The 72,089-nt window shown below is 34.7% G+C and overlaps 2 pseudogenes; one reads left to right on the top strand and one right to left on the bottom strand.

Moving 5' to 3' along the window:
- Positions 1–23,576: 23,576 nt before the first annotated feature.
- LOC118006309 lies at positions 23,577–23,713 on the top strand (annotated as a pseudogene).
- A 12,329-nt stretch (positions 23,714–36,042) lies between these two features.
- LOC118006219 lies at positions 36,043–62,189 on the bottom strand (annotated as a pseudogene).
- Between the last annotated feature and the right edge of the window lie 9,900 nt (positions 62,190–72,089).

Below are 72,089 nucleotides of genomic sequence, written 5' to 3'. Positions count from 1 at the left end.
GAAGTTGAATGAAAACAAGTAGCATAAACAACTAGTTTTTAAAGAGCTGTATTAAAAAGCGACCTCAAGCCAGGGCAAGTATATGTCTGCCAAACTTCCTAAAGCAAACACAGGGCCCAGGAATTTTTACCTACAGAAAGTACATTGTTAGAGTGGTGCAGCACCCAGGAAAGAAGTTTTCTATAACGTCCACTTTACTGTATCACAGAGACATATAGCTATACTCTGAGAGGGGAGAACAAAAGGTCTCTGATTCACAGGTTTTGAAAATCACTTCTGTGACAGAGCAGAAATTTTCTGTACACCCGTCCACCAAGTAGAGTATATTATAGACAACCACAAGTTTTCCCATTGCCCACCTTTATAAAAAGCAGATTTTTAAATTAAGTTTTTGTTTTAATCTCAATATAGTTAACATACAGTGTTATATTAGTTTCAAGTGTACAATATAGTGATTTAACAATTCTGTATATTACTCAGTGCTCATCCTGATAAATGTACTCTTAATCCCCACCATCTATTTCTTTCTTTTTTTTTTTTTTTAGATTTTTTTATTTGTTTGAGAGAGAGAATGAGAGAGAGAGAGAGAGAGCATGAGAGGGGCGAGGGTCAGAGGGAGAAGCAGACTCCCTGCTGAACAGGGAGCCTGATGTGGGACTCGATCCTGGGACTCCAGGATCATGACCTGAGCCGAAGGCAGTCGCTTAACCAACTGAGCCACCCAGGTGCCCCCCCACCATCTATTTCACCCATCTTCCCACTTACCTCCCCTCTGGTAACCATCAGTTTGTCCTCTATAGTTAAGAGTCTGTTTTTTTGTTTGTTTCTTTTTTCCCCTTTTTTTCATTTGTTTTGTTTCTTAAATTCCACATATGAGTGAAATCAAATGGTATTAGTCTTTCTTTGACTTATTTTGCTTTGCATTAAACTCTCTAGCTCCATCCATGTTGTTGCAAATGGCAAGATTTCTTTTTTTTTAAGGCTGAATAATATACCATCATATATATATATGATGGTATATATATATATTATATATTACATTACATCTTATCCATTCATCTATCAATGGGCACTTGAGCTGCTTCCATAATTTGGCTATGGTAAGTAATATTGCAAAAAACACAGGGGTGCATATAATCCTTTTGAATTTGTGTTTTCATATTTTTGGGTAAATACCCAATAATGCAGTTACTAATTTGTATGGCAATTCATTTTAATCTTTTGAAGAACCTCTATACTGTTTTTCACAGTGGCTGCACCAGTTTGCATTCCCACCAACAGTGCATGAGGGTTCTTTTTTCTCCACAACCTCACCAACACTTGTTTCTTGTATTTTTGATTTTAGCCATTCTGACAGGTGTGAGGTGATATCTCACTATAGTTTTGATTTGCATTTACTTAATGATGAATGATGTTCAGAATCTTCTCATATGTCTGTTGGCCATCTGTATATCTTCTTTGGAGAAATGTCTGTCCATGTCTTCTGCCCAGTTTTCAACTGGATTATTTGTTTTTTGGGTATTGAGTTGTACCAGTTCTAATCTTTTCATGTGTCTGCTGGTCATCTGTATATCTTCTTTGGAGAAATGTCTGTCCATGTCTTCTGCTCATTTTTCAACTGGATTATTTGTTTTTTGGTTATTGAGTTGTACCAGTTCTAATCTTTTCATGTGTCTGTTGGCCATCTACATACCTTCTTTGGAGAAATGTCTGTCCATGTCTTCTGCCCATTTTTCAATTGGATTATTTGTTTTTTGGATATTGAGTCGTACCAGTTCTTTCTTTATATATTTTGGATACTAACCCTTTATCAGATATGACATTTGTTTAAATATCTTCTCCCATTCAATAGGTTGTTTTTTAGTTTTGTTGATTGTTTGCTTTGCTTTTTATTTTGATGTAGTCTCAATAGTTTATTTTTGCTTTTATTTCCCTTGCCTCAGTAGACATATCTTGAAAATGTTATGGCTGATGTCAGACAAATTACTGCCTATGCCCTCTTCTAGGATTTTCATTGTTTCTGAATTTACCTTTGGGTCCTTAATCCATTTTTAGTTTATTTTTGTGTCTGGTGTAGGGAAAGTTGTCCAGTTTCATTCCTTTGCACATAACTGTCCAGGTTCCTAACACAATTTGTTGAAGAGACTGTCCTTTCCCATTGCATACTCTTGCCTCTTTTACTGAAGATTAATCGATCATATAATTGTGGGTTTGTTTCTGGGCTTTCTATCCTGTTCCATATATCTATGAGTCTGTATTTGTGCCAGTACCATACTATTTTGATTACAACAGCTTTGTAGTATAACTTGAAATCTGGAATTGTGTTACCTCCAGCTTTGTATTTTTGAGATTGTTTGGCTATTCAGGGCCTTCTGTGGTTCCACATAAATTAGGATTGTTTGTTCTAATTCTTTGAAGAATGTCATTGGCATTTTGATAGGAACTGCATTAAATATCTAGATTGCTTTAGATAGTTTGGATATTTTAACAATATTTGTTCTTCCAATCCATGAGCATGGAATATCTGTCCATTTTTCTGTGTGTCATTTTCAATTTCTTTCTTTAGTGTTTTATAGTTTTCAGAGTATAGGTCTTTCACCTCCTTGGTTAAGATTATTCCTAGGTATTTTATTATTTTTGATTCATTTGTAAATGGGATTGCTTTCTTGATTTTTCTTTCTGTTGCTTCATTTTTGGTTTATAGAAATTCAATGAATTTCTGTACACTGATTTAATATCCTGTGACCTTACTGAATTCATTTATCAGTTCTAATAGTTGTTGGAGTCCTTAGGGTTTTCCATATATAGTATTACATCATCTGCAAATAGTGTAAGTTTTACTTTTTCATTACAAATTTGGATGACTTTTACTTCTTTTTATTTTCTGATTGCTGTGGCTAAGACTTGCAATACTATGCTGAATAAAACTGAGGGTGGACATCCTTGTCTTGTTCCTGATGTTAGTGGGAAAGTTCTGTTTTTCCCCACTGAATATGATATTCACAGTGGGTTTTCATATATGGCTTTTACTATGTTGAGGTATGTTCCCTGCAAACCTACTTTGCTGAGAGTTTTTATCATGAATGGATGTTCAAGTCAAAATCCTTTTCTGCATCTATAGAAATGGTCATATAGTTTTTATCCTTTATTGGTGTGATGTTTCATGTTTATTTATTTGCAGATATTAAACCACCCTTACATCACAGCCATAAATCTCACTTGATCATGAATGATTTTTTTTTTTTTTTAAGATTTTATTTATTTATTTGACAGAGAGAGAGACAGCAAAAGAGGGAACACAAGCAGGGGGAGTGGGAGAGGGAGAAGCAGGCTTCCCACTGAGCAGGGAGCCTGATGCTGGGCTCGATCCCAGGAACCCGGGATCATGACCTGAGCTGAAGGCAGATACCCAATGAGTGAGCCAACCAGGTGCCCCATGAATGATGTTTTTAATGTATTATTAAATTCACTTTGCTAATATTTTGTGGATTTTTGCATCTATGTACCTCAGAAATATTGGCCTGTAGTTTTTTTTGTTTGTTTGTTTTGTTTATTTATTTATTTATTTATTTATTTATTTTTGGTGGTGTCTTTATCTGATTTTGGTATTAGGGTAATACTGACCTTATAGAATGACTTTGAAAGTTTTCTTTCCTCTTCTATTTTCTTTTAGAATAGTTTGAAAAGAATAGGTATGAAATCTTCTTTAAGTATTTGGTAGAATTCACCTGTGAAGCTATTTGGTCCTGAACTTTTGTTTGTTGGGAGTTTTTTTTTTTTTTTTTTTTTTTTTTACTTATACAATTTCACTGCTGGTAATTGGTCTGTTCAAATTTTCTATTTATTCCTGATTCAGTTTTGGGAGGTTATATGTTTCTAGGAACTTACCCATTTCTTCTAGGTAATTCAATTTGTTGGCATATAATTTTTCATATATAGTCTCTTACAATCTTTCTATTGCTGTGGTGTCAGTTGTTATTTCTCCTGTTCATTTCTGATTTTGAGTCCTCTCTCTCTCTCTCTTTCTCTCTTTCTCTCTCCCTCTCCTGTTCTCCCTCCCTCTTTAGATGAGTCTGGCCAAAGGTTTATTAATTTTGTTGATCTTTTCAAAGAACCAGCTCCTGGTTTCATCAATCAGTTCTGTTGTGTTTCAGTTTCTATTTTATTTATTTCTTTTTATAAAGATTTATTTATTTATTTATTTGAGAGAGAGAGGGAGCATGAGCAGGAGGGCAGAGGGAGAGGGAGAGAGAATCTCAAGCAGACTCGCATTGAACGTGGAGCCTGACATGGGGCTCAATCTCACAACCCTGAGATCAGGACCTGAGCTGAAACCAAGAGTTGGATGCTCAACTGACTGTACCACCCAGGTGCCCCTCCATTTTATTTCTGCTCCAATCTTTATTACTTTTTTCCTTCTGCTGGTTTTGGGCTTTTTGTTTTTTCTTTTCTTTTTTTTCTAGCTCCTTTAGGTGTAATGTTAGGTTGTTTATTTAAGATTATTTCTTTGCTTTTTGAGGTAGACCTGTATTGCTATAAACTTCCATCTTAAAACAGCTGTTGTTGCATCTCAAAGATTTTGGCCATTATGTTTTCAATTTCATTTGTCTCTGTGTATTTTTTTATTTCATTTGTGATTTCTTGGCTGACCAATTCATTGTTTAGTAGCATGCTATTTAACCTCCATGTATTTATGCTATGTCCAGGATTTTTCTTGTGGTTGATATCCAGTTTCATAACATTGTGGTCAGAGAAGATGCGTGGTATGACTTTGATCTTTTAAAATTTGTTGAGACTTATTTTGTGGCCTAATATGTGATCTGTTCTTGAGAATCTTCTATTTGGATTTGAAAAGAATGCGTATTCTGCTCTTTTAGGATGGTATATTCTGAATATATCTATTAAGCCCATCTGGTTCAACATGTCACTTAAAGACACTGTTTCATTGATTTTCTGTTTGGATGATCTGTCCATTGATGTAAGTGGGATGTTAAATCCCCCCACTATTATTGCATTGCTCTTGATCACTTCCTTTAAGTTTGTTATTAACTGCTTTAAGTATTTAGGTGCTCCTATGTTGGGTGCCTAAATATTTACAATCATTATGTTTTCTTGTTGAATTGTTCCCCTTTACTTATTTTTCCCCCTTTAATTATATAGTGCCCTTCTTTGTCTCTTGTTACCATCTTTGTTTTAAAGTCTATTTTGTGTGATATAAGTATTGCTACCCTGGCTTTCTTTTTACATCCACTGCATGATAAATATTCTCAATTCCTTCACTTTTAATCTGCATCCTTCTTTAGTTCTGAAATGAATTTCTTGTAGGCAGCATATTGATGGGTCTTGCTTTTTAATCTATTCCATCACCCTAGGTCTTTTGATTGGAGCATTTAGTTATTTACATTAAAAGTAAGTATTAATATGTATGTGTTTATTGCCATTTTGTTGCCTGATTTATGGTTGTTTTTGTAGTTTTCCTCTGTTTCTTCTCTTGCTCTCTTCTCTCATGATTAGTTGGCTTTGCTTAGTATTATACTTGGATTCCTTTCTCAAATTATTTTTGCCTATCTATTAGTGGTTTTTTATTTATGGTTACCATTCAGTTTGTATATAACATCTTCTGCATATAGAAATCTACATTAAGTTGATTGTTGCTTAAGTTTGAATCCGTATTTTACTCCTCTTGCCTTCACATTTTAGGTATACTTTATATCCTTTATTTTGTGGGTTTCTTGACTGATTTTTACAGATATACTTATTTCTACTGCTTTTGTTCTTCCCACTTTCCTTACTCTTGCTTATGGTCTTTCCACTCAGAGTTCCCTACAAAAGGCAGTTTTTATTATAATTATCATTCTTTATATCACTTTTTTATTTCTGTGCATGTAAGGAAAATAATTCATCCTTTAGCATGATATCACCAAACCCTTAGGAGCTACATCTAAACATGATGAAGAGGACTGAACACTAACCACAGATCTTGTACTTCAGGTTAAATACAGTAATGAACTTTGAATTTTGTCTATTTGAGGAGGAATTGAGACATATTTTATGTGGGCATGGATATTTTTAAAAATGTATTTGTAGAATAAGTTCTTGGATAGCCAAAGAACTTGTAATATTGGATTTCTTGTAATATTGGATTTTGATAGTTGTTCATCCATCCATATTCCATATCACTCCTTACCATTTACCTACTAAAAACTGACCAATTTTCCCCAAATATCCACCTCTTTCTATGAAGCTTATATAACTTAGTAGAGCCTTAATAGGCTGTGTTAGCCTAAGTTAGTCACAATACTTACGTTCCCACATGTCAGTGATTTGGTGGAATACAGACATGGTATTTATTCAGAATCAAAAGAATTGAGAAGTCCACTGAGGGCTTCTGAGAAAGTTCTTCCTTGCTCTTCATCAAAGAACCTAGGTACCTTGTGACCCTAAGGGCAACCAATCTTAGCATGAAACCAACCCTGAGGACAAGAGCCAAAAGGCAGATAATATTAATGACTCTGATGACCTCATAAAGTCATATATTCAATAACTTTAGAAATCTGCTGTAACTTCCAGTTCTATGAGACAATAAATGTTCTCATTATTTTAGCAAGTTTATACAAGACTTCTATTAATTAAGCCAAAAACACCCCCAAATATTGTAATAATGTTCCCCCATTTATTCCCTTCAGGAAACCTAGATGGTGCTTGTGAAGAGATTCTATATAGAACAATTTTCCAGGAGTATTCACAGTTGTCCCACACATCAAGCCTCTGTGTGGTCTATTCTTCCAGAAAACTAAGTGTTTTTTTTTTTTTTTACTTTATTTTGTCCCCTTTGTTGATGAACTCCTATAAACAGGATGGTATATACATGTCTGAACCCCATTTATAAACTATTCAAATACTTAGTCATGTGACTTTAGGTTTCCTTGGAGAGCAAAACATTAGATGGGGAATTTATTTCACTGATTGGACAGCTTATGAGAGAATATTCTATTTTATTTTGGTTTTGTCAATAAGGAGGGCTCTGTGCTCAGAGGAAAATAACCAAAAGAATATAATATTTTCACATGGTTGATAATAGTAATGCTGTTAAATATTTCTTCTAAGACATTATGTGTAATGAATAAGTGCAATTCAGTCCTATGTGTTAGCTATTTCCCTAATTTTTATAGTTAAATTTTTTTGTCTTTTGCTATTGTAAGCAATGCCTCTGTTAATATTTTTACACAAATCAGTATCATTTAATAAAAATATTATTCAAATGCTTATTTTGAGCAAGATGTTTATGTATTTCAGGTTTAGTATTGGGTATTCATTAAGGAATTTGTCTCCTATTATTATGGAGCCTACACAATAGTGAAGAGAGAAACATGAAATAAAATCTCACAATGACATATTTTTTGTGATAAAAAACAGTATTTCATAAAAGACTAAAAGCTAGGGAGCAGATGTATTTTGTATTAAGACAAAAAACCCAGTTCTGATGAACTAATGCTTATCCTGAGTTGTAGAGGAGACTGGGCCTATCAGGGAGAACATACATCTTACATGAATGTCTAAATGTGGAAAAGAAATTTCTGTACTAGAGAAACTGAAAGAAAGGTACTGTGCTTAGAAGCAAGAAAATACACAAGGTGAAGAAGAAAGGAGGAACTGAAATGTGCAAAATCTTGGATTATATCATGAATGTAATGGTGTGCCAGTAAAGATTGGTTAGGAATATAATAACCCACTTAGCATATTGAGAAAAATGTTCGAAATAAAGAATTAGAGTTTTGCACAATATTATTCTTAGTTACTGAAGCACAATGTGACTCAACATCACTTGTTTAATAAATTCATAAATAATGACTTGGCTGGAATATTGACTAATTTGATAGAGGTTAATTTCCAAAATATGTAAGGGATTTATAAAACTCAATAGCAAACAAAACCAATAATAATAATTCAATTTAAAAATGGACAAAGGGCCTGAATAGGTATTTCTCAAAAGAAGACATAAAGATGTCCAAAAAGTGCAGGGCACCTGGGTGGCTCAGTTGTTTAAGCGACGGCCTTCGGCTCAGGTCATGATCCTGGAGTCCCTGGATCGAGTCCCGCTCATCAGGGAGTCTGCTTCCCCCTCTGACCCTCCCCCCTCTCATGTGCTCTCTCTCTCATTCTCTCTCTCTCAAATAAATAAATAAAATCTTAAAAAAAAAAAGATGTCCAAAAGTGCATAAAAAGGTGCTGAACATCACTAATCTTTAGGAAATTCAAATTAAAACAACAATTAAATATTATCTCATACCTGTTAGGATGACTGTGATCAAAAAGGCAAAAGATAACAAGTGTTGACAGGGCTATGGAGAAAAAGGAACCCTTGAACACTATTGGTAGGAATGTAAATTTATATAGCTATTATGGAAAAGAGTATAGAGGTTCCTCAAAAATTAGAAATAGAAGTATCTTATGAAACAACAATCCCACTTTTGAATATTTATCCAAAAGAAATGAAATCAGTATCTTAAAGAGATATCTTCACTTTTATGTTCATTGCAGTATTACTCATAATAGCCAAGATATGGAAACGACCTAAATGTCCATCAAAAGATGAATTGATAAATAAAATGTGCTTTTGGGGGCACTTGGGTGGCTCAGTCGTTAAGTGTCTCTCTCCGGCTCAGGTCATGATCCCAGGATCCTGGGATCGAGCCCAGCATCGGGCTCCCTGCTCCTCTCCCACTCCCCCTGCTTGTGTCCCCTCTCTCGCTGTGCCTCTCTCTGTCAAATAAATAAATAAAATCTTAAAAAAAAATAAAATAAAATGTGCTTTTATAATGTGAATATATAATGGAACATTATTCAGCTTTAAAAAAGAAGGGAATCCTGACATTTGTGACAACATGGATAAACATTATAAGTTTTGTTATAATTAAGGTAACATGAAATAGTCTTTATAAATATAAAAAATGAGATAAAATGTATATCCTTTTGGTGATATAATCTTTATACCTAAAAAGACTCAGATAAATTCTTAGAAAATATAATGAAGGATCTAGAGAAATTGAACAGATGCAAAAAATAATTTATTACTTGATCTTTCCTATTAGAAATAGTAATAGAATTTTTAAAAATCCATTAACACAGTGGTAAAGTGAAATAAGCCAGACATAGAAAGACACAGGAAGTATGATCTCACTTATGTATGGAATCTAAAATAGTCAAACTCATAGAAGTAGAGAGTAGAATGGTGGTTTTGAGGGGTGTATCTGGAGAAGGAAGCAGGGAGAAGTTGATCAAAGAATACATAATTTCAGTTATGCAAGATGAATAATTTTTCGAGATCTAATATATAGCAGAGTGACTATACTGTACTGTGTGCTTGAAATTTGCTGACAGACTAAATCTTAAATGTTCTTACCGTGCACACTCATATGAGCACAAAAGCAAATGGTACATGTGTGAGGTGGTAGATCCAAGAATTATCTTGATTGTGGTGATTATTCCACAATGTTTACATATATCAAAATATCAAGTTGTATGCCTTTAAATATATACAATTTTTGTCAATTTGTATGCCTCAAAAAATAAGAGCAAAACCAAAAAAAAAATTAGGTAAAGATATTTGTATAGTTAATTTCCCTATAAGTTTTAAGTAATAAGTAATTTTATTTTATTTATTTATTTACTTTTTAAAGATTTTATTTATTTATTTGAGACAGAGAGAATGAGAGAGAGAGAGCACATGAGAGGGGGGAGGGTCAGAGGCAGAAGCAGGCTCCCTGCCGAGCAGGGAGCCCGATGCGGGACTCAATCCAGGGACTCCAGGATCATGACCTGAGCCGAAGGCAGTCGCTTAACCAACTGAGCCACCCAGGCACCCAGTAATAAGTAATTTTAATGATATTTAACCCAGTCCAGCCATGGAGTAAAATATAAAAGTTCTTGATTTATTTTGCAATATAAAAATATAGCAAAGTGAAAAGGTTATGGTTAAAGCCCAGTCCTATATCATATATAACTGATATGTCTGTATATACTATACTATGCTATAATTGTATAGAGAAAATAGTATGTTATGGAAAAGTAGGATTAATTGCAAAATTGAAAAGATAGCTCAATAACATGAATACTATCAAAACATCTCATATCTATAAAATAATATAGCAATACCTTTCTCTAATACGCAGGCAAATTTTTTGGTAGCATTTGAAACTAATTTGTAATTAAGTGTCTAAGCAAAATGGTAATTGTAATCAAAATCATATATCAAATTTTAATAGCAAGCACCACTTTAGATAATGGAACTTTAAAGTCTCCACCAAGGGCGCCTGGGTGGCTCAGTTGGTTAAGCGACTGCCTTCAGCTCAGGTCATGATCCTGGAGTCCCTGGATCGAGTCCCGCATGGGGCTCCCTGCTCAGCAGGGAGTCTGCTTCTCCCTCTGACCCTCCTCCCTTTCATGCTCTCTGTCTCTCATTCTCTCTCTCACAAATAAAAAAAAAAAAAAAGTCTCCACCAAGGAAAAATCAGGATTAAGACAGAGAGGAATGACATCTGCATTATTATGCATTATCATTATAAGTTTTGTTATAATTAAGGTAACATGAAATAGTCTTTATAAATATAAAAAATGAGATAAAATGTATATCCTTTTGATGACATAATTTTTATACCTAAAAAAGACTCAGATAAATTCTTAGAAAATATAATGAAGGATCTAGAGAAATTGAACAGATGCAAAAAATAATTTATTACTTGATCTTTCCTATTAGAAATAGTAATAGAATTTTTAAAAATCCATTAACACAGTGGTAAATATAAGATTCTTTGGAATAAACCTAAAGGAAAAATACCTGACTTTTATGAATAAACCAATACAGATTTATTGAAGGATATAAAACAAGACAAGAAGGAAAGGAAGGAACATACCCTAGTATTTGATGGAAACATACATGTTTATACACATGTTAATATTTTCCATAATTAAAAAGTTGATGTGATTCCAACTTGAAATCAGTTTTTAGAGTTATGCTATAACCTTAAGCCAATGGAAAAGTTTTTCTTTGCCAGTTTTGTTTGTTTGTTTATAAACTGGGAACTGTTTATTTTTTGTGTTGAGAAGCTTATGTACAAAAAGGCATGAGGAGAGGGAGGGAATTGCCCATTGCCTGTACAGGTCAGGTTGGGGGTGCTGGAGAGTGAGTCTGATAAAGAGTCAGGGGAAGTTCTTTGAAAATTGGCTCAACTCCTACAGTGTGCCTCATGGGAAGTATCCTCTGGGACACCTGGGTAAAGCGGCAGACAAGGGTGACTGTAAAAGTCAAGAACTTTACTTGCAGACTCCCTACCTTTAATCCTTTCAGTGGAGTCTGACCAGACTGCTAGGGACCTATCTCCTGTGACCTATATTCAAGCATTGCTTTCTCTGTGATCTTGTAAGGGTCCTGCAGTTCCTTGTCTGAGACCAGGATGTTGGTGGTGGGTCAGAGTGCCTACCTGGCCACAAAATTATTCTAAAACAATGGTTAGTTGGGGATTTTCTAGATTTTAACATGTAATAGAGCTTAAAACAACTAACAAACCTCAGAAAACTATAGACAGAGAAAGTATCCAGTCATAATGAGGATAAATTAGAAATACCTTCAGAAAAATGGAAACTGAGAAACTTTCTTGCCAATGGAACTGTATTAAAGGAAATACTAAAGGTTATTCTTCAGACTGATGAGAACCATCACCCACTGGCACTCACATGTAAAGGAAAGAATGAGAGAAATAGAAATTGTAATTATTTAAATAAACATGCAAAAAAACAAAACCCAACATTTTTTCCTGCTCTTAATTTAGATGAAAACAACTGTCTTGTATTAAGCCAAAATAATTACAGTATACTGTATAACTGTCCCCAGACAATAAACAAATAATAAACAGTAGGAGTAGAAATCAATGAAATAAAAATATTCAATATAAATATAATTAACAGAGACAAATGCTTTTTTGTGAAAAAACAAAAAACAAAAAACAAAATTGGTAGACTTTTAACATGAGTGTTTAAGAAAAGGGAAGGAGGGGGGCGCCTGGGTGGCTCAGTCTGTTAAGCCTCTGACTCTTAATTTTGGTTCAGGTCATGAGATCAAGCCCAGTATTGGGTTCTGCACTGGGCATGGGGTCTGCTCAGGCTTCTCTCTCTCTCCCTATTCCACTGCCCCTTCTACACTGTTCTCTCTCTCTAAAAAAAGAAAGAAAAAAAAAAAAAAAAAGGAAAGAAGAATGGGAGCAAAAGGATTTATTACTACAATTCTTCAGATTGTTAGAGGGAAGCCCAGAGGCTTCCTGATGCATTAGAGGCCAGAGTAGTGGCCTGAAATCTCACTCCCTGACCTTTCTGGTAAGATATCTTCAGTGACATACCTGATCCTTAGATTTGGCAATGCAAGGTTTGTTGGGGTCCCAAACTTTTGGGAGAACAAGAGGAGCGATGCCAGACTGTAGTTAATGACTTAAATTAACTGTAGTGTTTGGATGATGGTTTGAAAAAAATTTATATGCAGATAGCTTATTCAAGAAGTTTGGCTGTGGAGTAGAAGAGACAAGAATACAATCCACCAGGAAAGGGATATATATAGTCAATATGGGTTGTTTATCTCTTTCTTTTTTTAAATTCTTTTTTAATTGAAAAGTAGAATATGTTTACACATCTGCAAAGAAATTGACTGGCCCATAGGACAATAAAACTTTATTTCCCGGCTCTGTAAAAAGTAGATGGAGATAAATGAAATGACATCAGTTGTTTTTATCATCTGAAAACCTTGCTGCAAAGAACCAATAATCTTGGTTAAATGTAAAATATAATGTTATTTTGTTTGTTTATGTTCACCTTCCTTTCAATAATAAGAGCTCTCTTAAAGGTTCATAATTGTGGCTTATTGAATATTGCATTCACAATGAAACTGACAGCCAATTAGTCAAGGATCTGTCGAATTAAGTAAAAGTGCAATTCACATGCTATAAACAAACTGAAAGGGGAAAAAACAGCATTAGTTAAGAGATAAAAAGATTACAAAATCTTGTAGGCTACTGACCTTTGTTTCAGATAAATGCATTTACGTACATACAGATACGTTTAAGGGTAGTAAATGTATTTCAAATTCAATGGATAAAATATCCAAGAGTCTATAATTATGTTGTTCATTGTATTAGGCAATTATTGTCAGTTTTAATGCTTTGCCACTGTATCATGCCTTAGGCAAATACTCTCCGTGTTCATGAATATTGGAGAGAGCAAGTCATAAATCTGTAAACTGAACATAAGCATCTTTCAAGCTGTCTGGCCTCTTGCAGTGTTTGCAAAGCTTAACATATATTTTAATCTGTGCACTGCTGTTTTTATTTGCTGCCTTCCATCTTTCTGTCCATCTTCTTGCCTCCTGTCTTTCCATCGATCCATCATTTTTTCCAATTAAGGGCAAGCTAGATGACAGACATGACAGGCACTCAATGTCCAATGCCACAGACTCTAAGTAGAAGTAATTACTGTGTATGAGACAGAGGCAGTGTACCCGGGCTGCCACCCTGGGTCCCCATGACAGTAGCTTACTTGTTTGAGTAATAGGAATGGGGATGAAGTGAAGGGTGGGGAATACTGAACACAATCTCAGAAGCAATCCTGTAAGATTAATTCCTTTTGATTTGACCAACTGAACATAAAATTTAGTTTTTGTTGAATTTATAATTGAGGAAAGTATTTAATAATGGATGCTGGTATACTCTGAACAATTCAGCCCTGGAGGGGAAGATTTTTGGAAAAATGCTACAGGCTTTATGTGCAGAAATATCCTTGATTTTCTCTTGTTACAGGACTTGTCATTAGAATTAAGGAAAGAGTAACTTGTAGCTGAGCCATAATAATGATACTTATTCAGCCATGAGTACAGAGTGAATTGTGTATAAAATATTAGAGAAACATACACATCATTTGTATATATCACCATGCATGATTTATATATATTTAGTAAGCTTAGAAGATATTTTTCAGTTTGTAACCCTATTATAAAGGATGTATCAGTTTTTGAACCAATGTATTAATCCATGGTTCTTTTTAAATGAAAACAGTGAGGTATCCAGTTAGAAATGAAAGATTTGTGAGATGCAAAAGAAAATACATCCAAATTGTATTTAATAAAATAATTTCTGAGTAGACTGTAAGCAATCATTTTATTATGGTATGATATAATTTGAGATGGAATTTTTATAAAGAAACAGGAGATGCCCCTTTCTATAGTGATATAAAAACTGTCCCAATGCCAAGATTGTTGTCTTTAATACAGTTCACCCAATTTAGGGGGTCTGAATTTGCCTTGGGGAAACAACTGGTCCTATGTTTGGATTAAGAAAGGTACAAGATGAATTTGGCACATATTATAACATCAGAAAAAAAAAAAAAGAATTGGCTGCTCAAAACTAACAGTCATGTCAAGAGGATCAAAGAGTCAGCTTTAAGAGAATCTTATAGGCCAGTATAAGATAGTTTGAAAAAATTTTTTAAATGATCATACAGTTGATTAAATCTCTTCAAATGTAGAAAATGAGTTCATAAAGACATTCATGAAGAGAAAAAAGTAACATCAAAATGAGAGAAATCATTAGCATTTGCTAAAGCATTAACTCATTACTCTGAAAATAGGTAATGGTAAAGGAATACACATTTTACTATTTTTCTGGTAGAAGCTGCATTTTAGGATTATCAAATAGCTATGAGAGTCACTATTCTTAAAAATGAAATCTACCTATGAAATGAAGAAATGATCAAATTTAATTAACTTTTTTTGCATTTTGTATTGAAATAACCGATTTAAGCAACAACCCTGATGGCTGATACCATTGTGTTAGGGTAGAATGTTGATGGAAAGTACTAAAATAGAGGAGTTATGTCTCTACAGGAAAGCATTAATCAATTTTAGTATTAGAAATAGGTTACCATGAAGGTAATAGCCTTAGCTTCAAGTTCCCTTATTTGCATTTGCCACTTCTGAGCCCTATGAGGGACCAGAGCGATGTGTGATGTTTGAAGTAGTTAGGTGTTTTTGAATTTTAATTGTTGTTTGTGTGATTTGTTTACTATTTCTAACTAAATAGTTATGCTTGTAACTGGTTTTCTTTGTAATTTTAATTTTTTTTATTTGTTTGTTTGTTCGTTAAAGAAGAGACCTCAAAGGGTGCCTGGGTGGCTCAGTCGGTTAAGCATAGGCCTTTGGCTCAGGTCATGATCTCAGGGTCTGTGTCCTGGGATAGAGCCGCTGCTCAGCAGGGAGTCTGCTTCTCCCTCTCTCTCTGCCCCTCCCTCCACTCATGTGCTCTCTCTCTCTCAAATAAATAAATAAAATCTTAAAAAAAAAAAAAAAAAAGAGGAAACTTCAAGTTGTAAAAGCCTCAGGCCTCACATCATCTGGACTTGTTTCTGCTTAGAATCACTAAAATTGACAAAACATGGCTCCCCATGTCATGCAATGAAACCATCCAAAACTACCCCAAAATTCTTGCCAGTGTTTTTGAAGCTCAGTATGTTCAAACCCTTCATATCTAACTGATGTTCAGAAACATCCAGAAACTATGGAGAACAAAAAAAAAGTTAAATATCCATAAGGAAGCACTCCATAAAGTTAAAAATGTGGAGTATGCTATGAAATAGTTGAATACATTTAAAAAATATTGATGGAATAGAATAACAAAAAATTAGAATGGGAGATTTTGCATTTTTTTTTATTCTGATATAACCAAAAAAAAAAACCAACAAATTTTTTCAGGGAATGGGGTAAATTGATTATAGATTAAATATTACATAATATCAATAATCATTAAATGTATAACATGATAATATGATTGTGTTTATGTAAGAAATGTTTTTATTATTATTTTTGGGATTCATCCTAACTTTAAAATTGTTTGGTTTAAAGAGTGACTACTTGGGGATACATTTAAAATGTGTGGAAAAATGTGTTTCTTAAAGCTGGATGACAAATTCCTGAGTTACGGATCTTTCTCCTTTTGTGAATATTTGGAAATTTTTATAATTTAAAAATATTTAAAAGTTTTTCCACAAACATTCTACCTACTTTAAACCATTATTGAGTGGTATTTATTCCTGGCGTAGAAGGATGATTCAGCATATTAAAAAACACAGGCAACAAGAGAAAAAATAGATAAATCAGATTGCATCAACATTAAAAATTTTGGTGCATCGAAGGACACTATTAGAGTGAAAATGCAATCCACAGAATGGAAGAAAAGTATTTGCAAATTATATATCCAATAAGGGACAGATATCCATGATACATAAAGATCTTCTATACCTCAATAGTAACAATACAGGAAATCCAATTAAACTATAAAGGACTTGAGTGGACATTTCTCCAGGGAGTATAGGTAGCCCATGAGCACATGAGAAGATGTTACACATCACTAATCCTGGGGAAATTTGGATCAAGACTGTGATGGCATGCCACTTCATGCCCTGGGATGGTTGAGAGCACCCAAACAAACAAAAAACAATCAGAACAAAACAAAAAAGTGAGAAAAAAAAAAAAACCCAGCAGGTGTAGGCAAAGATATGGAGAGGTTGGAATGTGCATTGCTGATGGGGACATGACATTATGCAATGGCTCTGGAGGAAAGTATGTCTATTCCTTAGAAATTATACAAGGAATTGCCATGTGATCCAGCAATTCAATTTCTATGTATGTACCCAAAAGAGGTGGGAGTGAGGACTGAAAAGATGCTTGGACAGCCATGTTCACGGCAGCATTTTTGACGGTAGCCCGGGGATAGAGGCAACCAAGACATGCATCCAAGGATAAGAGGATAAGCAAAATGTAGTCTACACATACTGCAGACTATTGTTCAGACTTGAAAGAAAAGGGAATCCTGACACATGCTACAGCATGGACCAACCTTGCAGATGTTACACTGGATGAAGTAGGCCAGTCACAGAAGGAGAAGGATTGTATGATTCCACTTGTGTGGGACTGCCTAAAGTGATTAGTTTCATAGAGACAGACAGACAGATGGTGGAACAGTAGTTACTAGGGGCTGCAGAGAGGGGGAAATGAGTTGGTATTTAATGGGTACAGAATCTCAGTTGAGGAGGATGGAGAGGTTCTGGAGATGGATGGTGGTGATGGTTACTCTGCAGTGTGAGTGTGCTTGATACCACAAAGATGTACATTTGGAAATGGTGAGAAAGGTGGATTTTACATTGTGTATATCTTGTCACAATAGAAAAAAAAAGTCTAATAAAATAAACTCTAAAAAATTAAAATATACCAAGTGTATATAAAAATACTATGTTTCCAAGAAAAACACTTTATCATACTTGGCTTCGTATTTATCTTTTCACAGTAATTTTTGGTGGTAAATATGGATTGCTGCTTTTCACACTCATTAATAACATGGACTTTTTGGGGACTCTGAATTTTCACCTGCTCAATACTACACCAGAAACTAGCACTACTAAAAGAAAAAAAAAGTTAAAAAGAAACAAAAATAGAATTTATATCATCTATCATGTATGCACTGATATCAATAGTAAACTTTTTCTTTAAAATGCAAAAGTAAGTATTTTAGACTTTGCAGGCCATACAGACTTTGTGCAACTATAGAACTCTTCTGTTGTAGTATGACAGCAACCATAAACAACATGTCAATGAATAGGCATCGCTGATTCCAATAAAACCTTATTTATAGGGGCGCCTGGATGGCTCAGTTGGTTAGGCGACTGCCTTCGGCTCAGGTCATGATCCCAGGGTCCTGGAATCGAGCCCTGCATTGGGCTGCCTGCTTCCTCCTCTCCCACTCCCCCTGTTTGTGTTCCCTCTCTCGCTGTCTCTCTCTGTCAAATAAATAAGTAAAACCTTTAAAAAGAAAAAAAAAAAAAAGAAAAACCTTATTTATAGGAACAGTCACTGGCCAGCCCTGGATAATTTGCTGACCATAATCTTTACCATGTGGTATATTTGATTATCAAGAGTTTCAGCTTTTCTTTTGGCTCTTAGTTGAAGCTAATGGCTCGACTACGTGTAACATAAGCGGGCCTATGAAGTACGCGGGGACAGACTTCTCAGTGACTAGAGCCGTCATGATTGGTGTTGGAAATCATTCCAGGTCTATTCCTCTTCCATTATCTTTAAGTTGAGCATTGTCAGGGCACCTGGCTGGCTCAGTCAGAAGAGCAAATGACTCTAGGTCTTGGGGTTGTGAGTGCAAGCCCGATTTTGGGTGTAGAGATTACTTAAATAAATAAAACTTTAAACATTGCCACGTGACTTGCTTTGGCCAGTAAAATGTGATCAGAAATAGTATATGGATTTCCAGCTGGAGATTTCTGAAATCCAGGTTCAACCTGCCATTTAGCTTTCTCCCTACTGCAATGATTGTGGAAATATGTATCACAATTGAGACTCTATCACCTGAGATATCTGAATGACAGTTATAAACAGAAAAGTCCCCGTAGTACCACAATAGACGTTTAATCGGCAAGAAGTAAATTTTGTTTGTGTTAAACCATGAGATTTTGTGATTGTAAATTATCACAACATAATTTAATCCATTCTGGGAGACATTACACTCTTAGATTAATAATTATGTAATTTTAAAATTTTCATTAATCATTCATTGTAATTTGCCAAAATCTGAAGCACTGATTAAAGGACTTATCTATTAAAGGGTTGCATCTGCATAGGTTTAGTGATGAAGCATTTTGGAAATGTACGAAGTCTTTATGAAGCCGACCATAAGCACTATGGCGTAGGCTTTCTCCACTCACACAGCCCAAACTTGATTTTTATTCGGAGTACTATAAATCTATATCAGTGTAATTCCTGTAACTCCTATTTCAATCTCAAACCATCTACTATGAAAATTATGGATTGCAATGTATATTTTATAATGCTGATTTTGATACAGAGGCATGTAAAAACAAAGTGATTTTCTTATATGCAAGAAAATGAAAGATAAAACAAAACAGAGGCTCAAAGGGAAAGAGAGGAAAAATATAAAACAAGACGAAACCAGAGAGGGAGACAAACCATAAGAGACTCTTAATCATAGGAAACAAACTGAGGGTCACTGGAGGGGATGGGATGGAGAGATGGGGTAACTGGGTAATGGGCATTAAGGAGGGCATGTGATATAATGAGCACTGGGTATTATGTAAGACTGATGAATCACAGGCCTGTACCTCTGAAACCAATAATACATTATATGTTAATTAATTAAATTTAAATAAAAAAAGAAAGAGAAAATGAAAGATGAGTCAGTCACTTTCCTTCTCTGCCTATTGAGAAAGCTCATCTTAATTTAATTTAATTTTATTTTTTTTAAAGATTTTATTTATTTATTTGACAGAGAGACACAGTGAGAGAGGGAACACAAGCAGGGGGAGTGGGAGAGGGAGAAGCAGGCTTCCCGCCGAGCAGGTAGCCTGATGCAGGGCTCGATCCCAGGACCCTGGGATCATGACCTGAGCTGAAGGCAGATGCTTAACGACTGAGCCACCCAGGCACCCCAAGAAAGATCATCTTAATTTTAAAACATAGTACTTTTTACTATAGCACCTATTTAATTTTAACTTTATTCTGATAGAAAACCCCCCAAACTAATGTATAAATCTATAAGCATAACATGAATTCTAAAAAAAAGTCAGGATAAGAAAATAAATTATATTGTGCAAATTGCTAATTCGTGTAGTTCATTTCATTATACCGCATACTTGACTTTATAATATTTAACTTATAACCCTTTACCATTAACATTCTTTAAAAATAAAATCCAAATCTATTGAATATCTGCAGCATGTCAGTTGGTCTCTGAATTTTGTGAACCTGATCATTCTGTGAAACACAGCATTCATCATTTTAGTCTATGTGTGAAAAGTGCTGAGAGTATCTTATCACGCATTCCCTGCCACAGGTATAGACAAGTGATGATAACAAGCTGTGAACCCAAAAACTGTATTTAATGGTCTATTAGAATAGGTTGAACATTGACAGTGAAAACATTTATTGATAAAATTTCTAACTCATGCTGTGTGGGGAATGGATGACAGAGGGAACTGACTCCTGACAATCAGCACACACCGGGGAAAACATAAGCAATGAATGTTTCTGCAACCTCTGTCACTTCTGATGTGCTTTACGTTTGCCATTGGTTTTAATGAATAGGAACGGGGGTCCGACAAACCTCCGCAGTGTTCTTCAACTTCTCTCCACTCTGCACTTCTGCAGCTCACACATCTGCTTGAACCCATCAGCTATGATAAGTGTACATTTTGAGTCTTAGCAGGATCTGCAGCTTGGGCACGGAAGCATTAAAGCAGGGACCCTCCACAGTTTAAGACATTTTTTAAGTCCCATTTTAGGAAAATCTGTCCCTGAGAGCAGTGGATGCAAAGTCTTTAGGAAAGCCTGAAACATCTGCTTGAGACACTGATGTTTCACAGACTTCAAAGGCAACAGATGTGACAAAGCAGGGGGAGCCATTGAGCCTTCGTGTAGTCAGAAGCCGGGGATATGGATGATGCTATGCTTTAACTCAAGCAGATATATTATCTGAATTATTTTTTCTCCGCACAGTATCTGTTTATTAATTTTTACCCTGCTCATTAGAGTTTATTTTGGCTTTCATTTTACAGCCTCCTTTCATTTCCAGAGTTACTTAGGTCAACACCTTTTCTTCCCTGGACCCTTGTAAGTGAGATTGTTTCAGACATTTGTAGTACAGCTAGATTGGTCGCATTCTGCATTCCATTGTGGGATTATCCTGACATTTGAAATGATTTTTTTAAATTTGCATATGTTAAGGTTCACTCTTTATGCTATAAATTTCTATGGGTTTTCACAAATGAATAGTATCAGATGTCCACCAGTATAATATTATACAGAAGAGTTTCACTGCCTCCCCCAAATTCCCTGTATTTCTATTTAACGCTTGTCTATCCCCAAACACCCGGCAACCACTTTTTTTTAAGTCATTATTAAAGTTTTGCCTTTTCCAGAATGTCATACAATTTTGCATTATTTATTCTTTTCAGACCAGCTTCTCTCACTTAGCAATATACATTTACAGTTCATCCATATATTTTTGTGGCTTGCTATCTCATTCATTTTTATCACTGAATAACATCCCATTGTTTGGATACACCACAGTTGGTTATTCACACCTATTGAAGGAGATCTTGGTTACTTTGGGCTTTTGACAATTGCACGTAAGGCTGGTATGTTTATTTGCATGTAGTTTTTTATTTTTAGAATTTTTTCTTTATCTTTGATTTTCTGTAGTTTCTATGACATGCCTACATGTAATCTTTTGGCATTTATTCTGCTTGATGTTCTCTGAGCTTCCTGCATCCGTGATTTGGTGTCTGACACTAATTTGGGGGAAATTCTCAGTAATTATTGTTGCAAATATTTCTTCTGTTCCTTTCTCTCTTCTCCTGGTATTCTCATACATATGTTACCTTCTGTGTTTGTCTCAGTCTTGAGACGTTCCTTTTTTTTTTTTTTTTTTTTACTTTAGTCCTTGTTCTCTTTGCTTTTCCATCTTGAAGGTTGATACTGAGATAGCTCAAGCTCAGAGATTCTTTCCTCAGCTGTGCCTAGTCTACTCATTATTCCCTCAACGCAATAAGGCAATCTTCATTTTTGTTAGTGCTTTTGATCTCTAGCATTTCTTTTTGGTTCTTTCTTAGGATTTCTTTCTCTCTGTTTACATTGCCCATCTGTTTCTGCATACTAACTACTCTACCATTATGGCCCTTAGCATATTAATGTTCTTTAAAATCCTGGTATGGTAATTCTCACTCCCTTGTTGTGTCTGGTTTTGATGCTTCCTCTGTCTCTTCAAATTTGTGTTTGTTTTTTTTTCTTTTTGGCATTTTAGTATGCCTTGGAATTTATTTTTTTCATGATAGCCAGACATGAACAAGGAACTGCTGTAAATTTGGTTTTTAGTAATATGATGGTAAGGTGTGGGGGGAAATGGAAGTATTTTCTGGTCCTATGGTTAGATCTCAGTTTTTTAATGAGCCTGAACTGTGAACTTTACAAGTATTTCTCATGTTTTTTCCCTCTCTTCTTGGTGGATGAGGATGGCTAAATGAGCTAGAGTTGATCCTTCCCTTCTTCCACATGGAAAGCTACACCTGACTGAGGTTGAGCTGTTCCCTTCTCCCAGGTGAGTTAGGGGCTGATAACAGCCTACAAATTAGTCTATGGTTAATTTGTTTCTTCTGAGGGCAGGCCTCATTAAGAACAGAATGCTCTGGCATTTTTCAAAATGGTTGTCTCCCCTCCTGCTGCTGGAAGCATGAGGGAATTTTTCTCTCATATTTACTATGAGAATTTTTTTGAGCTCCTAGAGGTCAAATTCACAAAACTTTGGGAGCCCCTGTGACAGAGTCCCCCTGGAGTTTTTAACTGTTGATGTCCACACTGAGCCTCCAGCACTTCAGCTGCAGGTCATGTTTTACTGACCTAGTACTGGTTCTCTTGGCATGTTCTGCTCGTGAGTCTCTGCTCAGGTAAGTCCTAACTCCCTGTATTCACTTGTGTGACTCTCCAGTCTTGGGGGGGAGTGGTTTGTTCTGTGTCCTCTACTCTTTTATGGATTCAAGAAGCGTAGTTGGTTTTTGTGTTTGTGTTTGTTTTTTTTACGTTCAGCTTTTTTCTTGTTAGGATGGAACAGTGATTTCCAAACTCCTTACACATAGAACCAGAAACCTGAAGCCTGCAGGGTTTTTGTGAATATAAGTTTTTAAGTTGCATAAATGCCTAGGAGTATGACTGCTAGGTTGTATAGTTAAGAGTCTGTATAGCTTTGTAAGAAATTGATGAACTGTCTTCCAAAGTGGCCGAAACATTTTGCATTCCTATAATCAGTGAATGAGAGTTCCTGGTTCTCTGCGTCCATGCCAGCAATTGGTGTTAAATTTCTGGATTTTAGCCATTCTAATGGTATGTAACAGTATTCTTTCTTGTCTTAATTTTCAACTTCCAAATGACAAATGATTTTCAGCATATTTTCATATACTTATTTGTCATCTGTATGTTCTCTTTGGTAAGATATTCAGATATTTTACCCATTAAAAGTTCTTTTAAATTCCTCCCTATATTTCACATACAAAATATGTTGGGTATGTGGGTTTTTTTTTAAAATAGTTTATCCTGGTCATTCTATTGTCCTAAAAACTTCTTTTACATCATGTAAATTTTTAGTTTTAATAAAGCCCAACTTAACAAGTTTTTTGCTCATTGAATGTGCTTTTGATATTTTATCTAAAAACTTATCACCAAATTCAAGGTCACCTAGATTTTCCCTTTCTTTACCTTTGTAGCGATACATTTCAGCATCTTCTTTTTGCCAACTTACTTTCTAACGTTTGCAATTCAGTGAAAGCTCCATAATCTGAATTTTTAGCTTCCTAAGTTAGTCTTTAGTTATTGATTTATCAGTCTGAACAATATACAATCTAAATTAAAAGGACTTTCTAACAACAAATACCATGTATTTTAAAGACACTTAAGTTGTTTTACAGAGGTTTTCTTCAAGACTGTACTTTCAGGGATCATTTCTATAGTTCGTTACAACGGTTTTCTTCAAAGGCTTAAGTATCTGAACAGCGGTTACAGAGAAATCCATACTTCCATGTGGAAGCACTTTCATTCTTTTTTTTCTTCTGCTGTTTTATTTTCACATTAGTTTTTTTGCAAAATTTTATAGTCCATTGTGGTATATGTATAAAATATTTGTAAATTTTAAGATCTCCATTTATTTTTTCCCAGTTTTATTGAGAAATAATTGCCATACATCACTGTATACATTTAAGGTGTACAGCATAATGGTTTGATTTACAAATATTGTGAAGTGATCACAATAGGTTCAGCTAACATTATTCTCATATGGATACAATAAAAAGAAAAGAAAAAAAAAAGCTTTCTTCTTGTGATAAGAACTTAGTATTTACTTTCTTAATTTCCTATATATCACGCAGCAGTGTTAACTTTTGTAATGCATTTCTGTCAATTGAGATAAAATTTAACAATTTCCTGGACATGAGATGTTGATATAGCTTGGAATCCAGGTGTATTTTACATGACCTGTCATTTCCAAAGGGGTTTAGGGTATGAACACACTCATACTTTTTGGTTTTGATATGTTTCTTTCAGCATAGTTGACACACAATGTCACATTAGTTTCCAATGTATAACATAGTAATTCAACAACTATATACATTATGCTGTGCTCACGAGTGTAGCTACCATCTACCATCATACATCCCTGTTTAATACCACTGACTGTATCCCCCATGCTGTACTTTTTATTCTCCTGACTTATTCATTTCATACTGGAAGCCCATATCTCCCAGTTCCCTTCAGCCATTTTGTCCATTCATCTACCTCTTCCTCTCTGGAAACCATCAGTTTGTTGTCTCTATTTATAGGTTTGATTCTACCTTTAGTTTGTTTATTCATTTGTATGTGTGTTTGTAAGATTCTGTATATATGAAACCCTATGATATTTGGGTTTCTCTGTATGACTTATTTCACTTAGCATAATACCCTCTAGGTGTATTCATGTTGTTTCAGATGGCAAGATCTCATTCTTTTTTATGGCTGAGTAATATTCCATTTGTGTATGTATATACACACCCCCCACATCTTTATTTGTCTATCGATGGACACTTAGGTTGCTTTCATATCTTGGTTATTGTAAATAATGCTGCAGTAAACATAAGGGTGCATATACCTTTTTGAATTAGTGTTTTCCTTTTCTTTGAGTAAATACCAAGTAGTGGAATTATTGGATCCTATGGTATTTCTATTTTTAATTTTTTGAGGAACCTCCATACTGTTTCCACAGTGGTTGTACCATTTTACATTCCCACTAACTGTGTATGAGAGTTCCTTTTCCCCCACATCCTTGCCAATACTTGTTTGTTTCTTGTGTTTTTGATTTTAGCCGTTCTGACAGGTGTGAGGTGATATTTCATTGTGGTTTTGATTTGTATTTCCCTGATGATTACTGATGTTGAGCACCATTTCATGTGTCTGTTGGCCATCTGTATGTCTTCTTTGGAAAAATGTCTATTCCTCTGCCCATTTTAATCAGATCATTTGTGGGTTTTTGTTTTTGTTTTTGGTGTTGAGTTGGATAAGTTCTTATGCTTTGGTTATTAACCCCCTATTGAATGGTTTTGATATTTTTAATAAATTATAAATAAATAGATGTAATAGATATTTTTTGATAAAAATTGAAGAATCAAAGAAACCAGTTCATTCAGTATGTTAGAAATCTCAAACTGAAAGGAAATAGTGAACGGGATCACAAAAAGTGTTAATGTGGAAGGAAAATAAAGACATTTGTTAATGGTCCTAGAATCATCTCCTCTTATACCTTTAATGACTTTAATATCATTTTATCTATGTACATGAGTTTTTTCAGTGATTATAGAAAAATGCCATAAGTGATTTATGATTAAAATTTACTAATCTGGATAAGAGTTTTTCTTTATATAACAGGAAAGTTCTATGTGAAACATTCTATTTAAGAGGAGCAAATGTGGAAAGATCCTACCATGTAATAACCTGGCAGAATGAAGGTACTCAAAATGTTTGCTGAATAAATCATAAAATGATTACGGAAAGTTGGCACAGCAAAAGATGAATAAATTAGATCAATATTTTTGAGTCTAGTTTGCCAAGGATATTAATATTTGCTAAATATCATTACTTGCTATGTTTGAAGCCTTATCCTACTTATTTTACATACATTATTTACTCCTCCTAATTGTCTTGTGAGATGGCTGTACTTTATAAGAGATTTGCCACTTCTGGGTTACCTGGGTGTCTCAGTTGGTTAAGCATCTGACTTAGGCTCAGGTCATGATCTCAGGGTCCTGGGATCGAGGTCCACAGTGGGCTCTGTGCTCAGCAGAGAATCTGCTTGTCCCTTTTCCTCTCCCCCTGCTCATGCTTTCTCTCTGTATCTTTCTCAAATAAAATCTTTAAAAGAGAGAGATTTGTTACTTCTAATTCATTTTTGGTTTGTATAAAATAGGTATCTATGTCTAAGTTTGATTACAAGCCTGTATGTATTAAGATAATCATACCCATTGCATTGAATTGAAGGATTTGGAGGGCTGATCAAGGCAAGACATATGCCATCAGGTAGCAATGGCACACAGAGAGCTGCATTTGGGCAGCCCTTGAACAGGTTGCCTGTGGTGGGGGGTAATCCCTCTCAGCAGGAGACCTTTTAGACACCCCAGCATGACCACCATCCAGAAAGGGAGGAGGAAAAAGGAACTCCTTGGAAGGAGAATTGAAGAGGAGACTCAGTGTCTACATTATGTCACTCAGCAGCAAGATAGGGAGTTTCTGGGTTCCAGAGCAGTGGCTTGGGATCTTTAATGGCCCCAGGTTTATCTTATTTACTACTAGCAGATGTTGGGTACAGTTTCATGGGGTATGCAAAGCAGGCCAGCTTCTAAATAGCTAAATATGTGCTTATTTGGGCCATATTGAAAGCAACTGGATGTGTTAGAATTGTTTTTTTTGCACCAGCAGGCTTTTGAGCTAATAGTCTTAGACTGCTATAAAGAAGTAAACAATCCAGGGGCCTTATTTGGCTCATTGATATAACATCTATCAAGTAATTTCTATTCATTCTTGCTATACACAATAAATAAGAATACATTTTGCTGATTTTAAGCTACTTGGCATACATATGTGTAATATTACATGAGCTTACTTTTAAATACACACATGCTCCTAAATACTGGGGGGAAAAAAAACCTTTCACATATGTTATCATTCAACAAGCTTTGCTTAGGGGATTTCTTTTTTGTGCTTTTTAGGTTTAGGCAATTATGTTAGTCAGCTAGGGCTGCTATAACAAAACACCATACACTGGGTAATTGAAACAATAGAAATTTATTTCCTCATAGTTTTAAAGATTTATTTATTTTGAGAGAGAGTGCATGTGTGCATATGGTAGGGAGGGGCAGAGGGAGAAGGAAAGAGGTCTTAAGCAGACTCCCGCACAGAGCACGGAGCCCAATGAAGGGCTCGATTTCACAACCCTGAGATCACTACCTGAGCTGAAACCAAGAGTCAGATGCTCAACCAACTGAGCCACCAAAATGCCCCTATTTTCTCATAGTTTTACTTATTTATTTTTTTATTATTTTTTTTTCTCATAGTTTTAGAGGCTAGAAGTCCACACTCAAGGTGTTGGCAAGGTGTTCGTTTTTTTTTTTTTTTTTTTTTTTTTCCTCCCTAAGACTTCTTTTCTTGGCTTGCTGTCTGTTGCTGTGTCCTCATATGACCTTTTCCTGGTGTCTCTTCTAATAAGGACCCTAGTCCTATTGGATTAGGACTCCACTCTTAATGACCTCATGTACCCTGAATTACCTCCTTAAGGGCCCTATTTTGTTTTGGGGTTAGAACGTCAACATATGAATTTTCGGAGGCATAATACAGTCTATAACATTTTACCTCTGGCTTATTTTTATACATATTATATATATATATATTTACATATATAATGTTTCCATTCACATATATGTAAACTGTTTCACTATTTTAATTGTGTGTGTGTTATATACCACATACCTACTCTACTTGAACAAGAATTGCAGATTCATTTGGCTTATGAAATTCAGTTCATTTATAATCAGTTTCACACAGCACTTCAGTGAGAACAGAAAATTAACTTTCCTAGCTGAATAAAACCAAGATGGAAACAAATTTTTAGTTCCTAAAAGAGCTTTGTAAATGATTTTGTATCACATATTTCACTTTATTTATTCCAGCAGACATTAAAATACCTGTTAAATACTTTTTTTCATGAAGATGTTTACAACTACCAAATGGAGTAGCCATCATATTCTTAAGAGCTCAACTTAATTATTAAGACTATACTGTATTAGGATCAACCAATTCCGGGCACCTGGGTGGCTCAGTCGTTAAGCGTCTGCCTTCGGCTCAGGTCATGATCCCAGGATCCTGGGATCGAGTCCCACATCGGGGTCCCTGCTCGGCAGGAAGCCTGCTTCTCCCTCTCCCACTCCCCCTGCTTGTGTTCCTACTCTTGCTATCTCTCTCTCTGTCAAAAAAAAAAAAAAAAGATCAACCAATTCCATTAAAATGTCATTAAAACGAATAAATTGAAAGGATTCTCAGAGAAATGAGAAGGAATGGTTATGAGTTACTGAAATTTGAGCTCTATGAAGGTAGTATTTTGTTGCCATGGTTTTTGTTCATATATACAAATAGGAACAAAAGCTGGTAGCATTGCATTTTAAAATGATTCTATATTAAATGTATGTTTCCCCACAAATATTTGGCAATTTTCAAAATTGTATCTATATGCAAGACATTTTTCTGGGATTTAGGATTAGATCTTGGAATAAAACAAACTCCCTGCCCTCACAGAACTTCATTCTAGTATAGAGATGATAATAATCAAACATTTCCTTTATTTTGGTTTTCCTTTTTAGGACTAGCCAGTGACCTTGACAGTTTATTGGTATTCAACACATAAAAGTATATCTATAATCTCTAAATGATAAAGTGTACATATAATAATTGTACTTATAACTATTTCAGGGTGCTATCATGGCCTACCTAATCTATATGTCTAAAATAACCAGCAAAGATAATTCAGCTTTAATTTCTAAATTTATTAGTGAACATGGACCAAAATGCAAGAGACCATATAAAGGAATGGTTAAGAAATTAGTTTTTTTTTCTCTACTTGACTCCGTTCTCTGCTACTTAATAACTCTATGACATGAGGTAATGTATTCTATCTCCACAAAAATCAGATGTTTTCTGTGTAAAATGAAGGAAATAGTAACTATATTAAAGGATAGCTCTGAGTATTATGGAAGATAATATGTATATCATATTTAGCATGATGCCTAACACGTAAGATTCATTCAGATTTGTGGTAGCTATTATTACTGCTGAAGTGTAGATGTGTTAAAGAGGGCAAGGAGTTTCCATCTAGCGCAAATTTCTTAAAGTTCATATAGATCTTTTGAAAAATAAAACTCATGCCATGGTGTATGGAAAATGTTCCATAGATGATTATTATACTAGCGCTGCCCTAGAAAACAAAGTTATTTCTTAGCTGTATATGTTCAGATAAAATTCCAGAACATTTTCATGTATTGTTTGTGAGAAGATTTTCAGCAATTTCAATTTTCTTTTTGATATGCTTGTATTCTTCAGGTTTTTTATGTATTATTATTATTATTTTTAAAGATTTTATTTATTTATTTGAGACAGAGAGAATGAGAGAGAGCACATGAGAGGGGGGAAGGTCAGAGGGAGAAGAGACTCCCCGCCGAGCAGGGAGCCCGATGCGGGACTCGATCCCGGGACTCCAGGATCATGACCTGAGCCGAAGGCAGTTGCTTAACCAACTGAGCCACTCAGGCGCCCTTGTATGTATTATTTTTGAAAAGTAAAAAATATAATCAGTTTCTCACTGTTGGAGTGGCAATTTACAGATAAGCAATGAGAAGAGGCACAGAGTAAGCCATACAGTAATATTGATCTATATTTATGTATATAGACATATAAATGATTATATATAGATTTTTTATAGATATATGTATATACACATGCTAGTATACACACATATTTTACCTTGTCTTTCATCTGAGAGGGCCTAGAAGTAACAACTCTCCAGTAGCAATGAGTACATTTAATGAATTTATTTTGGTTTCTAATTCCATTCTTCACTAAAATGAGCCAGTGCTCCCTGCAGAAAAGGCTGCTTATAGCATCAGATGAAGATATATATCAAATGAGCCCAGAGGATGATGTAGAGCCAGAAAGAAAGGAAGTGCAAGAAAACAAAACAGAACACACATATAATGATGGAAGTATGTTGAAGAAACAGAGGAACCAACTGAAAGAGCCAAGGTTGGAACAATTTGAGCATCAGGATAAATTAAGTGTATCGAGTTATAACATAAAGTATAAGATTAACATCAATGAGGTCATACTGATATAATAAATTATTGTTGAATTGCAAATAATGTAGATACTCCACACTAAAGGATGTGGAACATTTCTTAAGTGTGGACTGTGCACAGTGATTTCCTTCCAATGAGTGCAGTACAGGGGGAGAGTACAGGAGGAATAATAAAAACTTTGTAGTGAAAAAAAAAAGAAAGACAAACACTACTTCAGCAAGGTGGTCAAGGTCAACAACAGCATTGCTAAATCATGTTGATAGTATGCACCTTGATGTGATGAAATGAAAATGTTATATGACTTCTGTGATCTTCCTTCTCCAAATACCAGCCTCCCATGTGAGAGTAAGAAAATATGCAATTCTCAATTTAGGGATATTTTAAAAAGATACTTGAACACTTCTCAAACTGTCAAAATCATCAAAATCAATAAAGTTATGAGAATCTGTCAACAGCTAAGAGCCTAAGGTGACATGACAACTAAACATAATGTGGTATCCTCGATGAATTTCTGGAAAAGAAGAAGTCATTAGATAAAAATTAAGGAAATCTGAATAAACTATGGATTTTCGCTAATAATTAGTTAATAATAGAGCAATTCTGGTTCATTAACTGTGACAAGTGGACCACACTAATGCATGATGTTGTGATGGAGGCTGCTTTTTACCCATGTATGGTCCAAAAATTGTTTCTTTGTGTGTTTTATATATTTTTTATTGTGGAAAACAATATAAAATTATATAATTTGTCAACTCCGGAAATTACATTCTTCCTTTATCCAGTTCTGTTATTGCTGCTATTTGATGTTTTTCTTGTTTTATTTTTTAAAAATTTTAATTGAAATATACTTGACATACAATATTAGTTTCATGTGTACAACATACTGATTTGACAATTATATACATTATGAAATGTTCACTGTGGTAAATGCAGTTGCTGTCATCATACATAATTATTCCTGACTGTATTTTCCTATGTTGTCCTTTTCATCAACATGACTTATTTGTGAGTATCAGTTTCCTATAGCCCTTCAGCTCTCCCACGGTTAAGCTCTACTGATTTTCAAAGTCAGACATTATGATGGCATGCCCCATGCCAGTCCCTGGGGCCAGGGATACCCAGTGTGGGGCCTTATCCCCTCATTCCTCAGGGAAGACCTCTGTGCCTATGATATCCCTCCCACTTGTGAGTTGATGCACCAGGGGTTTGGTGTCTCTGCCCCGCCGCCCCCCCCCCCCATCCTTCTCAATGTGGTTTTTTCTTTATATCCCTTGCAATGGAAGAGTTGTTTGGCTGGTCTTCAGGTTATTTTCAGAGTGAATTGCTTTTTTGTACTTGCATCCTTGATGTGTACATGGGAAGAAATGAGCTCAGTATCTTCCTACTGTTCCATCATCCCTACAATCTTCTTTGTTGTTGTTTGTTTAGGATTTCTTTGGGCTAATTCTATAATGTCCGTATTCTTTGTGTGTGTATCTGCTGGTCTCTATTTGATTAATTTCATAGAAGGGAGATATACTTAAACACCTTGAACTAATCAGTTTCTAGGACTTTGCTGAGTGCCTCTGTGTCTAGGTGTGGGTGTGTGTTGGGGTACATATTCATTGCTTGAGCCAATAGGTTAGAACTGTCATAATCTTCACATACTACTTATGTTAAGCCTAAAGGTTAAGCAGAGGTTAAAGTACCTTTTCATGTCTCTTCTGGGCATGTGCACAGTCCTACACATGAACACAGCCTCCTAGATTCCCAGAAATATTATGGAGTTTTTCAGAGTATTTTAGTTTCCTCCTTCTCCCCTTCCCCTGTGTGAAACATACACTAAACCAATGACACATTTTATTAATGATTCTGTTTATTTCCATAGCCTCTGACAATTTTTTTCTAAGTTTTTAAGAAAACTTTTAAACTTCATTCCTATTAATATGTGATGTCTCTACTTTTCTAATAATGGTACAGATGGCTATGTACCTCAATTCCAATGCTCCTAGAATTGAATTATTAATTAAAAAATAGAATATAATATAGCAATTATCAATACATTTATTGAAAATCTTTATTGAAAATCCTTATTTATCAATACATTTATTGAAAATCCTTATTCATGTTCTTGAACTTATTTTTTTAAAGATTATTTATTTATTTGACAGAGGCACAGCGAGAGAGGGAACACAAGCAGGGGGAGTGAGAGGGGAGAAGCAGGCTTCCTGTGGAGCAGGGAACCCGATATGGGGCTTGATCCCAGGACCCTGGGATCATGACCTGAGCTGAGGGCAGATGCTTAATGACTGAGCCACCCAGGCGCCCTGTTCTTGAGCTTATTGTTTTAATCATAATAGTAAACTTCTTTTTAATCTATTTAAATTTAGCTTTCTGTATTGATTTAAATTTTTATTAGCTTTAGTAGAAAGTTTTGTTTTAAATAATGACAATTTAAATAATTTTCTAATACTTCACCAATGTAGCTTTAGGCATCTTGCTTTATTAGAAAATTAAGTTTTTAAGTGTCATGCACAATGCCCAAGGAAAAAGTAATGAATGTATTTGAGTATTATTCCTGATTAAATTTGTGTATTTTATTAGATTAGAAACAAAGCTTTGCCAGTGGGAGTATATCATTACATGTAGTATAGAATGGCCCTCATTTCATGGGAAAACTAGTTTTGTATTGAAGTTGCATTTCTTTTTCTTTAAATCACTCTTTTCCTCTATCTTTTGGGAAATTTTCAGCAATTGTGGGTCACTGAATAAATTATTTAATGTATGAGAAATAACTAAACAATTAAATTTGTTTAACCCACCATATTTCATGTTATCTAGATCTCTTGTTAAGTAATATGGCATTCTTAAAAAAAAAAAAAGTTTCTCATATAGACGAACCTATATCATGAGCCTCTTATAATAAGTGAAAAATTGATAATTTTCCAGATTTTTATGTTTTTACTTATAAATTTGAACTTAAATAGGTTTAATAAGTAATCTAAAATAAAACATTGGGGTATTGATTCTGTAGTATATTAATAGGTGTTATGATAAAAAAATTCATGGTAGTCAAATGCATCTTAGAAATGTTGGATTAAAAAATGTTGAGGTTTCTTTATAGCAGAAATTCTCAGTGCATTTGCAAAGTTTAAAAAATATGTTAGTTTTATCAACCTGCTAATTTTCATCTTGACCAAAATTATATCATAAAATATTTATTAGTATTCTAGAATATTCTAGTGTTCTAGAATATTGCTAATTACTAGAAGCCTAAAGATCCACTTTTAATGTTTACCTAGCCAATTCACAGAAATTACTTAAATCAACAATTATAAAATATATGCAAAAATAAGCCAATTAAGTATAACAAGGAATGCAGTGCTACATACTTAATATTACCCATTTCCCATTTTACCCCACCAGCCTGTCTAGGGCAGAAAACAGCTTTCTTTACCCTGGCCAACATAGTAAAATATTTTGAACTGTACTGAGTTTCTTCCAAGGCTTTTAAGAATATTTCAAGGTTATCAAGTTATGTTCCTCAGCCTTATGTAAACTTAGGTTTTGACCACCTCTATAGTCTCATCTTGTGAACTAAACCCATGTTTTTTGTTCTTGCTTGTTTTTTAAATCATTCCATACTCCTCTAATAACTATTCATTTTAGTAGATGAGCTACCTCATAACTCCTCTAGGTCTACTTCTCCTGAGGCTATTACATCAAAGTGAGAACTAGTTTCAAACTAGTTTTTTCCTATGTTTTTCTTTTCTTTGACAAGTGCTGAGTAGTGAGAAACTTAATTGTAATTGGATCAACTGTGTCTTTCATATAGCATGAAAAATATTTAACTGCCCAAAACGCATGTATAGGGTTACTGTATATACTATATATATATAATGCTGTGACTCCTCACTTGGAAGTGTGAAACTCAGGGCAAAAAGAAAAAAAAAAGGTGGGGCAAGGGAGAATGAGGTAAGGTTTTCCTCTTATTATCACTTTTTTCTTTCCTTTTCTTTTTTACCATTCTAAATTATTTAAGTCATCTTTTGTCACAAGCAAAGGGATAGAAGATCAGTCTACAGGTCATCATTTGGTACAAGTAAAGAAATGAGCTTAAAGTCTCATACACTTTACCAGTCCATGTACAGAGTAATGGTCCAAACTGGTGCTGTGGTCCACAGTGTCAGGGAAGTGGTCCAGATTTTCTTTATTCATATATTGTGGGTTGGAAGTGGCTTTGCATGAAGGCTGTGGAATAGAGTGTGGTTGCCATCTTTCCAGAGAAAGAGCATCTCATCATGCAGAGATGAGGTAGAGATCATGTGCTCTCCCTGATGTGACTTCAGGAAAGCAGTCAGCATATTGACTCCAACCCCAGGAAGAATGATGAAGTAGACGAGGATCTTCTATGTATGATCTGAGCCCTCCTCACTTGGGGTGTCTCAACATAGGCCTCCCCAGTTGTGACTGGAACCCATGTAGTAGCCCAGAAATCAGGGACTCAGCTACCACTTCCATTTTTGACCTGAAACTGTCATTATCTCTTAATTCACACCATTATTCTAGAGATTAGAAATAAAATATGTATTCTTGTTTAAAAAAAAGAATTATGACATTTAAAATTGTGATGGCAGTAAACATCAAGTTATGTTCCTTAGAGAATCTGTGCAATGAAACACATATTCAGTCAATTTCAGAATTCAGAAGAAAATCATAGAAACTAGATATGGTGAGAGAAACATTAAGAGAGAGAAGTGGAAAATAAAATCAAATCTACATAAAATGGCAATGTCATGAAACAGAACTGATATAAAATGATGAATGAAAAAACTACCATGTTAATGTGAAAGAAGAGCCCCATTGACAAATTTATTTTTTTCATTTAAATAATTTATAAAGCCCCCAAAACACCAAGCAGAATTAATGAATCATCACGTTACTTTTGCAAATTACAAAGGTTTTTTTTCTTTTTAAAATTATTTATTTATCATTTATTTATTTATTTTGGTTTTCTATTTATTTTTGGTGGGTGGGGAGGGAAGGTAAAAAAAAAAAAAAAGGTTTGGTTTTTGCTTCAAGGAGCTTTTCTAAAGAGTGGTAACTCATTCATTACACATTCCCATGGATGAATACTGTTTTCTTGGCTTTCATGACAGTTTGAATTCAAGGTAATGTGCACAAAATTTATTTTTCTGTAATTCAGTATATTCATTCAGACACACATGGGGTGACCCTTGTGTTCTCCTTCTCATACAAAAGATATTGGCACTTTGGCTTCAAGGACAAATAAAAAGTATCATAAATACAACTTGTGATTTGGATCTGGGCTAATGACTAAGGAACTATTCAGCTATAATAGTCTTGGATATTTCAGTGTCCTGTGAGCTTACAATTAATAAAGACTGCTGATTCTAAGAACTATGCCACCAGCAAGCAAGTGAGGGAAGAGTTATAAGTCTGATGCAAAGTTCAGAGCAAAATATCAATGATCTCCTCACTTTTGTGATATTTATAGAGAGTGAGGATAAGAATTATATGAATAATGATAAATAAAAAGTATTTACAGAAATGGGAAAATATTTTTTCATTAAATTTGCCACTTTCTCTAGTTTAATAAGATGCTTGTGAGGAAAAGAAGGCAGGAAACTAGTTATGTTGTTGTTTAGAACTTCTTAAGAGCAAAAAAATGAATACCAATCAACTTCCTTGGTTTAATATTAATTGCCTTAAAGCGTGTTATTTTGTGAGGTGCCTAGGTGGCTCAGTTAAGCATCTGCCTTCAGCTCAGGTCATGATCTCAGAGCCCCGGGATCGAGTCCCACGTCTTCGTCCTGCTCTCTGCTCAGCAGGAGTCTACTTCTCCCTCTCACTCTCCTTCTGTTTTCTTCCTCCCTCTCTCTCTCAAATAAATAATAAAATCTTTAAAAAAACAAAACCAAACAAATCCCATGTTATTTTGTAACTTGAACACCTATGCTGTGCCTTGAAATTTCAAAGCAAAAAGTAAAATCACATAGAAAGCCAGAAATGTCATCAATGCATCTACACAGATGTTTGCTTGTAGTTTTTGGTATCCCAAACCTTTTTTTCACACATTGCACAGATGTCCTTTTTGTAGGCACAGCCCTGGCAGTAATGAGAACCTGGTTGGTTCACAGAACTTTTACAAATTCTGCAAGTGGAGAACTTATTCTTTCCATATGGATCGAATCTTGCTTTTTTTTTTTTTTTTTTTTAAGTCAAAGCTTTATCTTCGTTCAGCTTTCTTCTGCCACTTTCTGTGGTATTCCTTGCACCATCTTTCCATGTGTTTGGAGTAATAACAGTACCAAGTTTCTTTTCACCTGGGAACTGCAGTTAGCTTCTCCCAAAAGATGCAGCCCCTTAACTCACATTTTTCACACACGATCCTTCCCGGACAGTTCCCTTGGCTGCAGAAACAGCAGCAGCTTGAAAATATCAACACAACCGCCAGGGAAGGATCTTTTCCTTTGTCTTAAAATCCAGAAAGTAACATAATGATGTATCAGTTACTAGGTTCACATCCTTCCCATATTTCTGAAGACACAAGTCAAGATAAAACTGATAGTTACCAAACATTTGATATGATAAAAACATAATACCACTAATGGAGGAGGAATTTCCTCTGCTCAATATGAGTAGATGGAGGTGACTGAGGGGGTAAAGAAATTAAAAAAAAAAAAAAAAAAGTTTTCACAAGAAACTGAGAATGCATGAAACAAGGATGATAAAAATTCTGATTAACCACAGATAGTGGCAAATTGAATTTTAACTAGATAGTTATGGTTTTCCAAAGCAACAAAAGCAGCTCATCTTCACGAGGCTAGTAGTGGGTACTAAAACTCTTTAATATACCCCATCCCCTACTACTGTGATAAATTACACACACAAGTGGTTGGCATTCTTAAGAATATTGGTTAAAGAGAAAGACTAGAAAGTAGAAATGTGTTTTCTTTTGCTCAGCAAGTGAATAACTTCTGTTAGGTTTCTGTTTCCTCTCTGGGGGTCTATTTGACAGTAGCCCATTACCTTTAAGAGACAGCCCCACAACCTACTCAGTACAACGGTATGCTTTATTCTATGATTTCTGTAGGGCACAAATATCATAGTATGATCATGTAAAATACATATGTACATTTTTTGTTTCAAGTTTTTATTTAAATTCTAGTTAACATATACTGTAATATTGGTTTCAGTAGAATTTAGTGATTCATCACCTACAACACCCAGTGCTCATCACAAGTGACCTACTTAATACTCCTCACCCATTTAACCCATCAGCCTGCCCACCTCCCCTCCAGCAACCCTCATTTTGTTCTCTGTAATAGAGAGTCTCTTATGGTTTGCCCCCTATCTCTTTTCCCCCCTCCCCTATGTTCATCTGTTTTGTGTCTTAAATTCCACATATAAAAGAAATCATATGGTATTTGTCTATTTCTGACTGACTTATTTTGTTTAGCATAATACACTCTAGTTCCATCCACACCATTACAAATGGCAAGATTTCATTCTTTTGATGGCTGGGTAATATTCTGTTGTGCATATATACAGCTTATTCTTTATCCATTCATTAGTCAATGGATATTTCGGCTCTTTCCATAATTTGGCTATTGTCGATAATGCTTCTGTGAACATCAGGGTGCATGTATCCCTTTGAATGAGTATTGTTGTGTCTTCTGGGTAAATACCTAGTAGTGCAGGGTTGTCCGGGTGGCTCACTTGGTTGAGTCTCCAACTCTTGATCTCAGATCAGGTCATGATCTCAGGGTTGTGAGATCAAGCCCTACATCAGACTCTGTCCTGGGCATGGAGCCTGCTTAAGATTCTTTCTCTCTCCCTCTCCCTGCCTAGCTCTTGTTCTCTCTCTCTCTTTCTCTAAAGAAACAAACAAAACAAAGCAAAACAAAAACCTAGTAGTGCATTGCTGAGATATAAGGCAGTTCTATTTTTCTATTTTTAACTTTTTAAGGAACTTCCATACGGCTTTCCAGAGTGGCTGCACCAGTTTACATCCCACCAACAATTTAAGAGGGTTCCCCCTTCTCCACATCCTAACCAACACCTGTTGTTTCCTGTGTTGTTCATTTTAGCCATTCTGACAGGTGTGAGGTGATATTTCATTGCAGATTTAATTTGTATTTCCCTGATGATGAGTGATATTGAGCATCTTTTCATGTGTCTGTTAGCAATCTATATGTCTTCTTTGGAAAGATGTCTATTCATGTCTTTTGCCTATTTTTTAACTGGATTATTTGTTTTTTAGGTGTTGAGTTTGATAAGTTCTTTATAGATTTTGAATACTAACACTTTATCAGATATGTCATTTGCAAATACCTTAAATATGCACATTTTAATTAGCAGACGGTTCTTTTTATATAGATCTTGAAATACAAATCAGAATAAAATTCAGATGGAATAATGACTTAAATGCATAGAACCTAAAATTACTGAAATACCACAGGAGAAAATTGAAACTCTGAGCTACACAATAAAAGCTGACATAATGATTTAAGTATCAAAAACTTCAAAAAGTAAAAACAAATTTCAAAATAGAGAATTTCTGCAATGCAAAATAATTAATACAGTCAAGAGATCTCATAAAGCAAATAGAAATAGAAGATAAAAATTACATTGAACGGTTGTCACAAAGAAGCAATTCAGAAAAACAAAATATAAAAGATAATAAATATAAAATATTCAAACTGCCTAGTATTCAACTAAACACAATTTAAAATTATAAAAATTTTATTTATAAATTTGATTCATAAAATTAATTATGTAAAGCATTCAGATTGGTAGAAATATAAACATTGGACCAATATTCTTTGTATTCTTTGGGTCATGCTTTTTATTTAATAATTTAGAGACTTTTTCCACATCCATTTATAGATTTATATCTTTCAGAATACCTTCAAAGTCTTATATATTCTGGATTCTTCATCACTTATTTGCCATTCCTATGCAGACAGTGAGTTGTCGTCACTTGGTTACTATACAAACAGTTCTATAGTGGACAACCTTACCCACCCAATTTTGTTTGGATGTGTTTTCTTAGTACTGATCCATTCTCCTGGGAAAATCTTGCCCCCTTTCCCAACCATCAATTCAGGAATCACAAGATTGGTCACTTACTTTTAAAACTGTATTATATTATTGAGACATGTTACTTTTGTGACCTCAGAATTCTTCCTCAATTTGGTCTTATTATATTAACAAAATCATCTTCTATTGAAAGGTAAAAATATTTACTATTTTTACTGAAGATACACTTATTATTTTCATTTTCCTTTTGTTGGTGGCACTAAATTGCTGAGAAAAGGCATAAGAAACAACTTTATTCTGCCAAATAAAATTATAAATCAGTTTAATATTTAGTAATATTTTCTAATATTGTTTTTTATACATTATATAACTTAAAATTAGGGTATTTACAAATTTCTTTTTTGTATCTGATGAGGCTAGGACCTCCAATATTATGTTGAGTGAAAGTTGTGAAAGTGGATCTTCTTGTTTTATTCTTGATCTGAGCTTTAAGCTTTTCCTCATTAGTATATTGTTAGCCTTGGCTTTGTCATATATGTTCTTTACTATTTTGTGGTAGTTCCCTCCAAACCCATTGTGTTGAGAGTTTTTTGATCATGAATAAACACTGAATTTTGTTAAATGCTTCTTCATCTATTGAGATGATCATATAACTTTATCCTTTATTTTGTTAATATGGTGTATCATGTTGATTCATTTGCAAATACTGAAACTTACATCTGAAATAAATCCCACTTGATGGTGGTGAATTTTATTATTTTTTAAAATGTATTGTTGATTCAGTTTGCTAATTTTGTTGAGAATTTTTGCATCTTTGTCCATCAGAGATATTGGCCTATAGTTTTCTTTTTTTGTAGTGTCTTTGTCTGTTTTTGGTATCAATGTGATGCTAGGTTTATAGAATGAATTTAGAAGTTCCCTTCCTCTTTTATTTTTTGGACTAGTTTGAAAGAAGCAATTCTTAGTCATTCTCTAAATGTTTGGTGGAGGGATGCCTGGGTGGCTCACTCAGCTAAGCATCCAACTCTTGATTTCAGCTCAGTCTCAGGGTTGTGAGATGGAGGCCCATGTCAGGTTCCATGGCCTGCTTAAGACTCTTCCTCCCCCACCCCCTAAAAAAAAAATATAATAGAATTCACCTGTGAAGCCATTTGGTTCTGGACTTTTGATAATTGGAGGTTCTTTGATTACTGATTCAATTTCATTGCTAGTAATTGATCTGTTCAAATTTTCTATTTCTTCCTGTTTCAGTTTTAGAAGGTTATATGTTTCTAGGAATTTACCCATTTCATGTAGGTTGTCCAATTTGTTGGCTCATAATTTTTCAGAATATTCTCTCATAATCCTTTGTATTTCTGTGGTGTTGGTTGTTATTGCTCCTCCTTCATCTCTGATATTGAGTCCTCTCTCTCTCTCTTTTGATTAGTCTAGCTAAAGGTATATCAATTTTGTTTATTTTGTCAAAGAACCAGCTTTTGGTTTCATTGATATTTTCTATTCTTTTAGTCTCTATTTATACTTTAATTTGTATTACTTCCTTCCTTCTAGCTTTGGGCTTTGTTCTTTTTTCTAGCTCTTTAAAGTATAAGGTCAGGTTGTTCATTTAGATTTTTCTTGTTTCTTAAGATAGGCCTGTATTGCTGCAATCTTCCCTCTTAGAACAGCTTTTGCTGCATCCCAAAGATTTTGGACTATTGTATTTACATTTTCATTTGTCTCCAAGTGTTTAATTTCCTCTTTCTTTTCTTGGTTTGTGTTCTTTCCAGATTTTTTTTCTTGTAATTGATTTCTGGTTTCATACTGTTATGTTCAGAAAACATGGTGGTATTATTTCTACCCTCTTAAATTTATTGAGGCTTGTAGGTGGCTTAACATGTAATCTATTCCACTTGAAAGGAATGTATATTCTGCTGTTTTTGGATGGAATGTTCTGTATATATCTTGTTAGATCCATCTGGTCTAATGTGTCTTTCAAAATCACTGTTGATTTTCTGTCTGGATGATCTATCCATTGATGTAAGTTGGGTGTTAGAGTTCCCTGCTATTATTCTATCATTCTCAATTTCTCCCTTAATGTCTGTTAATATTTCTTTTATGTATTTAGGTGCTCTTATATTGGGTGCATAGATATTTTCAATTGTTCTATCCTCTACTTGCTTTGATCTCTTTGTCATTATGTAGTGTCTTTCTTTGTCTCTTGCTGCAGTCTTTGTTTTAAGTCTATTTTGTCTGATATAAGTATTGGTAGCCTGGATTTTTTTTTTTTTTCATTTCCCTTTGCATGTATATGTTTTTCCATTGCTTCACTTTCTGTATGTGTCTTTAGGTCTGAAGTGAATCTTTCATAGGCAGCATATAGATGGCACTTAAAAAAAAAAATCCATTCCATCACCCTATGTCTTTGATTGAAGCATTTAGTCTGTTTACATTTAAAGTAATTATTGATTGGTATATACTTGTTGCCATTTTGCTAGTTGTTTTCTGGTTGTTTTTATAGTTCTTCTCTTTTCCTTTCTTCTTTCTTGCTTTCTTTCCCTGTGGTTTATTGACTTTCTTTAGTGTTATGTTAGAATTGTTTTCTCTTTATTTTTTGTGTATCATAGGTTTTTTTTTTTTTTTAAGATTTTACTTATTTATTTGATAGAGAGACACAGAGAGAAAGGGAACACAAGCATGGGGAGTGGGAGAGGGAGAAGCAGGCTTCCTGCGGAGCAGGGAGCCCGATGTGGGGCTCGATCCCAGGACCCTGGGATCATGACCTGAGCCAAAGGCAGACACTTAACGACTGAGCCACCCAGGTGCCCCTATAGGTTTTTATTATGGGTTTTTTTGTGGTTACCATTGGAATCATATACAACATCTATGTGTATAGTAGTCTATATTATGTTGGCTATATGGTTGCTTAAGTTTGGACACATCCTAAAAGCACTAAATTTTTACCCCTACTCATTTTATGAATATGATGTCATATTTTACATCATTTTATTTTACATATCCCTTGTCTAATTTTTGTAGATATAATTGATTTAGTTCTTTTTGTGTTTTCACCTCTTTACTGGGTTTATAAGTGATTAATGTACTATCTTTAATATAGTGTTAGCATTGGCTCCTTTAAGTGTCTGGCTATCCAGGCTGTGGGAGGGAAAGGGAAATGGTGCTCACCAGTACTTTTTTTCTGGGAAAAATCTCCTGATGATCCCTGCCCCTCCATTACACATTTTAAGATTGATCAATGCATCTCCTTCACTTATATCCCAGGCATTTTTCAAACAGTTGCCTCTGTACTGTGTCACAGTGTGAGTTACTAATATGCCAGCTCTTTAAGGGCAGGGACTCAGTTTTCTATTGCCCTTTGTCTTGCTTGGTGTTAAGCTCATTGATTTTTAAAGCTCCTGAAGTTAAGCCCCACTGTTTTTCAAAGCCAGATGTTATGGGTACTTGTCTTCCAAGTGCAGTTCCCCAGGGCTGGGGGTGCCTGGTGTGGGGTCTGATCCTTTCACTCCTCCATGCTTGTGGTGCCTCTCCTTTTTGGGGTGTCACATGAGAGGTTTAGTTCCCAACTTCATCTCCACCCTTCTTACCCTTCTTGATGTGGCCTCTTCTCCATGATTAACCATGAAAGGTCTGTTCTGCCAGTTTTTAGGTCATTTTCAGAGTTGGTTGTATAGATATCCCATAGACATACTAAGATAATAGCTACAAGGTGAGCTCAGTATCCTTTTAGTCTGCTATCTTCCAAGAAATCCTGTCTCTGGTACTTTTTGTTATAACATTACATTAAGAACATTTTTCATGCTATTGAATATTTCTTGAAAGTATGTTAGTATCTACAAAACATTCCGTCTTATGAGTACCACATTAACTTACTATGCTTTTATTCTTAGACATTAAATGTGTTTCTGATTTTTCCTATCCCAAAGCATTTTATAATAACCATTCTTATACATTAATTTTTGTCAGTTATTTTATTTCTTTAAAATGAATAATTATTATACTGTCATATAAAGTATGTTCTGGTCATTCAAAACCATAGAGGAAACAGTACATCCAAATGTATTAGTATTTAAAAATCATAGCATGTCTAGGGGAATTTTAAGTAAATGAACATGGTGATCAAATTTAAGAACGAAAACTTGACACAGCCGGCTATTATGTGCCACCTAATGTGAAGAAATAGGAAGTACAACACATCAACTTTGAAGTAAACTTACCAATCAAATCTAAATCTAATTGAATCTCTTGCTCAGTTACTAATTTAAAGGAAACACATAAAATCAAAGAAATATGTTAAAAATAAAACCTATAGGAATACAAACAAAAATCCAGAATTTGTTAATTCTGTAAGGCAAGTGAATTCCTACAAGGAAAAAACAAACTTCACGGAAAAAGAAAAAAAAAACCAAAACCCTATTAAGACAAGAGAATCATCAACCAGGCTATCAGTATTTTGTGCCTTATTGGAATCCTGATTTCAATAAACCAAGTTTGAAAGAGACATCATGGAAATATGTCCACTAACTAGATTTTTATAATATTAAGGATTCAGTATTAAATTTCCAGGTTAAAAGCTAGAAAGATGTTTTGTTTAGTTCTAATGCTGATTTTTTTTTTTTTTTTTTTTTTTTGATGAAATGTTATGCTGCCAGGATTTGCTTCTATACAGTTCAAGGGTTAAGGGAAATTGGCTGGTATGAACCAAAACAGGATTAGACCTGTGTTGATAATTGCTGATGCTGTTTATCTTTCTTATATTTATATATTTTTGACTATTTAAAATGCCCTAAATGAGAGCAGTAGTAAATGAGCTTAATATTTAAGCAGGTCACATATAATACAGTCTTGTACTATGTGTGTACGTGTGTGTGTGTGTGTGTGTGTGTAGTGAGAGATTTGGGAAAAGGAATAAAATGATCAGATTCACAAGTTAGAGCACAGTGTTATGAATATGTAGACATGAATTGGTCTAGAAGCAAGGAGACCATTAAAACCTTCCTCATTTTCTATAATACCAGTTCTCATATTGGCACACTCTTACGTGCTGTAATTTCTCTACAGAATAATAAGGAAAATCATAATCCATTAAAAATGAAGTGTGGCAGCCAAAGGGACTTCCTAGTAGAGGCAAGGAAGCCCTCATATCTTGAGTAGGAGTGCAGAAAAAGTCAAGCAGGAAGCCTGAGATTTATTGTCTTGTATAATTAACTTCAAAGGGAACTAAACTCAAAGAATGCAGATTTGTTAAACCAAAGACATTGCCCGCTTTGTGAAAATCTGGGACATGGAATCTAGGCATGCAGGTGATTGTTTCTGAAGATTTGACTCCTCTAATTCCATGGAAACTTCTAAGCTTGAAGAAATGCTTTCCTTCTTATTAAGAGCAATCATCTCAATAATCCCGAAAGGCAACATACATACCACTTAACATGTGACCTCACTTTCCCTCCTGATTATTTGGTCTATACCTAGGTTTAAGTCACAACAACTAGCTGAAGACACACTGAACTTGATAAATAAAGTACTATAATTTGCAAAACTACAAAGCTATCTGACTTATATTTGTAACCACTTGGGCAGGATAAGTGGCACTTGATTAGAAGATAATTTATCAAAGGGCTGGAAGATAAAATAGGGAAGAGTTTATTTATTTGAGAATACTCTCTGGAGATAATTTAGCATCCTGGAAAGAAACTCAGGAGATTGTGCAAGTTAACTGATAAGATGGCTCTCAATGGCATGGTACACATGATGGCCAAGCTGAGCAAAATCACAATGTGTAAATTGCCATATCAGATGATGGATAAAGACATTAAAAAGTTCAAGCAAATGGACATGTCAGAATGGATATAATATGTACAATCAGAAGATGAGCATGATGATTATGTTCTTTGGGAAAGCCCAAAGAACACAGAGAAGGCCACATGAATAACCTGGTAAGAAAAGCAGGAGCATGATTAAAAAGTTCAGTGTGGCTCAACTTTTCAGTCTAGAGCTAGAGATAGAAGGGTGGTTTTTGAACTTGTCTAGCTGAAAACAAGGGCCATGTATGGACTTTGAAACTGAGTCCAGAGGCCGCACTTAACTGTCAGCAACAGGTGGTGCTTACCCATAGATATTGTGAGGAGTAGCAGCCCTAGGAACCCAATCCAAAGGGACTTGTAGGGATGGTTAATAGGCTATGACTTCCCTGGAGGTAAAATAGGCTGGTGACAGACAAATGTACTACTCAGCTTAAACCAGCAGAATAAAGCAAGGTTGGATGTCTGGGAACCTGAAGGTGGCCACCCTAATAAAAATATCCCTTGTAGAGTTCCCAGACCTGAGCTCATTGTTCAGATTTAGAACCCAGTGAACATTGGTTTTTCAAGTGGAACAACATCATAGCACCATAGCATGGACACACAGTAGTGACTTACTCAGTTTTTCCCCAAAGGGAATTATACAATTTACTCAATTGATTATAAATTAGGAAATGGGGTCTACCTACATACTTCTAACACTAGTTAGTACTGAGTTTCAGTGACATTGAACTATGGGTACTTTGAAACATTATTATGGACTTTCTATTTGTATGGGGGGGGGGGGCATATGGAAGCCAGGAAATAAATGACTTACACTGACTCCCTGGTGATCATTCCCCTGGATCCTGAATGTTTAACTGGTGTTACATATTTAGAAGTTACACAACCTCCATATTGGGTCCTTGGTTGTGGATAACTACCAAAATGGAGAAAGCCAAGTGGAAGCTTCTGAAACTGTTCTTCCATGACCAAGTTATTAAAAAGAAATAAAAATTACATCTGTATGTATTGCAGAGTTTAGGTGATTCCTGCCAGGTTTATGTTTCTGATAGATGCAAGGATGGTGATCTTCATCATATCCCCAGTTAAGTTATTAACATTGCCCCTGCAGAAACCAGGTGGGTCTTGGAGGATGACTAGACCACTGCAAGCTCAATCCAGTAGTTATCATGATTGAAGCTTCCATGACAGATGTGGTAAGTTTGTTAGAACAGATACAGCCTTGGGTTCATAGTATGTGGATACTGATTTGGCATGTATACATATTTTTGATTTGTAATAAGAAAAAAAAGGATCAGGAAAAGTTTTTGCTCACTTAAAATGTACAATAAACACTCAAAATTTGCCCTTGAGTAGTAACTCCCTTTTCTTATTGTACAGTAAAAAAAGATCTGGACTATCTAAAGATTGCAGAGAGTAGTACATGAATCCATTGTTTTGAGTATAGCATATTGATCTATTTAATTGGCTGGCACCCTGAAAGCTTTTGTAAGACACATCTACTCTAGAAGATGGAGTAACCATGGTGGCAGAGACTGTGACTTCTGCCACAGATTTACAAATAGATACAGATATAACCAGGATGTCAGAAGTGGGATTCAGGGTAGCAGTTGTGAAGACAATAGCTAGAATGGAGAAATTGATTAATGGCAACATAGACTCTCTAAGGGCAGAAATGAAAGCTGAACTGGTAGAACTTAAAAATGCTATCAATGAGATCCAATCTAATCTAGATAATCTAACAGCTAGGGTAAATCTAACAGCTAGGGTAACAAATTCGTGATCTAGAAGACCAATTGATAGAAAAGAAGGGAAAAACTACTCAAAATCCCTGAAAATAGAATCAGAGAAATAAGTGACACCATGAAACGTTCCAGTGTCAGAATTATTGGGATCCCTGAGGGGGTGGAGAGAGAGAGAAGACTAGAAGATATATTTGAGCAAATCGTGGCTGAGAACTTCCCTAATCTGGGGAATGAAACAAATACTCGTGTCCTAGAGGCAAAGAGGACCCCTCCCCAAATCAAGGAAAACAGGCCAACACCCTGGCATGTAATAGTAAAACTCAAATTTTAGAACCAAGGAAACCATCTTAAGAGCAGTTAAGGGGAAGAGATTCCTTACATACAGAGGGAGGAACATCAGAATAATGTCAGACCTATCCACAAAGACCTGGCAAGCGAGAAAGGGCTGGCAAGACATATTCAGGGTACTAAATGAGAAGAACATGTAGCCAAGAATACTTTATCTGGCAAAGCTGTCATTTAGAATGGATGGAGAGAGGCAGAGCTTCCACAACCAGCAGAAACTGAAAGAATATGTGACCACTAAGCCAGCCCTGCAAGAAATATTAAGGGGGGTTCTATAAAAGGGGAAAGACCCCAAGAGTAATATAGAATAGAAGTTTACAGAGACAATCTATAGAAACAAGGACTTCACAGGCAACATGATGACAATGAATTCATATCTTTCAATAATCACTCTCAATGTGAACGGCCTAAATGCTCCCATAAAATGACACAGGGTTGCAGATTGGGTAAAAAGACAGGACCCCATCCATATGCTGTCTATAAGAGACCCATTTTGAACCCAAAGATACATCCAGACTGAAAGTGAAGGGATGGAGATCCATCTTCCATGCCAACAGACCTCCAAAGAGAGCTGGGGTAGCAATTCTTAGATACATTAGATTTTAAGCTAAAGCCTGTAGTTAGAGACACAGAAGGACACTATATCATTCTTAAAGGGTCTATCCAACAAGAAGATCTAATAAATGTAAATATGTATGCCCCCAACATGGGAGCAGCCATCTACATAAGCCAACTGTTAACCAAAATAAAGAGTCATATTGATAACAATACATTAATTGTAGGAGATCTCAATACTCCACTCTCAGCAATAGACAGATCATCTAAGCAGAAAATCAACAAAGAAACAAGAGTTTTGAATGACACACTGAACCAGATGGACCTCATAGATATATACAGAACATTCCACCCTAAAACAACAGAATACTCATTCTCGAGTGCACATGGAACTTTCTCCAGAATAGACCACATACTGGGTCACAAATCAAGTCTCAACTGATACCAAAAGATTGAGATTATTCCCTGCATAGTCTCAGACCATAATGTTTTAAAACTGGAATTCAATCACAAGAAAAAATCTGGAAGAAATTCAAACACTTGGAAGCTAAAGACCACTCTACTCAATAATGTTTGGGTCAACCAAGAAATCAAAGAAGAAATTAAACAATTCATGGAAACCAATGAAAACGAAAACACATGGATCCCAAACCTATGGGATCCTGTAAAGGCAGTCCTAAGGGAGAAATACATAGCCATCCAAGCCTCACTCAAAAAAATAGAAAAATCCTGAATTCACCAACTAACTTTACGCCTTAAAGAACTAGAGAAAAAGTAACAAACAATGCCTAAGCCACACATTAGAAGAGAAATAATTAAGATTAGAGCAGAGATCAATGAATTAGAAACCAGAAACACAGTAGATCAGATCAATGAAACTAGAAGCTGGTTCACTGAAAGAATTAATAAGATCGATAAACCACTGGCCAGACGTATCCAAAAGAAAAGAGAAAGGACCCAAATTAATAAAATTATGAATGAAAGGGGAAAGATCACAACTAACACCAAGAACATAGAAACAACTATTAGAAATTATTATAAACAACTATATGCCAATAAATTAAGGAAACTGGAAGAAATGGATGCCTTCCTGGAAACCTATAAGCTCCCAAGACTGAAACAGGAAGAAATTGACAACCTGAACAGGCCAATAACCAGTAAGGAGATTGAAGCAGTGATCAAAAACCTCCCCCCAAAAAACAAGAGTCCAGGGCCTGATGGATTCCCTGGGGAATTCTACCAAACATTCAAAGAAGAAATAATACCTATTCTCCTGAAGCTGTTTAAAAAAATAGAAACAGAAGGAAAGCTTCCAGACTCATTCTATGAGGCCAGCATTACCTTAATCCTCAAACCAGGCAAAGACCCCATCAAAAAGGAGAATTTCACACCAATATCCCTGATGAATATGGATTCCAAAATTCTCAACAAAACCCTAGCTAATAGGATCCAACAATATATTAAAAGTATCATCCACCATGACCAAGTGGGATTTATCCCTGGGGTGCAAGGGAGGTTCAACATTTGCAAATCAATCAATGTGATAGAACACATTAATAAGAGAAGAGCGAAGAACCATATGGTCCTCTCAATTGATGCAGAAAAAGCATTTGACAAAATACAGCATCCTTTCCTGATTAAAACTCTTAGAGTATAGGGATAGAGCAAATATTCCTCAGGTTCATAAAATCCATCTATGAAAAACCCACAGTGAATATCATCCTCAATGGGGAAAAGATGAGAGCCTTTCCTTAAGATCAGGAACATATCAAGGATGCCCACTCTCACCACTATTGTTCAACATAGTACTAGAAGTCCTGGCAACAGCAATTAGACAACAAAAAGAAATAAAATGTATTCAAGGTGGCAAAGAAGAAGTCAAATTCTCTCTCTTTGCAGATGACATGAACTTTATGTGGAAAATCCAAAAGACTCCACCCCCAAATTACTGAAACTGATACAGCAATTCAGTAATATGGCAGGATACAAAACCAATGCACAGAAATCAGTTGCTTTCTTATACACTAACAATGCAACTGTAGAAAGAGAAATTAGAGAAACAATCCCATTTATGATAACACCAAAAACCATAAGATACCTCAGAATAAACCTAACCAAAGAGGTAAAGGATCTATACTCTAGGAACTACAGAACACTCATGAAAGAAATTGAAGAAGACACAAAAAGATGGAAAAACATTCCATGCTCACAGATCAGAAGGATAAACATTGTTAAAATGTCTATGCTGCCCAGAGCAATCTGCACCATCAGCGCCATCACAAAGTTCCAATGACATTTTTCAAAGTGCTGGAACAAACAATCCTAAAATTTGTATGGAATGAGAGAAGACCCTGAATTGCCAAGGAACTGTTGAAAAAGAAAAACAAAGCTGGGGCATCACGTTGCCTGATTTCAAGCTATATTACAAAGCAGTGATCACCAAGACAGCATGATATTGGCACAAAAACAGACATATAGACCAATGGAACAGAGTAGAAAGCCCAGATATGGACCCTCAACTCTATGGTCAAATAATCTTCAACAAAGCAGAAAAAAATATACAATGGAAAAAAGTCTCTTCAATAAATGGTGCTGGGAAAATTGGACAGCTATATACAGAAGAATGAAACTCGAGCATTCTCTAATACCATACACAAAGATAAGCTCAAAATGGATGAAAGACCTCAATGTGAGACAGGAATCCATCAAAATCCTAGAGGAGAACATAGGCAGTAAGCTCTTTGACATTGGCCACAGCAACTTCTTTCAAGATATATCTCCAAAGTCAAGTCAAACAAAAGCAAAAATGAACTTTTGGGACTTGATCAAGATAAAAAGCTTCTGCACAGCAAAGGAAACAGTCAACAAGACAAAGTGGCAACCCACAGAATGGGAGAAGATATTTGCAAATGACTCTACCGATAAAGGGCTGATTTCCAAGATTATAAAGAACTTTTCAAACTCAGCACCCAAGAAACAAATAATCAAGTCAAAAAATAGCAGAAAACATGAACAGACACTTCTCAAAAGGAGACCTACAAACGGCTAACAGACACATGAAAAAAAATGTTCATCATCATCAGTCATCAGAGAAATTCAAATCAAAACCACATTGAGATACCACCTTACACCAGTTAGAATGGCAAAACTTGACAAGGCAAAAAACAACAAATGTTGGAGAGGTTGTGGAGAATGGGGACCCCTATTGCACTGTTGGTGGGAATGCAATTGGTACAGCCACTTTGGAAAACAGTGTGGAGGTGCCTCAAAAAAATTAAAAATAGAGCTCCCCTATGACCCAGCAATTGCACTACTGGGTATTTACCCCAAAGACACAGATGTGGTGAAAAGAAGGGCCATATGCACCCCGATGTTCATAGCAGCAATGTCCGCAATAGCCAAACTGGGGAAAGAGCCAAGATGCCCTTCAACAGATGAATGGATAAAGAAGATGTGGTCCATATATACAATGGAATATTACTCAGCCATCAGAAAGGATGAATACCCAACTTTTACATCAACATGGATTGGACTGGAAGAGATTATACTAAGTGAAATAAGTCAAGCAGAGAAAGTCAATTATCATATGGTTTCACTTATTTGTGGAACATAAGGAATAGCATGGAGGATATTAGGAGAAGGAAGGGAAAAATGAAGGGGGAGAAATCAGAGGGGGAGATGAGCCATGAGAGACAATGGACTCTGAGAAACAAACTGAGGGTTTGGGAGTGGAGGGAGGGTGGGAGAATGGGTTAGCCACATGGTGGGGATTAAGGAGGGCACGTACTGCATGGAGCACTGGGTGTTAAATGAAAACAATGAATCATAGAACACTACATCATAAACTAATGATATATTGTATGGGGACTAACATAACATAATAAAATTAAATTAAAAAAAATCAAGAAATCGTGCTAGAAAAATGAGCAGAAAAAAGTTATATGTAACATCAAAATCATATTGCAGAAATATATATTCAAATTTCATATGGAAATCCCCATAGTTGAAATAATTTTATTTATATGTCCATGATGCCTTAATCATTCTTGTATATAGACTAAAGTTTCCTGAGGAATTTTTAAAATTGAATTTCACAGACCTGTACCCCTGAAACAAATAATACATTATATGTTAATTTAAAAAAATAAAAAATAAATAAAATTGAATATGAGATCACAGTATCTAAACATTTATAAAGTAATTTTTTGCAGATCCATTTATTTGCTAAGATACAGTAGCAGAACAACTTACACCATTGATCTTTTCAAAATTTTACTTTAAATATATTTCTGGCAGGTGGTGGGAAATATTTCATTTAGATGCTGAAATATTTTTTTCCTGCATATTATCCTACATCCAATAAAATTATAACACATTAGCAAAAACTTCCTTAATAGAATGCAGTTTGGGAAGATGATATTTTGTTAGAAAAAGTATCCTTATACAAAAGTTTTTTCTTTCCTTTTTACCTATTATCTTTTTTTCTCAATGTGTAAGCAAATGTATAGTAAATCAGTCTTTTAAATCCAACAATCATATTAAATGTTTTTTTCCTATGGAAAATTATACTTTATATCACTGTTTTAATGTGTTCCTTCTCAGCTTTGAAAGTGTATCAGACTTGACTTTCCAGTTTTATCGTTCCCCACCATCCTATGGCTATTTTTTCCCAGCATCACATCATATTATTCTAATCCTGAATGCTTGAAAGAAATATTTATTAGAACTATCTTGAAAATGTTTGCAACTTTTAGTACAGGTACTTTTGAAATTTACAGGTAGAAAGATCTGTAGACAAGTCTTTTCCATTCTTGGAAGACAAACCCCAGCACGTTTTCAACAATTTATTTGACTTTCATTGCCCATGTCTTCTAAGCAATCAATTTATCTTTCTCTGCAGAGTCTGTGAACAGAACTGCATTTCCAATTGACAGGTGCAGGGATTTCCCTGGTTAGTTGCCCCTTTGCTCTTTTTCCTGTGCTGTCACCAGAGAGAAATGACTGAAGGCCTTGACAATGAAAACATTTTCTGATAAATAGTGCCATTCATGTAGAAAGAGGACAACATATGTCCATATGCAAACCTCTGTTCAACTTCCTTCTTTCTAATAAGGTTTGTACTTTCTATGACTGTACAAATCATTGTAGTATTCACAACAAAAAATTTAAAAATGAAAGAATTTACAGGGGCCAAAGCAATGGCCATTGGCTTCTGCATGTGAAATTTGTTAGGTAGATGATCATTTTTGGTACTCTGCTGTTCATTTTTTCCAAGTTATACTTGTAGAATGTTTTTTTCTTTTCCTATTTCATGTCTAAATGTCTAAGTAAAATGAAAAAGGAGCAATTTACCTACTAGAGAGGCAGGAAGCCATATAGAGACCCCAGTTTGAAAGAAAGGGCCTAGAGCCTGTTTTGTTCAAAGCTAAGGCTTTAAGTGTGTGTCTCTGTGTCTCTCTTGCTTTCTTTTCTCTCTCTCTCAAAGGTTTACCTATCTGTAAATGAGCACTGTGCATCCTTAGTGTGAACACATGGTACTGTGTAACATCTCCTGGTGGATTTTTATTTCCTATATCATTTTAAATGGGCAATAAAATATATTGCTACTTAAGACATTAAGAATAGTGACCTTACAATATGGCACTTGCAAAAGAAGATGGAATTAATAATAAGGACAATAATAATAAGGACAGCCTTGGTAATGGAAATAAGTCAGAGGTTCTTGCTACTCAGGATCCTTTTGAGCTGGTCTTTTTAGTAGAATCCCATGATCTTTGTTTCACATCAGTGTCTTACTTTTATCCCTTGATAGAACATGAGAAAAATCATATGTGTGTCTAAGGATCATGCCCTTGCTTCAAATTAATTCTGCTCAATTTTCCATTGCTAGGATTAAATTTTGTGGGCTTTCTCCCATGGTTTAAGGTGGTCACTTTGTGCTTCTCAAATTTATACAGAGATTCTAAAATTAATTCCTTTGATATTGTTGTCTGATTTTTGTACTTATCACTATTATAACATAAATAGCATGTTATAACAATATAATAACTTACGTGTATTTTGGTCTTACGGTGTTTGTTTTGCTATGTTGAGTTGTAAGATTCAAAATGCTTTGAAGAAAGGGTAGATTTTCTTTTTTGATGGTTACCATTAAGGTTTGATGGTTATCAACAGAGCAAACTTCATATTATAAATGGTCTTCAAAATAACAACAAAAAAAGTTTGCTTACAAATTCAGTGTAATCAATTCTTGTCTTAAAGCAGTACCACTCTCATCTAGCTAACAAATATGCTAAACACCCTCACAAAACTCCATATTTATTATTCCTTCTAGAAATCACTTGGCTGATATTCATTTGGTGGATTTAAAAGTTTACTTATATGATGTTTTTTAAGTCAAAAACTTTTATTTTGTTAAAAAAATGTTTTGAACAGAATAATAAAAGTCATTTAGGACCTATAATGGTAAATGTAGATATCAAGTAACAGTTTTACTGGAAAAAAAAATCTATGTAGAATACCTGTGGACCCAAGAATCTTACTTTTATGTATCAAAAGAAGGTCTAATTATTTCTCATTATTTACTACAAGAGGCATGATACCTTACACATGTGTCTATATTAAGTGGATCTACTTTTGGGGAGACATTAACCATCAACCCATTTATCCAGTTTAAATCCTAAAAAATACCCTCATTGGACATTATTACAGTAAGTCCTAATACAACTGCATAAACCTGTATGTCCTTGATAGTTATTTCATATTCAGTCTTTCTTATATCTTAAAAATATTAAAAGTGGCTACACATAAGACAGGTAAAGTATCCATTAATCCAGGAATACTCTTGGAGCAATCAAGACAGTGGCCCATGATCTTGAGTCCGTTTACTGAGTTTAAATTTTGGTTTTACTTATTATTATTAATTTATATTAGTATATATTATAAATTATATATTAATAATTTCCAGTTATTGGAAAACTTATGACTCCTTAAAATGTCAGCTTCCTCATCTATAAAATAATTCTAGCACTTAATTCCTGGGTTATTGTGAAGGCTAAATGATAGAGTATATGAGTTTTTAGACAAAATCTAGGTACCTAGAAAACAAAAATTAAGTTGTAGTTAATTTGTGAGGTAGCCCAAAGTATTAGCTATGCTTTTCCTTCCAGGAACAAGGCAATCACTAAATAGCACTCAAAGCTCTGTCCTTTTTTAAAGCTTAAAAAAAAAAAAAGTTGAGATTTGCTGAAAAGATAGCATCAGAATCTCTCATTTTCCCATTTTGGCATCATTTCTTTGGCACAGGAAAGTTTATTATTTCCTAATGTGCACCTAATATACCTTGTTTGCCTTTTGAAAATTTATGGTGCTATTTAACATCAAAACTTGTGTCACATGGAAATGCCTTCCTGGGAGGGTGTGCTGTTACTGTGGAATCATCTGTTTGTGCTATCATTAGGTACAAAAGCTTTGAAGTAAGACCCGAAGCTAAAATTCTCACAGATGTTGCATTGGAAATAAACTTCAAAAAGGATGCACAGTGCTCATTCACAGACAGGTAAACATCTGTGAGAGAGAGAGAAAGGAAGGCATGAGAGACAGAGAGGCTCACTTAAAGGCTTAGCTTTGAACAAAACAGGCCCCAGGCCTTTTCTTTCAAATTGATGTCTCTATTTATATGGCTTCCTGCCTCTCTACTAGGTAACTATTGAGCCTCCCTTTTTGAACTAATTTACATTGACCTCTTCCTTAACTCCCACTGGTTTCTTTTAAAGTAAGGTTTGTTTTCCCTAATGAGGCTTGGCAGCGAGCAGGGGTGACCAAAAGAAAATAAATTCCCTTTTAACAAGCTATGCCTCTACTTAGGCTGATATTTGGAGAAGAGGAGAGGCCAAGAATACAGACAAGATCTTGAGTCTGCAGGTTTAAAATTGGAGATCCTATAAATGCAATGTATGTAGACTCACCACATCTTTATTTAAGAAATTTTTATATTCCAGACACTAAGGCTACAAAATAAGGACAAGCAAAGGCATAAAAAAAATGACCATTTTTGATAACTCTTGGGCCATCAATTAAACTCTTTCTCTATTTTTAATAAGTGTAAAAATTTAGGTCAAGTTTTACTTTAATAAAATTATTCTTTTTCTGTTCATTTTATCAACTGATGGCTTGGAAATACTGAGGCCATCACAGAATAAACAACAAGAAAACAAAACTACCAATTAGAAAGGGTCAATCTATCAGAATGATAACTTGATCTCTCAAAGCCTACAGCTTACTCAAAGCCCCAAAATAATTTTATCAAACAGTATTGTAACTGGAAATAAACAGCCCAGCTCCCTTTGAGTTTTCAGGTCTCTTGTCTTCTATTATTAGTTTATCATATGATTTATTTTTCAAAAAACAAGGATCTGACAAATTTGTGCCACTAAATCTCTTCACTACTTTGATCTTCATTTATGCTTTAGGGCAAAACAGCTTATGTGATGCTCAGCTTTATGGGATGTAGATTCTTTGCCCTTCATGTACAAGCCAAGCTTCCTTTACCTCCAAGCATTCTGGAACTGATCGATGGCAAGCCTGCCTCAGAAAGTCTTTTCTTATCCTCAGTAAGAACATATCGGTAAATAGGAAGAGATGATGATGCTACCAAAGTCTGTGAGCACAACTTCTAATTTCATCAGCTCTGCTGATGTTACCTCTGGCTCAGAGGTTCCATTTCCTCTGCCTCTATGGGATGCATCAGGATTGCTTTGACAGCAAGCCCCAAAGGCATATGAAAGAAAGTTTCTTGCTTCTTAAGACTGCTTTTACTGGCTCACCGGTTCAATGTAGTAGCAGCTCTAATAATAACCAGGGAGCTGGTAAAATAATCCAAATGGTGCTGTCCTCAGATTCTGAATTAATAAGAAAGCAAACTCATTTGAGTGAATATACCTTATTATGAAAAGAAAAAGAAAAAAGGATATTTTACTGGCTAACACTGATTATTTTTATTAAAATATTTTTATATTCTTTTTTCTTAAAAGCTCATAGGTTTTATGTCATAAAAATGTGGGTGGAAATCCTGACTTTATCACTTATGAGCATCATGACTGGGAAAATTAGGTTAACCCTATAATCTCCTTGAAATTCAGTCATCTCAAATATATATCATTTTGAACTCAGCTATAAATCAATTGAGATAATATGCTGATTGAGGTTTTGCGATGTTTATTTTTTTAAAGATTTTATTTACGTATTTGTCAGAGAGAGCACAAGCAGGGAGAGAAGCAGGCAGAGGTAGAAGCAGGCTTCCCACTAAGCAAGGAGCCCGATGCGGGACTCCATCCCAGGACACTGAGATCATGACCTGAGCCGAGGGCAAACGCTTAACAAACTGAGCCAGCCAGGTGTACCAGTTTTGTGATGTTTAAATAACATAATATGTGTTCATGTTTAGGATTATGATTGACACAGAAGTCATCACTTAGCATAGATTGTTTTTGTCTTAAAAAACAAAAACAAACAAAAAACACAAAAACTTAAAACTCTCTCTCTCTGCAGGTTAAATATACCTACTTCAAGAGCAGGAGTTCCCTGACTTCATTCTCTATTCCTATAGATTTTAGTGTTTCATTGGTCATAATGAATTGAATCATGGGCCCCAAAAGATATGTTCATGCCCAGTTACCCAGAACTCTATTGGATGGCACAAGATATGATTAAGTTAAGGATCTTGAGAGGAACAATTTATCCTAGATTATCCAGGTCATATTTAAATGCAATCACTTTTATCTTTGTGAAAGAAAAACAGAGAAGAGAGAAGACCCAGAGGGACTGGAGCAAGGCACCCACAAGCCAAAAATCACCTGAAGTCACCAGAAGCTGGAAGGGGCAAAAACTGATACTCCATTAGCTTTTGGAGGGAGTGTAGCCCTGCCAACACCTTGATTTAGCACTTTTGGCCTTTATAAACATGAGAGAATAAATTTCTCCAGATTTAAGCCACCCAGTTTGTATAATTCTTTATAGCAACCATGGGAAGCTAATGTACTGTCATTTTATCACTTTTAACGTTCTTTGTGTGTATGGGAAATCTTATCAATAGAATGCTGGGACCTTCAAAGTAGAAATCATATCTTGCTCCTCTTTGTGTTGGACTCAGTACTTAGCATAAATTCTTACACATAGCAGGGGCTAGAAGAAAATTCCTAAATGGATTATTGAATGCTACATTAGTGAGAACTATTCTGGACCTAAATATAAACATTAAGAATAGGTTGGTAAAAAGTCAGAAGGTTGACCAACTACTGGGGCTCCTGGGTGGCTCAGTTGGTTAAGTGTCTGCCTTTGGTTCAGGTCATGATCCCAGGGTCCTGGAATCGAGCCCTATGTCAGGCTCTCCACTCAGCGGGAGCCCGCTTCTCCCTCTTCATGCCGCTTCCTCTGCTTGTGCTCCTCTCTGTCAGATAAATAAATAAAATCTTTAAAAAAAGGTTGACCAATTATTAAGAGACATAAATAAAAAAAAAAATCTTTAAAAAAGAGATATATCTCTAGGGGAAAGGATAAAATGAAGCATTCATTCTTACACTGAACAAATTAAAAACATGACATAGTAAATAACTGATTGACAAATCTAAGAGATTGACAATCTAAGAGAATTACTAACAGAATTTTGGTATACTGATTATACTTCTGGTGTCCAGTTCAACTTGTAGGGAGCTTGGAAGTGGTCACTCTCTTCTTCACAATAAGAAAAGAGATGAATAAACTGAAAATCACTAACTCTGTTTAGTCATCAGAGAACCAAAGCCACAAGCCAAACTGTTTTCCCCAAAACTGAGGAGAGAGGTGATACAGAGAATCACAGTTTATTGTGTGTATAAGTCCTAAAGTGGAATAGTCTTGTCACTAGTAACACTGCTGGTAGGAAAATAAATCACAATTGACAAATTGCTAGAGGCCCAGTGTGCACTTGAGAATTAAAATTGCCACGTGGGCCCAGCCTTTAATGAGTTTTATCTCCAGGAGCCCCATCAGGGTCTCCCTGTGAAGAATGGAAAAAAATCATCTCATACTTCTAACAGGGGGAGGGGAAAAGTCACTATTTTTTTTTTTTTTTTAAGTCTTTGTTCTTCTTAACAAGGCCTGCCCTCAAGGGAAACTATTTTAGCAGAACCTGTTTGGAATTTATCTAAGTCCAACCTACATGGCAGAAGGGAAATTTCCAATTCCAGCCTTCCAGCTCTTTGAAAGAGAAGAAAATGCTAGATGATATATTAGAATACATGTTTAGTTAAGAGAAGTGTAATGAAAGAGGCATAATTCCTTTAGTGGGTCAGAGAAGCTTCCACCCAGAGTGACTGGTTAGGGGCATCCTGGCCATGACCAAGTCAATTTGATATAGAATCTAAGAAAGATTCAACACCAAGACTCAAGATAATTACTGATGGATGGACTCTAGCAAAATTAATAAATTAATCAAAAATAGAACGCATGAAGATCAGAAAACAAGGGATGCTACATAGTGGAGGAAGTCCTAGGTTGAAGATGAACAAAAGTCCAAGGAGGAAGATGGTGCAGCAAGACTAGGGGCAACCAGTCCAAACTGGAATAGAAGAAACCACGTGCAAGAAAATGTTATGGTTAGGAAAAAGTAGACTAGATCTGCAGGATCATTTGGGGAAAACTACTTTTAAATAGAGAAAACAAGGCAAAGGAAACACTGAAATATTATATCCAGAAAAACTTGAGCGTATACAGAAAGGATGTTTAATAATAAGTACAACTGGGTCATGTAGTGAACACACTTTACATATTTTTTCCCTCTGTGTATATTTGTCAATTTCATTTAAGGTAAGAAAAGAGATGTGTGTTGCATATGGGTGAATTAGTTTTTTAAAAGAATATTCATAAAAATACATATTGCAGAGAAGAGTTTTCAGCTTCATGGTGATCAGCAGATATATCTCAGATTTTGTAAAGTTTCACTTGCTAAAAAACATTTTATGTAAAGTGGCGCTTATGTAAATTTTGGCTTTAGCCGGTTTTTGGTTTCTGCAGCAAAATTGCCTGGTTAACATATTATAATAAATTGTATTGTTTCTTCTTCATTTCTCTTTACCCAACCTTGTTTAACATTTTTTTTCTTCACTCTTTCTCCCACCTGATTACACTTACACTTTCCTTCTTTTACAATCTCATCCCTTCTTGATATATAGAGCTGATTCTCTTCTAACGGATACACAATGAATATGTGCATGGATGGAAATTAATTGGGATTCTGTACACCTAGATTTTGTATCATTTCAAACCCATTTTTTTGGCACATCATTTTCCAACATTTTGCCATTTTTTTGTTCTTCAACTGATTAGTTATTTCTTATATCTCCTTGGGTCTCACTTTGATTTTTCCTTTGATAGGAAACAAAAGCACTTCAAGAAATCTATCATTGTGCTCTTAGAATGGTTTTTTTTAGGCGTTGTTTGGAGTGCTCAGTTTAATGTGGAAATAAATTACTCATACAAGTTATGCACTTTGTTGTCTAAAATAGACATATCTTCTTTAGTCTTTTTAAAAGAATATTCATAAAAATACATATTGCAGAGAAGAGGTTTCAGCTTCATGGTGATCAGCAGATATATCTCAGATTTTGTAAAGTTGCACTTACTAAAAAATATTTTATGTAAAGTGGCGCTAGAATTAGAACATATCTTCTATCTTCAGAATTCTTAGCTCAATCATATAACACTTATAAAGATCTTATATATCAATCTTTCTTATAAACTATATGGTATAAGAAGTTCAACATCAATAATTTGATAATAATGTATTGCTGACAAATACATACAACTGCTCTTTGAGGCCTATTTATTATATGTAATTTACATATAAGGAAATAGAGACTTATATGAGTAGTTGCTCAAGATGACATTGTTAATAAATAAGAGATGATGTTAAAATTTAAAAATATATGTATTTAAACCCATACATTTAAATCCACATTTGGTATACAAAATATTGATAGATATTGTAAATATTGAGCTATTGGTGGCACTCTATTTCATGATCATTTATATTGTATAATATTTACTTGATTTTGACTATTTTTTAGCCTCAGTATGGGCTAGCCAAAAGGAAATAAAGAAGACAACTTTTCTGTAAGAATTTTTTTTTTAATCCATGATGTGGAATTAAAAACTAAAATTCAAAAGATCAACAATGTATACATAATAATGGATGGTATTGACTTCTTAAATTGTCAAAAAGTAAATATGTTGGCATAAGCCTGTGCAAGATTTAATTATAGGCTTAAATAGATCCATCCCTACAAGCAGTGTAAAGCATTTTCACTGACAGGCCATGGAGTCCCTCTTATTGAATTCTGCTCAATGGCTAAAGAAACAGTCATCAATTTGGTGACTTAAACATTTAATTTGCTAGACACATCAGAGTAAACACCCAGTGGAATGAGAATTATGCACACAATTGCAATTTGTATTACAAACAACAACCAACTCTGCAGGTTTGCATAAACTGAAAAACTTAACATATTCTTACTAAGAAAGCCCAACACTGTAAATATATTTTTCCCTTGTGAATGTATATATATAGTAAAATTTATTTAAAAAATGCATACTTAGAGTCTGGAAATGAAATTGAGAATCATTTACCGTACTTTGTTTTGTACAAGTTTGTACTTCGTTTTGCTTGTTTTTCTTTTATAGCCTCGGTCTAATTACACTTATTTCTAGCCATAGTCTTTAAACTGCCATCTCCAGGCCTATGCCCCAGATGGGGTTATGTAAAGAAAATCATAGATGCAGTCAGGCAGATGGCCTTGTCAATCAATTGCCTCCAACCTTTTGGTTAACCCACCCTCTTCCTCGGCTCATTCATTTTCACAATCACTGGGGAAGGACAAGATCTAAATTTTTCACTCTTTCAGGCTTTCAAAGTCCTCATGTTTCTCTTTACTTCAAGGAGACAAGATTGTTTCACCAAAAATATGAAAAATAGAACACATTAGGACATAACCTCTTTAAATTCGTAACAACAGGGGTGCCTGAGTGGCTCAGTTGTTAAGCGTCCGACTCGATTTTGGCTCAGGCCATGACCTCAGGGTAATGATATTGAGCCCCACATGGGGCTGCATGCTCAGTGGGAAATCTGCTTGAGATTCTCTTTCTCTCCCCCTCTGCCCCTCCCTCCCACTTGCACATGCTCGCTCTCTCAAAAAATCAGTCAGTCTTCAAATTCATAACACCACATCCCCAGACATTCCTGTATAGGAACACGTATTTTTTCCTCCTCCCCTGTATTTATACATCCAAGGCCATCTTCTCTACTAGTATCCTGAATGTGACCATATTTGTATATCCATCCCTTATTATCATATATGAATCACATAAAACCTGCTTATTAGATATCTTCAACAGCTTTCTTCATGTGCTCTTCATGTATCTCTCATAAAGAACATATTAAAAAAATAACCTTCAAACTATATATGGGGACCCTCTGTGCTATCTTTGCAACTATTCTCTAAAAGCCTAAAATTACTTTAGACTAAAAACTTGAAGACGCTAGAATTTTACCTCCTTTTACCAACATTAGCCTAAGTCTCCATTGTTTTTCATAAACGAACTTTGTGAATAAAGTTTCTCGACTTCTTTCATTTCCAAACCATTTGGACATTATGGTTAACGCCCTAAAGGACCACACCAGTGATTTGCATCCAACGAATCTGATCCGCAACTTTAGACCCAACTTTTCTATTTAGCAACAGTGTTTCACACAGTCCAGCACACCTTCTTTTTGAAATATGCCACTTTTTTTGGTCACAATAGGAGCAGAGATTTTAGCTCCATGAGTTCTTTTGCTTTGTGGACTCCTTCACATATAAATTCCAACTATCATCTAGGACTCTCAACTAGACCCTCCTCTCTCACCTGGCTTTTATTGCCATGTACATGAAATAACTTCCCAATCAAAATCTCTAGTCCAGGCAACTCTATTGTTATTTATAATGAGCCCCATATTTAATAGTTCCCACTGGGTGTTTAAAAATACATCTCAAAGTTAATATCAACTCTCATTGTACCAGATTTTACTTCATCCAGACTCTTCAGTTTCAGTGAATGGGCAGCCATTCACCTGTGTTCAAACTGTAGATCTTTGAATCATCCCTAAATCACTCCTGCACGTTCTCTTACCAGTTTATCACTAAGTTTTCTTTCTAAAAACTCCTTAGTCTTAATTTTTTGTAATACATTTTAATCTACACTTGAACAGCTAGATTAACTTAATGAATACTCGTTCCACATTTGTTTTTGCTCCTGGAATCAATTTCACACACCATAACGAAAGTTATCTTTAGCAATACAAATCTAATCATGGGATTCCATGTTTATAATCTTCTCTTACGGCATAAAATCTACAATCTATGGCTTGGAAAAGTACATATAACCCCTAGCAAAGCTTCCTATCCTTCTTTAACCCTAGCTTCTATTGGTCCAATATTCCTGCCTTCCCCTTATTTCCTCAGGATAAGTATGCCTCCTTTTCCAAGAAATTTTCACACATGGTTTTCCCTTTGCTTGGAGGATTCTGTCATCACCTTGTCCATGAAATAATCCTACTCTTTAGTTACATCTCAGTTTAAACACCCTCTAATAGTCTTTACATTACCTGCTCTTTGCTTTTATTGATCTAAGTTTCCAGACCAACTAAGGGGTCTTCCTCAGAGTAACTTGCATAGTGACAGATTCCACAGCAGGACATAATAGACATGTACATGCATACCATTCAATTCATTTCCTCCTGGTAAGGGTGGGAAGTATATTTTATTTAATTTTAACAATTTTCTCTATCACCTACATATCTCTGCAGCATTGCACACAGAGTGGAAGTTTTCCTTTTACCTCCACTCAATAACCATGAACTTGTATTGTTCCCAAATGCAATTTTGGGTACACTAAATATTTATTGGCTTGGGCTGCCATAACAAAAGATCATAGAGTAGGTGACTTAAACAACAGAAACTTATTTTCTCACTGTTCTGGAGACTGGAAAGATCAAGATCAATGTCTGACAGAATTCACTTTTTGCTGAGAGCCCTCTTCTTGGTTTGCGGATATCAATTTTCTTGCTGTGTCCTCACATGGCAGGGAGAAAAAGAGATGAGAGAGAGATAGGCAGGCAGACAGACAGGGAAGATGGGGAGAGATTGAGTTGGGAGGGGAGGAGAAGGGGTGAGAGAACAAGGTCTCTGGTGTATCTCCTACAAGGAGATTATGAATTTTTTTTTTAAAGATTTTATTTATTTACTTGAGAGAGAGAATGAGAGGAGAGAGAGCTTGAGAGGGGGAGGGTCAGAGGGAGAAGCAGGCTCCTCGCTGAGCAGGGAGCCCGATGCGGGACTCGATCCCGGGACTCCAGGATCATGACCTGAGCCGAAGGCAGTCGCTTAACCAACTGAGCCACCCAGGCGCCCCGGAGATTATGAATTTAAACAGCTCTCCTCTCCTATATTTCGGGGAATTCTCAAGAAATCCATCCTTAACTACCCAAGAAGCTGTATACTGTATTTCTTATGGTCAGGGTTCTTGGTATTGTGAAAGACTGGGAGAGAAAGGATATTTTATATACATATAATGTATATATGTAAATTATAGTTGACACACAGTGTCTCATTAGTGATTTGACAACTTTATGCCTTATGCTAAGGTCACCACAAATGTGGCTATTATATGTTACCATACAACACTATTAAAAATATCATTCACTATATTCCCCATGCTCTGCCTTTCGTCCCTATAACTTATTCATTCCATAAATAGAAGCCTATATCTCCTACTCTTTTTCAACCCTTTTTGCTTATTTCCCAGTCCCCCATACCTCTGGCTACCATCAGTTCTCTGTATTTATGAGTCTGTTATGGTTTTTTGTTTATTCATTTGTTTTGATTTCTGGATTCCACGTAGAAGTAAAATCACATGGTATTTGTCTTTCTCCGACTTATTTCACTTAGCCTAATGCCCTCTAGGTCCACCCATATTGTCACAAATGGCAAGATCTCATCTCTTTTTTTTTTTATTATTATGTTATGTTAATCACCATACATTACATCATTATTTTTTGATGTAGTGTTCCATGATTCATTGCGTATAACACCCAGTGCTCCATTCAGTACGTGCCCTCTTTAATACTCATCTAAGTGTTGCTTTTATCTCTTTCTCCTCATTAATCACTTTAGCCTGTTTAGATCCCACCCGCACTATTTTTGAAGGTGTTTAAACTAGAATATACCTGGATTTTAATAGCTTTTTACCAAATTCTCCTCTGCAACATAGGACACACTTTAAATCATCAGACTTACTGTATTCTTTAATTATTGATTTTGGCCTGTATTGGTTCTGTTTATTCCAAGTGTAATTCTGATCATATCTAAGTGGGCTTTCAGATATTACTTCACTATCTGCAAATATCACTGTTGTTGACTGGCAATCAAACTTAAAAAGAAGCAGTAGGTTTTTAATGATATGTTTATTTGATTTATAAAAAGAAAACAAACAGAAATTACAGCATGCTCAGCATCTTCATCTCATCAGTTGGCTCTGTGTATTCCTCATCTGTATTCTTATCACAATTTGTACCCATGTGTATTTCTCATCAGAATGGGGCACATGAAGGTGAGAGTCAAGGTGTATGCACATCACATTGACACAAAGAAACCACAATCTCAGTTTCCCACATTTTTTTTAAATAAGATTCTAGTCACACGTATGCACTGTATAGCCCGCATGCCCACTCTCAGGAACCCATGACCAGATGCAGTTCCACAGATCAGGAGTTTCACAGCAAGTAAGGCAGTTACGATATTCCACACCCACCTTCATTTTTTATTTCCAAACAAACATTATTGTGAAAAGCAGACCCAGATATTATTGTCCAGGGTAGTTCTAGGTCAAGCCAAACTTGACATCATTCTTTTACTCTCAGATGTTATTTTCTCCAGATTCCAATTTTTCTTTGTTACCCTGCTATGGTGACATATTAATTTTGCATAGTGTCATCTCCATGTAACTTTTGGTATGGAGTCCATCTTTATGTTTCTTGCTCTAATTCATGGCTGTAGTATCCTCTTAAATCCTGTTGAAAGCACACTTTTTTGTTAATAATTGTCCCATTTCCTTGTAAATTTTTTTTGAGGGCTTGTTCTCATTCATCCGAGTGATCACCTGTTTTAACTGCTATGTTTTTAAACTGTATGCTTATCTAGTTCTCTAGTCATCTTTACAAATATGCATTTTATTTTATTTTTCTTTGTGGAAATTTATAAAAAACATTTCTTGACTCCATCAGATAATCAGCAATAATAGCAGAAATATTTAAATTAACTATGGTTTTGTTTCACTAGTTCATAGATTTATATCCCTGGGAGAAATATATGCAGAAGTAAATCTTAAGGCAAGAAAGGTAAATTCTTTCATAAAATTTATGTAACTTAAAAAAAATAGCACCTATCTGGAACTAACTGCTAAAAAACAGCTACCAAATTCACATGAGCGGGACTTTTTTTCTTTTTTTAATTGGTGGTTTTTGTATTAACACGGATTACTAGGGGATGGACAGATTTTCCACTATTTGCCTATTTCAGTGTAAGTGCTGAGAATAAGGAAATATGATGTTATATCCACCACCAGCTCTCTCAAGAGTGCTATTGAAATACAAATGAGTCTATTCCATAGCCTGATTGTCTCCAGACTTTTCCAGTGCATATTTTCATATAGTAATATTGCTGTAATTTGAATGATTCTAATTTTCACTATTCACCACCAATATCATTATCAAAATTAAGTATTATTTTGTACACCTTTATTTGCACAATTACTTATGCAATTCTGATGTTTAATACGAAACCAAATCACTAATTTAATAGTCAAATAATTTAATAAAATGATTTGAGTTAAGTCAAATAATTAACTATAAAAATCAAATAATAATACAAATACTTTGATAATCAAATAAATAATTGTATCATAATGATGAAATAATAAATTAAATAGTAATCCATCATTCATTAATTATTTCATTAATTTCCATGCATAGAAGAAGAAATTAAATAACAGTGATATTACTTACACATTTTTAAGTTTCTGCACTCATACTTATTTATCTGAAATTGAATCTAGGCTTGCTTTATTTATGGTCAACATGCTATACCTGCTACTTCCCAATATCAATAGAAATTTGCCCCACTAGGAAAATCCTCAATCATATCAGTAGAAATATGGGTTGGGATTTATCAGATGACTTAAATTACACAACACTTGGAAGACCTAAAATATATTTATTCATTTGTTATTAAGGTGTTTAGTTTTATAGGAAATAATATTTATTTATTTTTAAAAGATTTTATTTATTTATTTGACAGAGAAAGAGAGAGAGAGAGAGAGCACAAGCAGGGGGAGTTGCAGGCAGCGGCAGAGGGAGAAGCAGGCTCCCCGCTGAGCAGGGAGCCTGATGCAGGGCTCAATCCCAGGACCCTGGGATCATGACCTGAGCTGAAGGCAGATGCTTAACCATCCGAGCCACCCAGGCGCCCCTATAGGAAATAATGTTTAAAGCTAAAAAATATTTTTTCTGTTTTTCCATTACATGGAAATGCCACTTTTTAAACTTTTAAAATAATGGTGATTTTGAAAAAATCAAAGCTCATTGAACATCATGTTTACCTGTGCTTTTAAGATAATGAATCAACTTTAATATCCTTATACTGATTTTAAAATCTATGAATTTTCTTTGCATAAATTTTGTCTTTTGTAAAATATAATAGAGCAGCCAAGTATTATGAAAATCAATTATTTTAATTAAATTCAACTAATTAAACTTCAGTGTATTTTTTAAATTCTAAAGAATTTTGTAATTTTTATTAGTTTCATATTTTTAACAATGTTAAAGTATATTTTGTATTTTAAGTACATTTTTTGATACAATGATTAAAAAAATTCATCTCTAAGAGCTCTCTGTATAATTGAAAAATCAGGCATATAAGCAGAACAGTGTAGTATTTGCCATGTGGAATAATTATGAAAGGTGTAGCAGTAGTATTAAGAAAAAAAGAGAATTAAAAAAAAAGAGGCTAATTATTGGTATTAGATAAAAATCAGAAAAGCCTTTGAGGTAGAAATAACATCTAAAGGAAATTTAGAATATAAGTAGAGTTTAACATGAGAATAACAATGTAGAATTAATTATCTAGGAGGAAGTAGATTTTTATAAAAGAGGGGAGTGTTTGTGTCCAAAGTTAGACACATAGCATAGCAACACGAGAATTAATAGCACAGGAGGATTAATAATCTGTAAACCAAAATTGTCAATATTGACAGTAAACACTTTGACAAATTTTATAGTTAAAACTATCATTTTCTATCAATCCTTTTGGAAAAAAGGAAAGAAAAAAACATTCAAATACATTTAAACAGATATTATCCTGATTTCTTTTCCTTGGATAAATGTAAAAGAGTCATAATAAAGGCAACTTAGAACCCCAGAATGTCTTCTTCTCAACAGTATTTGTTCTTTAAGGAATGCATGAAAACAGGAGTGGATTAAAGAAAGAAATAAAACTAAATAAACATAAAACCTTATGGAAGTCTGTTGTCTTTGATTATGGACACATTTTTAAAAACACTGGCAGAGACAATAGTGATTTGAAAAAAAAGAATTGAAAGTAATACTCTATGAAAGAATTTGATTCTCAGAAATTATCAAAGATATGAGATAAAAAGGAGATGTTTTTATCTGATGAGGATGAAAAAAGTTAAAAACAAGTACAAAACTCAGGGTTGGTTCAAACTCCTCCAAGTATTTTGGTTGAGAATTTAAATTTGTGTGGTATTTCTAGAACACATACCTTTTCTCTATTCTAGCTTTGGAAATTTACTTTGAATACATTGTCTCACATATATATTTGTATGTTAAACATTAAATAATGTTAATGGTTAATTTTTCATTAACTATATTTGTCAATTTGTCAATCTTCTAGATTTTCCACAATGGGTGTGTATTACATTGATAATAATAATAAAAAAAGGTGCACACATTTTAGAAATATTTTCCTTAAAAATAAGCTCAAAATGCATTAGAACTTAAAATTCTCATGCTACATTAATGCCAGGTGCATCAAAATAATTTTCTTTTTCAGAAAATTTTCATTTTGGGGAGACTGGCTTAGTCATTAAGCGTCTGCCTTTGGCTCAGGTCATGATCTCTGGGTCCTGGGATCGAGCCCCACATCGGGCTCCCTGCTCTGGGGGAAACCTGTTCTCCCTCTCCCACTCCTCCTGCTTGTGTTCCCTCTCTTGCTGTGTCTCTCTCTGTCAAGAAAAAAATAAAAAATAAGAATAATTTTAATTTTAACAAACCTGGTCACATGTCTACTTTATGTTTTGTGCCAAGACCTTTACCCTGTAGTGTCTTTTTTTTTTTTTTTAATGGATCCAAGTCTTTCAAAATATCAGTGCCTGTGTCTCTTGACATTATCTTATATAAGTAATAATTATCAGTTTAAAATCAGGGGATATGAGATGCAAAGAATCCTTCAAGTGATTGCCAATCATACCAATCCTGTGCAGTATTCCCTGGTGCACACATGTTATGAGATGCTGTAATGTTTAATGTGTCAACTGCTCTAAGGGATGCCCACATAGTTGGTAAAACATTATTTCTGGGTAGGTCTGTGAGGATGTCTTCATAAGAAATTAACATTTGAATCAGTACACTGAGTAAGGAAAATCCTTTTCACCAATGTGGTGGTGGGTATGGGTTATCATTCCAATCTATTGAAGGCTCAAATAGAATAAAAATACAGAAAAAGGGCAATTCTCACTATATCATAAGCTGGGACATCCATACTCCTGCCCTTGAATACCAGAGCTCCTGGTTCTCAGGCCTTTGGACTCCAGCTGAATTACATCACCACTTTTCTTGGGTCTCTATATTGTAGATGGTATATTGTTGTATATCTCAATCTCTCAAATTGCATGAGCCAGTTCCCATAATAACTCTCCTCTTATATATCTATATATCCTATTATTTTTCTGGACCCTAATACAGATGCTATCGACAAACATCATCCTCTCTAAAAAAATTGTAGTCTTAATATACATGCACATTTAGTCTATTTTCTGAGAACTGTATGAACATTGCAACAAATGAATTGCATTTTGAATGCTTTGCTAGTAGACTCTTACTAAACTGAAGAGAATAATAACTGAGTTATAATTGCATACCTATACAAACGAAGATATCTTTACTCTGTATGTATAAATATTAGAATAGAACATTCAGTATTTCTTTATTTTTACAGTATGATTATAGTCCTATAAATAGAAAACTAGCTACCAGATATATCTTATAAAGATTGTGAAAACATATTTGCAATTATGAAGGATAAATGAGTAACTTACATACATTATTCAGAAAAATAAAATGTAACTAAAAGGAAACATGTAAACTACAAATTCATTTTTTTCTTGTATGATAAATTTTTTTTTCATTTTATTATGTTAATCACCATACGTCATTAGTTTTTAATGTAGTGTTCCATGATTCATTGTTTGTGTATAACACCCAGTGCTCCATTCAATACGTGCCCTCTTTAATACCCATCACCAGGCTAACCCATCCCCCCACCCCCCTCCCCTCTAGAACCCTCCGTTTGTTTCTCAGAGTCCATAGTCTCTCATGGTTCATCTCCCCCTCCGATTTCCCCCCTTCATTTTTCCCTTCCTGCTATTTTCTTCTTTTTTTTTTTTTTTTAACATGTATTGTTTCAGAGGTACAGATCTGTGATTCAACATCCTACACAATTCACTGAGCTCACCAGAGCACATACCCTCCCCAATGTCTACCAGATTTTGTTTTATCTAGACTCTTGTTCTTTCCCCATTCATTAGTTTTATTGAAAATTTTTTTCAAGATTCAAGACTGTTCACACTAATCTCTAGGGATTTTTAAATTTTGTATTTGCTACTGATCTCTCTACCCCTTGACTGATGATAGTGTTATGTGTCAATTCTGTTGCTATTATCATCAAAATTTTAAGGGTATAGAAAGTTGATAGTACTTTGGTTATTCAAAATCAATAAATGTTTAAAAAGTTTATATATTTTCATGTTTAGTTTTTGTGACATAAAAATAGATTGTCGATAAAGTGAAGGACTTATTTTATTTCTCCCCATCCTATTCATTTTTTTTGAACTTCCATAGTTGACCATATTTTGGGCTTGAGTCCTTTTCATCTCTTGTTCTGTGTCTACCCTCTTACATACCTATCTATATCTAACTATCATCTCTTCATCTATTATCTATATCATCCATCTCTGTGTCTATATCTGTTTTATGTATGTACATTTTTGTTTCTATATTTTCTCTCTAAATTCTATATATTTGAAGGCATATAAAACCAGTGCAGACTTATATAGTCATATTTAAATGCTCTCATGATGGATATTGAGTTCATCTTCAGGTGGTGCTATCGTATTATGTTTCATATTTACTTTTTTTTTGCTAGTGGGATTGAGCAAATTTTCATGTCTTTGATCATTCTTGTGTCACTTATGTAAATTACTTTTAAAGATATTTTAAAAATTTGTATCTGCTGTTTATCTTTTTCATATTGATATGTGATCGTAAAGTAATTACTTGATGGCAATTCTTCTGTTTCAGATTTGAAGATATCTCATATATCTAAACAACTAGAGCATCTTTTATGATTTAAAACATCATTCTGTTTAACTTGGAAAGTCTATTTATCTTTGTGTATACTTTTATTGAGTATTATTTAGTTTATCCTTATACTAGGCATAAATTTAATATTCTCTATTATTTCTGATTTTTTTTTACATTTAGGTTTTTAATTAACCTATTGTGTGTGTATGTGTGTGTGTTTTGTGAGTCCAGTTATATTTTCACAATAAAAACCAATATATAAAATGTAATGAATAATATCCAATTTCCCCCATATGTCTGTTGGTATAAATATGAATATATATTTAAATCTGCTTGGAGTTCTTTATTTTTTTAATGATAGTTTCTATTTTTTATGATTCATTCTTCTAAATTACCATTTGTTAAATGTCTTGACATCAGGTAGGACATGTCTCTGTCTTAATTCCTTCTTTTAGAATTATTGTGACTATTCAGGCATCCTAACAATTTATTATAAAATTTAAAATTACTAATTGAATACTTATATTTTTATTTATTACAATACTATTGACTATATTCTCTGTGCTGTCATAAAATAAGCCACAGGGATAAAACGTACCACACTGTCACTCTTCACTCTTTCCTTTATGCTCCTTAAGCCTTTCACTTACTCTCTCATCCTCTCAAACTCATGCACCTCATTCTCCCTTCCTTCTTACTTAAAAAAAAAAAATCTTAATCAGGACTTAAACCAAAATACTAGTGAGGTAGAGGAGTATGGAATATTTTTAAATTTCTAATACATTAATATCTTTTGGGTCCTCATTGTCCTTTTTTCTTCTTTCTCTCCCTTGATTATTAATATTTGTACTAGATACA

Source organism: Mirounga leonina, unplaced genomic scaffold, assembly GCF_011800145.1.
Source record: "Mirounga leonina isolate KUSES-001 unplaced genomic scaffold, KU_Mleo_1.0 Mir_95, whole genome shotgun sequence".
Classification (NCBI taxonomy): domain Eukaryota; kingdom Metazoa; phylum Chordata; class Mammalia; order Carnivora; family Phocidae; genus Mirounga; species Mirounga leonina.
Note: the sequence above shows the minus strand (reverse complement) of the source record. Positions and strands in the feature narration are given on the sequence as shown.